This window comes from Vitis riparia, chromosome 9, assembly GCF_004353265.1.
Source record: "Vitis riparia cultivar Riparia Gloire de Montpellier isolate 1030 chromosome 9, EGFV_Vit.rip_1.0, whole genome shotgun sequence".
In the NCBI taxonomy this organism is placed as follows: Eukaryota; Viridiplantae; Streptophyta; class Magnoliopsida; order Vitales; family Vitaceae; genus Vitis; species Vitis riparia.
This window is the reverse complement of record NC_048439.1, coordinates 576,398-647,525: the sequence shown is the minus strand read 5'-3', so window position 1 is coordinate 647,525 and position 71,128 is coordinate 576,398. Positions and strand designations below refer to the sequence as shown.

The 71,128-nt window shown below is 34.0% G+C and overlaps 5 protein-coding genes and 1 long non-coding RNA gene across 8 annotated transcripts; 5 read left to right on the top strand and 1 right to left on the bottom strand.

The window, feature by feature from the left end:
- The first annotated feature begins 17,289 nt into the window (after positions 1–17,289).
- On the top strand, positions 17,290–17,700 carry LOC117922372. The gene has a single exon (XM_034840505.1). It carries the CDS (start codon positions 17,290–17,292, stop codon positions 17,698–17,700), a length of 411 nt encoding a protein of 136 aa, XP_034696396.1.
- A 5,759-nt stretch (positions 17,701–23,459) lies between these two features.
- LOC117922127 (oligouridylate-binding protein 1B-like) lies at positions 23,460–29,926 on the top strand. Of its 2 annotated transcripts, none has more exons than XM_034840155.1 (12): positions 23,460–23,692; positions 25,440–25,501; positions 25,872–25,974; positions 26,141–26,217; positions 26,292–26,353; positions 26,470–26,557; positions 26,772–26,847; positions 26,940–26,970; positions 27,313–27,432; positions 28,015–28,097; positions 28,209–28,385; positions 29,385–29,926. In XM_034840155.1, the coding sequence occupies exons 1-12, from the start codon at positions 23,591–23,593 to the stop codon at positions 29,661–29,663; spliced, it is 1,260 nt and encodes a 419-aa protein (XP_034696046.1). In that variant the 5' UTR covers positions 23,460–23,590; the 3' UTR covers positions 29,664–29,926. The 2 variants fall into 2 exon arrangements, with proteins under 2 accessions (XP_034696046.1, XP_034696045.1); XM_034840154.1 differs by having other exon boundaries at positions 28,012–28,097.
- Positions 28,392–29,210, top strand: LOC117922128. The gene is made up of 2 exons (XR_004652437.1): positions 28,392–28,557; positions 28,783–29,210. It is a non-coding gene; the product is annotated as an uncharacterized LOC117922128 (long non-coding RNA).
- A 681-nt stretch (positions 29,927–30,607) lies between the features above and the next one.
- Positions 30,608–34,595, bottom strand: LOC117921509 (protein FLUORESCENT IN BLUE LIGHT, chloroplastic). 2 transcript variants are annotated; one of them, XM_034839397.1, is made up of 5 exons: positions 34,484–34,595; positions 33,612–33,826; positions 32,782–32,944; positions 32,012–32,332; positions 30,608–31,083 (listed from the first exon to the last, which is right to left on the bottom strand). In XM_034839397.1, exons 1-5 carry the CDS (start codon positions 34,578–34,580, stop codon positions 30,881–30,883), a joined length of 999 nt encoding a protein of 332 aa, XP_034695288.1. In that variant the 5' UTR covers positions 34,581–34,595; the 3' UTR covers positions 30,608–30,880. The 2 variants fall into 2 exon arrangements, with proteins under 2 accessions (XP_034695288.1, XP_034695289.1); XM_034839398.1 differs by lacking the exon at positions 34,484–34,595 and having other exon boundaries at positions 33,604–33,689.
- A 3,911-nt stretch (positions 34,596–38,506) lies between these two features.
- On the top strand, positions 38,507–42,583 carry LOC117922369. Its single transcript, XM_034840502.1, has 2 exons — positions 38,507–40,868; positions 41,061–42,583. The coding sequence occupies exons 1-2, from the start codon at positions 38,507–38,509 to the stop codon at positions 42,581–42,583; spliced, it is 3,885 nt and encodes a 1,294-aa protein (XP_034696393.1).
- Positions 42,584–42,834: 251 nt separating this feature from the next.
- Positions 42,835–70,580, top strand: LOC117922091 (nuclear pore complex protein NUP107). The gene is made up of 24 exons (XM_034840109.1): positions 42,835–43,030; positions 44,670–45,049; positions 49,809–49,878; positions 53,195–53,310; positions 54,763–54,794; positions 54,936–55,061; positions 55,770–55,928; positions 57,757–57,849; positions 57,936–58,103; positions 58,411–58,509; positions 58,832–59,067; positions 59,156–59,213; positions 60,444–60,532; positions 61,050–61,181; positions 61,677–61,799; positions 62,478–62,576; positions 62,685–62,873; positions 65,102–65,276; positions 65,381–65,537; positions 65,747–65,949; positions 67,894–68,035; positions 68,971–69,131; positions 69,276–69,392; positions 70,148–70,580. The coding sequence occupies exons 1-24, from the start codon at positions 42,951–42,953 to the stop codon at positions 70,220–70,222; spliced, it is 3,279 nt and encodes a 1,092-aa protein (XP_034696000.1). The 5' UTR covers positions 42,835–42,950; the 3' UTR covers positions 70,223–70,580.
- The last annotated feature ends 548 nt before the right edge of the window (positions 70,581–71,128 follow it).

The following is a 71,128-nucleotide window of genomic DNA, read 5'->3' as shown; positions in this document are numbered from 1 at the left end:
ATTTTCTATAATAAACCACACAAAAAAAAATTGTTTCCTTAAAAAAAATTTATTTTTTTATAATATATTATTAGAACCAAACATGAAAGTCAAATTTTCTCCTCTATTGAGTTGCATACTTTTCTTTTGAAAATGTCAATGGCGGAAGAAATTTGCAAAAATGGCCTTATGATCAATGTACGAAAAACTTAGTTGAGTTGTTTCGAAAATGACACAATCGAGACTAAAGTCCAAACCCAAAAAATATCTTTAAAAAAATCGTATAATTTCCTTTTATAAATTTATACTGTCTAATTATGTACCATCTAAATATGAAAAATTATTTATTTATTTATTTATTTCTAATACTTTTCAAGAATAAAACAAGCAATTAAAGTCAATTCTTCTCAAACTCGAGTTGGATACTTTAGTTTTGAAAACGACATGCTCGGACTAAAGACTAAGGAAGATGAAAGAAATATGCGAATTTGTCGAGTGATTTCCAGAGATCAGGGTATACTGAATGAATTAGGTGTGAATGGGTCCATTGAGAAACCTAGTCTTTGGCTGCAATGGATTGTGTACTAGTAGCCATTCAGATTGCGGATGCCACCGTGGACCACACAGCCTGTGAAATGTTGGACTTTGGTGCATCAATGACGCGTTGAATTTCTTGGATCGCAATCAATAGGTGGTCCTCTCAATCACCACACAAAAACATTCGAGTCCAATCAAGTGATCTGAAGTGACGACACGCACAGCCATTTTCCGTGGGAATGGCTGAAATTTTGGATTTCGGACGTTCGCTATATTTCTTTCAACGATTAGAGTCTATCTGCCGTGTTTTCTTAATCTTGTTTTTAAAAATTATCTTTTATTTTTTGAACTAAAAAAATAATGTTAAAAAACAAATTAAAAAAAAAATATCAAATTGACTCATATATTTGAAGAAGATGTTGTCAATACATTAATATTTGCAATAACAACACATTTTATAGGAGATCTAGTTTATTTTCAAGAAAGAACTTCTAAAATCCTTAATAATCTTAAATGTCCAACAGTTCAAGATTTCAAGTGGTATAAAGATATGTTTTTGGTCAAAGTTATGACAAAACATGATTGTGGAAGTTATTATTGGAAAGAAAAATTTATATCTGGTTTACCCACTTTATTTGCAGAAAATGTTAAACAAAGAATAAGAAATATTCATAATGGTAGAATTTCTTATGAGTCATTAACATATGGAGAACTAATTACTTTTGTCAATAATGAAGGTTTAGCTCTTTGTACAGATCTCAAATTAAAGAGTCAAATGAAAAAAGAAAAACAAAACAGTAAAAAGGAATTAGGAAAATTTTGTTCATATTATAGTTATGATACAATAGTTGTCCCCTCAAAAAGAAAAAATAAACAAAATAAAATAAAAGGTAAAAAACCATATATAGAGTCAAAATTTCAAAAGAAGTTTGTAAAATCTACCCCTAATAAATCAAAATCTTCAAATAAAACAACTTTAAAAAGGAAAACACCAACATGTTATAAATGTTGAAAAATAGGACATTACTCAAGAGATTATCAATTAAAAAATAAGATCAATTTATTAGAATTAAGCGATAAACTTAAAAATTTAATGATAGGATTAATAATTGAAAAAGAAAATGAAGAATCAAGTGAAAATTATGACTTAGAAAAAGATAATCAAATACTAATAACACAAGAAATATCAAGTGAAGAGTCAAATTTAGAAGAAGAATCAGATAATAAAAAATATTGTGATGGTATTTGTGCATGCTCATATAAATCAATAAATGTGATTTCAAAATATTCAAAAACTCTTTTTAATATCATTATTCGAAATTATGTGCCTCTCATAAACTCAATATATTTTCAATTTTGGTATGATAAAGACAAAAACATTAGATATTTGTTTTATTCTTCAATAGAGATACTAAAATTTGAATTTTATCTACAGATGGAGCAAGAAAGGATTACATTTGGGAAATTTACTCTTCCAGTAATTCCTAAAAGTAATCTGTCATTCAGGATTCATAAAGATATAGAAGGAGTAAACAGATCACAAAAATGCATTTTAGACAACCTCTAGAATGCGAAAAGTGATATTCAAAAGTTGGAAGCTTTAAATGTCTTATATTTTCATTTTAAACAGTTAAATGATAAATTATAATTTTTTTCTAACCCTTCAAGTTCTAATATACATTGCATCCCAATGGATACAGATCTTGAAAATTTCATTTGTAGGGAAAAGGCTGAAGAATTCAAAGATACATTTTCAAAATCTTTTCAAAATGAATTTCAAAAGGAACTTTCAAATCAAAATGAAGATTCAAAACTTTATGAGGAAAGCCATGAATTTCAAATTTCTAGATTTTCATTTTTCAAGCTAAATAATTTGGATCTTCTTCGAAACATTAGACAGATGATCAGTAAAAAGGCTCAAGCTACAAGAGAAGCAAAGCAAGAGCATATCATGAAATTTCTTGCTGATTGTAGCACTTTTGGAATTCCTATTCAAGGGATGAGCTTCACTTGGATTTCTCATTATGACAATACTTATAATAATTGTCCAAAGATTGATCCCTTATGTAAGGAAATTCCATTAGAAATGCATGACTGTAAGTGTGCTCTTACTTACAGTATTTGCAAAGCCAACATTGACCTAGACAGCTACAAACCAATAATCATCAAATTCAACAATGAGTCAATAGAACTAACTCTTTCTCTTCTCATGGATTATGGAGTTTTTTATCAACTAATTTTCTCCCATCCCGATCAAACCGATGGATTTAGAAGAAAATTAGCAGTCTGTGTTTTAAATGCCTTCATCAAGGATTTCAAATCAGTTGAACTCATCATAGAAAGCAAACCTCCTTAATGGTCTAATGATGGAGGAGTACCATGCTCAACACCTCATCCTTCTCAAAGCCAATCAAAGAAAATATCTATTGTTTGGTAGAGAGCCCTTGGCCTTGTACTAAATTCAACCTCAAAAAACAAATCAAACATTGGAGATCAAGAATGATTGCAAGAAATCTTGATTCCGAAATTTATAGTTCTTCTAACTATAATCTCATTACTGAAGACAACATTCAAAAAATCATTTCTTCAATTAAACTTTCAGAAGTCCCTCTTCTTTTTCAGATTCAATTTACTTATCTTGTTGATAAGTACAAAAAGGAATATGTTCTTGAAGAAGAAGTCAGACGAACTTTTGAAAAATATCTCTTAGAAATGCTCAGTTAAGAGATATCAAGAATCTTTTGTACATTTGTAATTATCCAATAAAAAAAAAATGTAAAGCCTGAAAGTGTGAAAAGTTTGTATATAAAAAATAAAAAAAAATAAAAAAAAAGGTGAATAGTGTTGAATAGTGGATTTTGTCTCCCACTTTATCCTTAAAGGCAACGTGGAGCTTGGGGAAAGAAAAAGAATAATTTATCTTCCAAACTAATCTGACAAGAGCAAAGTTTTCTTACTTTTTTCTGCAAATATAATTTATCAAGGCTCTAGTTGTCTCTACACGTGATGAATTTCAAAATTTTCAAGATTGAAGATTCAATAGAATTTCAAGTCTGAACCTCACCTATAGATAGAGCCTCAACGTTCTTCATCAGGAAAAGTTAGGAAGAGAGCTTCAAAAGTGCATAAGAGAGTTCAAGAGAGCTTGAGATAGTGAGAAATTGAGAGTTCAAAAATTTTTGGGACATACAACAGTTCATGCACGCAATAATTAATTCTGTCTAATGATCTCCAAGCATAAAAACAAAAATATTTAATTTCTAATTCTGTCTAAATTATTGCATAAATTTAAACATAAAAACACGGATATTTGAATCTGAAGATTTTGTTTATTGAAAATATACCTTGATTACAAAGAGTTGATGAGTACAGACTGGTTGACAGTAGAGGGATGACTCAGGTTGATGAATACAACAAACTGAAGGAGAAAAATTACAAGAGAAATTTTTTGAATTCACTATATCACTCTCTTTTTTGCACTCTCTAAGCTCTCTTTTGAACTTCTTTCAAGCTCTTTCCCAACTCTACCTGATGAAGAAAGTTGAGGCTCTATTTATAGGCGAGGATTCGGACTTGAAACTATATTGAATCTTCAATCTTGAAAATTTTCAAATCCATCACGTGTAGAGACAGTTTGCAGAGGGAGAATATTTTTTCTTTACTTTGTCAAAGACTTTGAGAAGAGAAAAAATTCTCTTTGCTTTTCCATTCTCCACGTTGCTTGCAAAGTAGTAGAAAGTAGACAATTCTACTATTCACTACTATTCATGACTTTTGATGTGGGTTTTTTTTTTTTTTTTTTTTCACACTTTCAGACTTTACATACTTTTTTTTTTATTGGATAATTACAAGGGAACAAATTTACAGATATACAAAAGATTCTTGAAATCTTTTATCTGGATTGGCTCATAGGTCCTCCATAAAGGATAAACTCAGGGTCTACGTATGAGTCATCTGATAAAACTGCATCTTCAGTTTCTTCATTTTCTTGATCTCCAAACTGTTTGAGGGTTTGAATGAGTCCTTAACGATATTGCTCTAAATCAGTAGTAGCTGCTAATGAAGCTTGACATTTGCTTTTCAATGTTAGAAATTCTTCTTGAGTCGGTCATTAAGAAGAACTAGTTGAATCTTTTGAATTTGATGATCCCGACCTTGTTGAAATTAATTGCAAAATCTTATGTTGACATACAAAATCATGATTGAATTTGTCCCACCATTTGATGCTGAATTCTCTAGAAAGAGATAATGGAAATGGAGGAGGTTGCTCTTACTTCTTGATGATATTCCATGAGAGAATCCATGGAATTCTTAATCTCAAACAGAAAGTCAGGAGTCTAGGCTGAGTGATAGACTGAGATGAAGTCTTGCTCTTGTATAAGTTGAATTTTTCTTGAATTTCAGGAGGAAATAAGGAGTTTAGTAAACCAACGAAAGTCCACCATTTTTTAAATCAAACAGGGAATTTGGTATTGCAATTTCTTGAAAATTGGATGAACCAAGAATGCTGATAGCTTTGTAAATAAAACATATTATACCAAGCATCCATATAATCTATGTAATTGTAGCTCATTGGATGAAAATGTTGACTAAAAGCCTTGCAAGTGAAGGGTTTTTTATTCCAATCAGCAATGGTCATGACTCTGAGAATTTGACATTTGGAAAAAGCAATCCTCTGAGGATTGTTTTTATCAGTGTTATGAGTAATTTCAACTGAATCGGTGTCCACCAAGATGAACTCATAAAATTGACAAGTTTTCAAATGATCATTTGAATTGAAGTTGACTCCTTGAGGAAAGATGTAAGGAAGAATTTTAGGAATCTCTTCATAATTAAACTCTGACTCAATGAAAGCAATTTCTAAGGTTTTGGGTTTTTTGACATATTGACTATAAGAAAAGGAAGGAGAATGAGACTAAGAAGGAGAAGGTAATGTTGAAATAGTGTTAGGGCTGGATTGTCTATGAACATCAATATTTTTAGGGGTTGATTTAGAAGCTTGAATAAAACTTTTTGAAGGTAGAAGAGGAGGAAAATCTAGACTCAAAACTTGAAAGGAATTTGATGTTTGTAAAGGAAAAGTAGGACGAACATTTGAAAAGTTCGAAATCATGGCATATGAAGCTTTGGTTTTCTTGGATGATGAAGGAAGTTGAGGCCTAACGGGAGTACCCATTAGAATGTAGAAGGTTCCTTACCCTGCAAAAACTCCCGAGTAAGAAAGTCAGGAAGGGAATTCAACTCTCCTTTGATAAATTCAATATCGAAATCAAAGTTTGAAAGTAAAGCTTGCCATCTTGCAAAAATTTGTTTTGAAACTAAATTTTTAACATCTTTTTGTAAAACATCTTTTGCAGCTTTGCAATCAATTTTCAAAAGAAATTTTTTATTTATCAAATCACTTTGAAATTTTGAAATACATAAAACTATGGATAAAACTTTTTTTTTTTGACAGTTGAATAATTTATTTGAGCGCCCAACCAGATCCCTAAATGATATCTAACTATATGCACTTGATTGTTATATTCTTGCTTTAATATGCCTCCATAACCTAAATTAGATGCATCTGATTCTACAATGAGCAATGCATTTGGATGAGGGATGTTGATGCATGGTAAACGTGTGACTCTTTGTTTAATTTCTTTTATCAAACTAGTATGATGCTCAGTTCATGTAGGTGCATTTTTTCTAAGTCTTTTGTATAAGGGTTCACAAATGATTCTCAAATCTTTGAAGTAATCAGAAACATAATTTAAACAACCTAGAAATCTTTGCAATTGTTTTTTATCTTTTATTTCATCAGGAAATTTGTTAGCAAATTCTATTGACCTTTGAATTGGTTTTGTTTTTCCTCGAAAAATTTCATGTCCTAAAAATCTAATTTTTGTTTGAAATAATTTCATTTTTGGAGCAGAACAAGCCATTCCATTTGCTTTGATGACATTGAAAAACTTTTTTAGGGGAACAAAATGTTTTTCTAATGAATCAGAAAATACTAGAACATCATCAATGTATACAATTATAAATTGAAAATGAGGACTGAAAATATCATTCATAATATTTTGAAATTCAGAATGGGCATTTTTTATACCAAAAGGCATGACATTCCATTCATAATGACTAAAAGAGACAGTAAAAGCAGTTTTGTACCTATTTTCTTCTTTAATTTGAACTTGCCAAAATCCAGATTTCATATCAAATTTTGAATATATTACAGAACTATGTAGTCTTTTGAATAAATCTTGTTTATTAGGAATGGGGTATCTTATCCATTGTAATACTTTATTTAAAGGTTTATAATTAATGACTAATCTTGGTGATCCTTTTTCTATTTCAGCAGCATTTTGTACATAAAAAACGGCACAACTCCAAAGAAATTTTGAGGGTCTGATTAATTTCTTCTTTAATAATGAATCAATTTCTTGTTTACAGTATTCTAAAAGTTTTTCATTCATTTGAATAGGTCTAGCCTTAGTATGAATTTTAGATTCATCAAAACTTTGAACGTAAGGCAGACTTATTTCATGTTTTTTTTTTTACCAAAAAGCATTTGGAAGATCATAACAAATTTCTTTTTGAAAAAGATCTTGGATTTCTTTTATTCTCTTTTGAACATTTTCTTCTACAAGTTGTTCCGCTATCTTTTTATATTGAATTTCTTTTTATAGATGACTTAAATGAGTTTGTTTTCTTTGAATTAAACTTATTCTTTTATTGATTGAATCACTTTGGACTTGATGTGTTTCTTTTTTAGTTAATGGATATATAAAAGGGAAAAATATGGTGTTTCCTAATATTGTAGTTTTGACACCTTCATCATTTACTTGAAAAGGGTAAAGTAATGTAATAAAAGGAGTTCCCAAGATTAAAGGTTCAGTCATATTTTGTACTAATATAAATTGAGTTCTAAAACAATAATTATCTTGACATATATGAACATTTTGAAGTTTAAATTCTATTTATAATTTTCCTTTGTTTGCAACATAAAGTTCTTGTCCGGTTTGTTCATAATATTTAACAGGAATTAATCATTTTTTAATACAATTCATATCAGCTCTTGAGTCTATTAATGCTACTATTTCCATTTCAAAATCTTCTACTATGAGTTTTATATTTGTATACCATCTTTGAAAATCTATTTTTGTTATTGTATTTATAAATGATTCTATAGGAGTTTGTTTATTGGGTATTATTATTCCTGAATCTTGATTATCAGAGGTTTTAGCAAAATCTTGTTTATATTGTATTAATTTCTAATTTGTTCATTTTCTTGTTTTATTATTTCGTTTTCTATTTTTATTTGTGCATTTTCTAATTTTAATTGACTTATTTGAATTTTTATTTCTTTTATTTCTTCTTCCAAGTCTTTAATGGTTATTGGCTTTTGAGTCTTTTTGAATCTATTATAAATTTCATCAATTGAATATTGTGTAGGTTTAATTTGAATTTTATTTGAATCTTCATTGAGAATTAAAATTTTAAAATTTTTTAAATAGTTTCTTTGTGTTTCTTCATCTTGAATTTTATCTATAACATCAAAAAATATTTGCTTATCTACTTTTGAAGATATTACATTTATTATTTTTGTTTTTTCTTTATTTTCTATTTTTTGTATTTCATTAATTTCTTTTATTGTTTTTTCTTCTATCTTTGATTCCTTCACCTCTCCCGCGGCAGAAGAAAACAAAATTTGATTAAATTTTGTTTCACTTGTCTCTTCTTTTGATTCTTTACTTGACTCTTTTTGGTTTGAAATTTGTTGTTCTAATAATTTTTTATTATGTGGAGAATTTTCTATTGCTTTACTTGAAGTTAATGTTGCAATTCTTTTAAGGGGTTTCCTATATTTGAAAAACCAAAGAAAAAAGGGAATAGTTATCCTAACTTGTTGCATATATTTTTCATATTGTTTTGTTAAAGCATTTCTAACTTGAGGAGGAAGTTGTTGAAAATAATTTCTTTTTACAGTATTTTCAGGAGAAAAATAATTTGCTTTGATTAATTCTACTTTAGGAACAAAATGATTTCTTTTAATATTTATTTTTCGAATGATATTTATGTTTAAAGGAGGTTCATCTTGAGATAAAATAAGTAACTCAGACTCTTTTTTAAAAATAGGAATTTCCGGAACAAAGTTTGACATATTTTTTAGTCTATTTTCTATTTGACTCATTTCTTGTTTGAGATTAAAAATTCCATGGATTCTCTCATACGCATTCAAACCAATGTTAATAATTTTTAACAACAATAATTTTTAAAAACAATTTTTTTGTCTTTAAAAACATAAAACTATTTTTAATCACACAACTATGACTCTTAATTATCATTATTTTTCTTGTGAATTTTTAAAATTTTCTAATTAATTATGGAAATGGTCAAGACATTGGATTTTGGAGCCCTTGTTTTTTTTCTTTTTTATCATTTTTTGAATATATATTTCCATGTTATTATCAAATTCTATTTAATTCACTATTAAACTATAAGTCATAATTAAACATATAAATATAAACTTGTAAATAAAATTATAAATATTTTTAATAAAAAATAATTATGTATATATCATCATTTATTTTATGTTGTCATACATGTTCAGATTAAATAAATTATGATTTCAATATTAAATATGTTTTTAAATTTTGTATATTATTATTATTAAATATTACAAATTTTATTATGCATATATTATTATTCATTACAATGATTTAAGTATATATGTTATTACTTTTTTTTTTTTGTTTTTTCAATATTTTTATAAATTTTGATTAATTTTTATCTTATTGATATTTTGTTTACCTAATTTGCATCTTGTTGAAAATAGATTCAAATGTTCAAGTGCATTTCCTTTGTTTCATTTTTTTAATAAAATAGAGTTTTTGTTTTTTCTCGAAAAAACCTCTTAATTTTTTTTTTATTTTTAGTTCTTATATTTGTAATTTCATTAGGTGTTGAAGACAAAAAAACTTACTTTTGAAATCCTCAAACCGTCAATTTGTTAGGTATCTATAACTTTATGTTTGGTTCTTGAAAGTACAAATGAAAAAAAAATATAAAAAAAATGAATCTCTCATGTTTAATTGTCGTATAAAATATTCTAAATAAAATTAAATAAAATTAAAATTAGTTAAAAACTTATACATTTTAAAATTATTTAATTTTTATATTGATGAGTTAAAATAAATAAAATAAGTTTAAAGTAGCAAATAAAAATAATTTATCATCTTTAACTCTATTTTTTATTTTCCTTTACTTTTTCTTTTCTTTTATTTTTTTCTCTCTATTTTATTTCAGTTTCATTTTCTCTCAAATTTTTCGAGAACCAAACATAGCCTATAGGTAATTCTAAATTTTTTTAATACATTTTACATTTGTCAATATTTCCATAAGATTGAAAGAGAAAATAAACATAGAGAGAAATTTAAATGCATTGTTAAAACTTTGATATTGTGTCAAACGACTTTTCCGTTTGCTTGTGGTTACAGAAATGATTGGTTCCGTAACTTTTATAAAAATAACAATGTCTAAGTTAGAGTCAACTTTCCACATGTACCATGAAGATTTTAAAATTCAAATATAGTTGTTGAAGACTAGACTCAAGGGATTTTTGATTAATGTACGGACTCTTTAAAAATTATTTTCTAAAATATCATACATCGAAAAATAATTCTAATTTTACGGCACTTTTGGACATGTAGGAGAGTGGTGAAAAAAAAATATATTATATTTTAACTTTTCTTAGGCAATCTACTTTTGTCCCTTGAATTTGATTTTTTTATCGAATTATCTATTTAAGAAACATTTTTCACCATTTTTAAATCTACGATATACACTTAAAATAATTAAATTTAAATTAAAGGTGTCTTTTCAAAATATACTTTCTATAATTCAAAAAATTTTGATTTATAATAAAATGTATTTTTCACAATTTCATAAATTTTAATTTCCACATTAATAATTTTTGTTTTATTTTCATTCTAAAATATAATTTAAATACTAATAAATAATAATACATTCTCTTATGCAATTTATGATGTAATCAATCACGAATAAATTAAATTCTCGATACTTTTTTCATCTGTTTAATGAATTTTGAGTCGGAGAATATGGATGAAAGGATTTATAAAATTTTCTTAATTTAGAGTTTTGAAATAAAAATAATTTATTTTAAAAATATTTATTTGTTATTTAAAAACCCACGTCATAATCGTAAAATCGTAATTAATTTAAACTTAAACCTTGATGACTATGGTTTTAATTTTAAGAAAAAAATTAAAATGGTACTAATTAACAGTTTCGGCATTGGCGGGTGTATGCAAAATAGAAAGAAATAGAGGAAGAGGGAGAAGGGGTGGTGCCGAGTTGCTTCAATAGAGTCATCGTTCAAGGCAGATGTTCTGAAATTATGAAATTAAAATCAAATCCAAGAGAGACTTGTAGTATAAATTAAAATTTGTGAAATTGTAAAAGGTGTTTCTTTAAGAGACACCTTTAATGTATATTGAATTTTTTGGAATTGTGGAAATTGTCTATCGAAGAGACATCGTTAGTATAAATCAATTTTTTTCAATATAAAATCAAATTCAAGTGAGATTTGTAGTATAAATTAAAACCTGTGAAATTGTGGAAGATGTCTCTTAAAGGGATACCTTTAGTATATATTGGATTTTGTGAAATTGTGAAAAATGTTTTTTCAATAAATACTTTCAATATAAATATAATTTTTTGGAATTGTAGAAAGAAAGGTGTCTCTTTGAGACACATTTAGTTTAAATTCGATATTTGAAAATTGTGGAAAATGTCACTTCAAAAGACACCTTCCACCGAAAAGTGTAATAAATCTATCAATATTTTTCCAACCGCCATTTTTAATGAATTATTTTTTAAACTTGCCGTAGAAGTTAAAAAACCCCAATACTCAAGCAACATCGAATATGGACTTGACACTTGATGATTTCCATAGAGAGACATGGGCCATAAACTCAGGCCCATAAACATTCTCATGACCCATCCGCATATAGAGCCCACTATAAAGGCCCAAGTAGAGTTCTTGGCCCATAATGGTCATGGGCCACGATGTTACATGTACAAATAGTTCGTACAAGTTACAAGATCTAGCATTGTCGTTTAAAGTAGAAGTTAACATTGTTTCTATCTTCTTTCTTGATTTAATGTGATTTTACGGTTTTACCCTTCTAAAATTTTATTTTCTCAAAAACAAAATGCTAAATTGTTTGTTGGTTTTTTTTTTTTAATATGAGAAAGAATTTTGTTTCTAGAAAGTTCCAATTTAGAGGATCTATAACTCAAAATAACCTTTTGATTAATGCAATGCTTGAGGTAATAAAAAAACACTATTTAAAATAAAAAAGGTAGATTCATACTTTTTTTTTATATAGGAGTTATTAAATTTTATATACAAGCTATTAATATTTTTTTTTTCAAAAATAGAAAATAAAAAATATAGACAAACTATCACTTCGGTTTGATTTAAGTATAAATTGTTTTAAGTATTAATTTGTTTATTTTCTTGATTTAAGTCTTGAATTACCTTGTTTTAAGACTAAATTTATTTTTGAGAAGGTTTATTTTTTAACTTATCACTTACTCTAAAACAAATTTTCTTTAATGGAAAAGTAGTTTTTTTATCTTGAATTTTAAAATGATTTGCTCTAAGACTTTGGTTAAGAAAAACAAACAATTCATTAGGATTCCAATGTAGACAAAAAAAAAAATTGTTTTAATTATGTTTTTGATAATATGCTATCATGTTTTTGTGGTGAAATAATTTTCTACACATATATAAATTTGTCAAATACCCTTTTTTAATTAAAAAAAAAAAAAGTATTTTCAACTAATTTCAACTATTATTGTCTATATTTCCTAAATGGCTACATGTGGAACGAGTGTTATACAAAACTAGTTATAGTTGTCATTTTTGGCATCTTTGACTAACTACAACTAGATTGATATGTATATACTACTAATTACAACCCTCAGCTAGATTATAACCGGTTAAACTTTGACTTCCATCTATTAATTGAACAAATTTGTTGATAAATTAATAATACATATTATTAATTACGAGCATCATTGTAGCATCCCTTAACTTGATCATGATCGATCAAACTTTAACTATTATCTATCAATCAAACAAGTTTGAGACAAAATCAATAAAACATTGCAACTAAGTCAATACATGCTACTATTTACAACCATCATTGTTGCATCTCTTAACTTGACTATACTTGATCAAACTTCAACTGTCATTTGTTATTTATCAATTAAATGAGATTGAAGCTAAATCAATAAATTATTATAACTAGGTTGTCGTATGCACACTACTAATTACGACTAGGGGTGATAAAGTTTAATATGATTTGTCAATCAATACAAGCACAATACACTTTTCACAAGTTTGAGTTGAGCATAAATAAGTGTGAATCAAATTCGTGTTGACCTGTATAATCCATTTCATAAATATGTTTTTTTTTTTAATAATAATTTACATAACATGAATGTGACCCACAAATGACCCATTCAATAATATTCCTACTAACTTAATTATATTTTTAAACCATTTAACCCATATTTAACTCGTTTAATTTTTTTTAAAGGTAAATAGAGTTATAAATATATTTGATTAAGACATTAATCATATAGATATACGTAATATATAATTAAATTTGATTATTAAATATGAAAATCTAATTATTAAATGGGTTGAATGAGTTATACGACATGCTACTTATTTAATAATTAGGTAATATCCGTGTTTGTGTTTTTGACATAATTATTATTCGTGTCGGGTTTGAGTTGAATTATGTAATAGAATACGTAGGTTTTGACATAATATAAATGCGACCCACAAACCCGAATTGTCATCCCTAATTACAACAACCTTCGATGCATCCCTTAACTTGATTATAATCGCTCAAGCCTTGATCATAGTCTATCAATCAATCAATAAATTATTTACATTGAGGACAAACCATTAGACCCGATATCGATGTTTTGTTTTTTCCGAGTAACATAAAAAAACGCCAAACTTTGGGTATAAGGTTTCAAAACTTAGGAAAAATGGAGACATAGCAAGGCATGTTGCAACCCTAGCTCCAAATTCAAGTAATGGATCAATTCAACCTTTTCTTTTCTATTGATTATGTCATGTAGATTGGTTGAGGCTTTCAATGCTTTTATTAGAAGGCACGTGATCACCCCAAGCCTTCTTCTCTGGTGGTCCCGTCTTTACTTCCTTACAAATTATCAATATTAAAATTTTAATAATTGATTTTTATAGAGTGTTATAAATAATAATTAAAAATATAAAAAATATTTTAAAAACTTTTACATTATTGTGGATCCCGCATTTCGGCTCATGCGTTTGCCATTCGATGGCGAGCTCGATTTTTGTTTGAAAAATTGATTTTTATTGATTAAGAAAATGACTTGAAGTCGCCACTTATTTTTGTTTTATTTTTAAAGGGTAAACAAAATAAGAAAGAAAAATCCTAAGTGTGACTTCTTATTTTTTTAAAATGTGGTATGTGAAAAATCAGATCGGATTCGGGGGTCAGGTTACTTGTTGGAAAGGTACGGTAAAGACCGTAACACCTCTCTAAGTCCCTAGAAACGGGTCCCTACTAATAAAATGGAGCTGATGTGACAATTGATGAGGAAAACAATGAATACCCGGAACTATCATGCACATATGAGAATTAAAACATGTATATGGAAATACCAGAATCGGAATAGATACGTACCTGGGCGATGAGTCATAATAAACTATCAAAAAGTGAGGTTAATGCACAATTAAGAAATAATTTGAGCATATTATAGAGCAAAATAACATCAATCATGCATGACAATTAAATCAATCAAACAATCAATCAATTATAAATTCACTTATGTGGGGCCCCCACCAAAGCCCGTTTTATTTTAGCATGAATTAATTTCATAGATTCCATTATTCTGGAATTATAAACAATTCATTCATGCTTATTAAAATCAAGAGGAGTAGAAGATTGTTTAAAAACCATAATGGAGTTAAAACTATTTGAGAGGAAAATTGGATTTTTTTTTTTTATTTGAAAAATTGGAGTCTCGAAAATGATTTGAAAATTGATTTTTTAAAATAAAATAATAATAATAATAATAATAATAATAATAATAATAATAATAATGATAATGATAATGATAACAAAAAAATAAATGTGAAAACTGGAATTTTGGAAATTAGAAATTAGATCAGGAAATTGGAAAATTGGAATTAAATTTGGAAATCGGAATTTTTGAAGAAGTATTTAAAAATGGAATTTTAAAAATAAATACACAAATAAAATAAAATAATAATGATTAAATGAATAAATGTGAAGATTGGAATTTTGGAAAACTATTGGAAAATAGGAATTTTAAAATTTTAATTTGGAAATTGGAATCTTAAAAAAAAATTTTGAGAATGGAGTTTTGAAAAATTAAATTTTGAAAGTTATTTGGAGATGAAAGTTTATTTTGGGAAATTAAACTTTGATATAGCAATAATAATAATAATAATAAAATGAAGAATTAAACGTGAATGGAAGTGGATTGGAAGAGTGGAGAAAATAGTGGGAGAGAGAAAGAATTAATAAATAAATAAAAAGTTGGTTTGATGTTGAAATGGGTGAAAGCTATCAAACCCATTTATTTTCTTTCTTTAATAGGCTACCCCCCCCCCCCCCCCCTTTTTTTTTTTTATTATATGTGCTTTTGTCCTCAAAATAAGCGAACTGCAATACAACAAATGCTGTATATCACCAGCTCGCGTTCTGATTTTTGAAAAAAATGGGTAGCACCAGTCTTCGTAGCACCAATCTTCGTTTCATCACGCAAGTTGTCTCCGTTCATTCTTGTTGTTTATATCTTTGATCAACAATTTTTTTTTCTTTTCAACGATTTATGATTTTTGATTCTTAAAAAAAAATATAACTTTCTTTCACTAAAGCTTCACCTCACGTCTTTTTCTCACAAAGACTTTGCATAAACCCATAAAAACTTCGCCCCTTCAAAATGATAAAAAGACTCAACTTTCTCCCACTAAGTCCTCTGCCCCTCTAAAAAAAAACTTTTAAGCACCCGAGCATCAAGTGTAAGTCCATATTCAAATTCAACATCAGATTTAAACTGAAAACAATAAGAGAACAAACCAGTTTGAAGTTTATAATCAATCTAAGATCAGTAAGATAACATATAATCTCTTATAATCAAATCCAAACAACAAATGAAAACTGAAAAAATACCCAAAAAATAAAAATAAAAATGAGACGGAAGATATTAATGAAAAGAAATGAGATTCATGGCAACATACCCGGAAAAGCTTCAAGACAATCTCTCAATAGTTTTTTTTTTTTTTTTCAACTCTCCTCCCAATGCTCTGCCCTTGTTGTTAGATTAATTTTTGTAATTAATCTATAATTTGGGCCACACATGTAAATAATTAAAATGTGTGTGCTATCATTTAATTAAGCATAAATATAGTGATCTAATTAATAATTGATTAATTGGCTTAAGGGTATAATTGTCATGAGATTATTGTGTAGATACCATTAGATAATTATTATTTCTATGAGGGGCAGAAATATAATTGTGATAAAATTAAAACTGCCCTAGCAGTTTATAAATAGGGTTATGGTCCCCATTCTACCACTACGCATTCCAATTTCCGAAAATCCTCTCAGAGAGAAATTGACACAGAATCTAGTGGCCAGAATTGGAAGACCATCTCAAGGGTTTTCTTCCTATAAGGTTTCTCCTTCAATGGATTCAGGTATGTTCCGCTATTATTTTCCTACTCATTTTTTAATCAGGAGATTCCAGTATATATGAAATTAGGGTATTCATCTTGGTTGAGTTATAACAAAAAATATTCCAGTATATATGAAATTAGGGTATTCACCTTGGTTGAGTTATAACAATAAATATTCCAGTATATATGAAATTAGGGTATTCACCTTGGTTGAGTTTTAACAAGTGGTATCAGAGCCAACTCCTTGATTAATTTTTGAGTTATTATTTTAATATATATATATATATATATATATATATATATATATATATATATATGTCAATGGATTAAGATTTATGAAATATTGAGTTGATAATTTTTTTTATTACTATTATTATTATTATTATTATTATTATTATTATTTAATAGCATTTTATGATATTAATATTTAAGTTATTGATCTAGCATTTTTTTAAATAGGCTAATTAAAGCGGAAAATCACCAAAGTGACATCTTTCGTGTAGATTAGTCTGTTCGGGGTGTTAGATATTTGTGTGTATGTGATTCATGCGGGTATTGACTGGCCCAAAGGAAAGTTAATATTTGGTCAAATTGCATACATACCTGTGGTGATAAATATGTGATGATTATAAAGGTAACTTAATGTGAATAATAAATCAATCCAAAGATAGATTTATTATTTGACATAACTTATCATCAATGTTTGATCACTACAACAAGAGTACCACTTACAGTTAATATTACTGTGCAAAGACTTGATATTAATGTTGTGCTAGGTATCTTGAAATGTCATAATTTGCTTTTAAATTTAAAGATTATGTGTTTAATTGCTTATTTTATGTGAGCATGATGGTTTATTTGATTCATTTTATTTTGTTCTGGATTCAGCTTTTATATCAACTACTTCTATATTTGCCAACATCAATAATGTCCCTATGTTAAATGAGACTAATTTTAAGGACTGGAAAGAGAATATGATGATTCTCTTAGGCTGCATGGATATAGACTTAGCCTTGAGAATGCCCAAACCCGATGAACTCAATGAGCAAAGTACTCAAGAGGATGAGGTTTATTGGGGTAAGTGGGAATGTTCAAATAGGCTAAGTCTTATGATCATGAAGCGCGGAATTCCAGAAGCTTTCAGGGGTGCGGTAACCGATGAGGTTACTAATGCCAGTGACTTCCTTGCGGAAATTCAGAAACGTTTTGCCAAAAACGATAAGGCTGAAACGAGCACACTTTTAGCAAGCTTGATTTCAATGAAGTATAAAGGCAAGGGTAATGTTCGGGAGTACATCATGGAGATGTCTCATCTTGCTTCAAAACTTAAGGCTTTGAAACTTGAGTTATCTGATGATTTACTCGTGCATTTGGTTCTCATCTCTCTTCCTGCACAATTTAATTAATTCAAGGTCAGTTATAACTGTCAAAAGGATAAATGGACTCTTAATGAGCTCATTTCATTCTGTGTGCAAGAGGAAGAGAGATTGAAGCAAGACAAGACCGAAAGTGCTCATCTGGCTAGCACTTCCAAGGATAAGGGCAAACGAAAGAATAAGGATAATAAGGTTGCTGCTTCTAATGGCCTAGAACAAAAGAAACAGAAAGTTGAGGTAACATGTTTCTTCTGTAATAAGCCTGGACATACTAAGAAGGAATGTACCAAGTATGCTGCTTGGCGTGTTAAGAAAGGTATATTTCTTACTTTGGTCTGTTCTGAAGTTAATTTAGCTTCAGTATCTAGAAACACATGGTGGTTAGATTCTGGTGCTACTACTCACATTTGTGTTTCTATGCAGGGTTGCCTGAGTTACCGAAAACCAAGTGATGCTGAAAGATGCATATGTCGGAGACTGTCAGTCGGTAGAAGTAGAGGCAATAGGGCACTTTAGATTATTATTGAAATCTGGTTATTTTTTGGATTTAATAGATACTTTCGTTGTACCGTCTTTCAGACGGAATTTAATTTCAGTTTCTGTTTTGGACAAATCAGGTTATTGTTGTTCATTTGGAAACAATAAATTTGCATTATCTATTAATTTAAATGTTGTAGGAACCGGTTTACTTAATGTTTATGATAATCTATATTTGTTGGAAACTGTTCCGTCCTATAATGAAACCTTGCATGTGGAATCACGAGGTACAAAACGTAAATTGAATAAAGATAATTCGGCCTCATTGTGGCACAAACGCCTAGGTCATATCTCTAAATCTAGAGTTGAGCGACTTGTGTCCGATGGGATTTTAGATTCACTTGACTTTTCAGATTTTGATATTTGTGTTGAGTGTATTAAAGGAAAACAGACCAAAACAAAGAAATTAGGTGCAAATAGAGCTACAGACGTCTTAGAATTAATTCATACAGATATCTGTGGACCATTCCCTATGGCATCTTGGAATGGTCAACAGTACTTTATAACATTCATAGATGACTATTCAAGATATGGCTACCTATTTCTTATACATGAGAAATCACAATCATTGGACGTGTTCAAACATTTAAAGCAGAAGTTGAGTTACAACTCAACAAAAGAATAAAGAGCGTCAGATTTGACCATGGTGGTGAATACTATGGTAGATATGACGGATCAGGTGAACAATGTCCAGGACCATTTGCTAAATACCTAGAGGAATGTGGGATCGTCCCTCAATACACCATGCCAGGATCACCTAGCATGAATGGTGTAGCAGAAAGACGAAACCGAACCCTTAAAGACATGGTAAGGAGTATGATTAGTCATTCTACTTTACCCGAAAAACTCTGGGGTGAAGCACTCAAAACGGCAGCTTATATCCTAAATCGGGTGCCAACTAAAGCGGCTGCTAAAACACCTTATGAGCTTTGGACGGGTCGAAAGCCCGGTTTAAAGCATTTTCATATTTGGGGATGTCCAGCTGAAGCGAGACCTTATAAGCCTCATGAAAAGAAATTGGACTCTAAAACAGTTAGCAGCTACTTTATTGGCTATGCAGAGCGATCAAGGGGTTTTAAATTTTATGATCCTGCTATTAGGTCAATTTTTGAGACGGGAACTGCAACATTTTTTGAGAATGTTGAGTTTGGGGGGAGAAATCAGGCTAGGAATATTGTCTTTGAGGAGGAAGAGGGATCTACTATTGCTTTTGATAATGTACAGGTTTCACTACCTATCATTGATCAAAAAGTAAATTTGGATCCTCAACCAACAGACAATATTGTTCAACCCTTAATTGCAAATGAGGACATTGCTCCTGAAGAACAAACTCAACAACCTCAAGAAAATATGGCATTAAGGAGATCCACGAGAGAGAGGAGAAATGCAATTTCGGACGATTATATCGTATATCTCCAGGAACATGAGGTAGAAAGTGGAATGATGGAAGATGATCCAATCAACTTCCAGCAAGCCATGAAAAGTTCCAACTCTCAGAAATGGATTGAAGCCATGAATGAAGAGTACAAATCTATGCAAGACAATAAAGTTTGGGAACTTGTCCCATTACCAGTTGGTACGAAGCCCATTGGTTGTAAATGGATATTTAAAACCAAGCGAGATTCAAATGGTAATGTAGAAAGGTATAAAGCACGTCTTGTAGCTAAAGGCTTTACTCCAAAAGAAGGAATTGACTTCAAAGAGACCTTCTCTCCAGTTTCTACGAAGGACTCTTTCAGGATAATCATGGCACTAGTTGCACATTATGATCTTGAGTTACATCAAATGGATGTTAAAACAGCGTTTCTCAATGGTAACATTGATGAAACAATTTATATGGTACAACCAGAAAATTTTGTGTCCGAAGACTCAAAGAATATGGTTTGTAAATTAACTAAATCCATTTATGGCTCAAGCAAGCTTCTCGTCAGTGGTACTTCAAGTTTCATCAAATTATTGTCTCATATGGTTTTGAGGCAAATCTTATGGATGAATGTGTGTATCACAAATTCAGTGGGAATAAGTATATTTTCCTGGTTTTATATGTCGATGACATATTGCTAGCCACAAATGATATTAGCATATTGCACGACACCAAGAGATTTTTATCAAAACATTTTGAGATGAAAGATCTTGGTGATGCCTCATTTGTCTTAGGAATCTAGATACACCGAGATCGTTCTAGGGGTATTTTAGGATTGTCACAAAGGACTTATATTGATAAAGTCCTCCAAAGGTATGGCATGCAAAATAGCAAACCAGGTGATACCCTTGTCGCTAAAGGAGACAAATTCAGTCTTAATCAATGCCCTAAAAATAGTTTAGAAAGTCAAGAAATGCATAAGATTCCTTACGCTTCGGCTGTGGGGAGTCTAATGTATGCTCAGGTATGTACACGTCCGGATATTGCGTACATTGTTGGCATGTTAGGCAGATATCTAAGTAACCTTGGAATGGATCATTGGAGAGCAGCCAAGAGGGTTATGAGATATTTACAGAGAACAAAAGAGTACATGCTTACATATAGGAGATTGGATCAGTTGGAGTTCATTGGGTATTCCGACTCCGACTTTGCTGGATGCCAAGACAGCAGAAGATCCACATCAAGCTATATTTATCTGTTGGCTGGTGGAGCAATTTCATGGAGGTCTGCTAAACAGACACTCGTAACATCATCCACCATGGAAGCAGAGTTTGTAGCATGTTATGAGGCATCCAATCAAGGAATATGGCTACGAAATTTTGTCACTGGGCTGCGTGTTCTGGATGGTATTGAAAGACCACTGAAGATATTTTGTGACAATAAATCAGCAGTTTTATATTCCAATAACAACAGGAGTTCTACAAAATCAAAATACATTGATATCAAGTTCCTAGTTGTAAAAGAAAAAGTACAGAGTGAACAGATATCCATAGAGCATATTGGAACAAACTCCATGATAGCGGATCCGCTTACAAAGGGATTACCACCCAAGGTCTTTCATGAGCACACTGCTCATATGGGTGTTGTCTCATTTGAGGATATCCAAATTTAGTGGGAGTTTATATTATTCATTGTATATTGCTCTATGTTATGTTTAGACTTTATCTATAAATTTGGATTGTGTTCTGTAGAAATAAAGTATTCATTTTATTGCACTCTGTTAAATTATGCTAAAGATTTGATCTCAATAAAGTTAAGTAGGACCAGTTGGAAATAGGCATGAACAGATCACATTGCATGTAATTTCCATGCTATGCACTCATGATTGATCTATGTCATTTAGCTGTGTAGATATATGTGACCATTGATTGGTTTAGTAACGATTGATGTAACAAAGACCACCTTGATCCTATGTCAGTATAGTTAATGGACGAGATTGTTCGGATATACCCTAAGGACATGATAGCAAATTTTGAGCTCATAAGGTTAAACACATTTATTTGATTACATATGCATGTGGCCCAGTGGGAGATTGTTAGATTAATTTTTGTAATTAATCTATAATTTGGGCCACACATGTAAATAATTAAAATGTGTGTGCTATCATTTAATTAAGCCTAAATATAGTGATCTAATTAATAATTGATTAATTGGCTTAAGGGTATAATTGTCATGAGATTATTGTGTAGATACCATTAGATAATTATTATTTCTATGAGGGGCAGAAATATAATTGTGATAAAATTAAAACTGCCCTAGCAGTTTATAAATAGGGTTATGGTCCCCATTCTACCACTACGCATTCCAATTTCCGAAAATCCTCTCAGAGAGAAATTGACACAGAATCTAGTGGCTAGAATTGGAAGACCATCTCAAGGGTTTTCTTCCTATAAGGTTTCTCCTTCAATGGTTTCAGGTATGTTCCACTATTATTTTCCTACTCATTTTTTAATCAGGAGATTCCAGTATATATGAAATTAGGGTATTCATCTTGGTTGAGTTATAACAAGAAATATTCCAGTATATATGAAATTAGGGTATTCACCTTGGTTGAGTTATAACAAGAAATATTCCAATATATATGAAATTAGGGTATTCACACTTGTCCCTCAGCTCTCTCTCTCAGTGCTCTTCCCCCAGCTGCCCTTCCAAAACCCGTTCCCCCCTTTTTAGATCCCCTCTTCTCCCTAAAAATCTTTCTCTTGAAAACCCTGTTCCAGCCCTCATCCCTTTGCTCCCTTGCTACCACCAGTCATGTCTCAACCACCACGTCTATGCATGCTCGGCTCATTCCGAAAACCAGCCCCCACTCAAGAAAAAAAAATCCCCTGTTCAGCCCACTCTTGGGTAGCCTAAAAAAAAGGGGGTCTCCAATTATATTTAAGTATATTAAACCTTGGTATGGATCTTGATTGTTATAGTTTTCTAATAAATTTTATTTTTAAAAATAATTAAAATTTATTTTTAAGAATCATATTCAAAAATATTTTTTGATAATTATTTTTGAAATTAAAAAAAAAAAAGTGCTTAACTTTTATGGTACATGTAAGACAAAAAGAAAAATAAAGATGGAATATAATCATGAATTAAACATGTTTATTACTAAAAGGTTAATCAAACAAAATAATAATATGAAAACATTGTATTATTATTATTATTTAATTAGAAAAAGATCATACGTTTAGAATTTATGGCATATGAAATACTATAAGGTTATTTTGGTTTTCAGAAAATGTAAAAGAAAAGTAGAAAAAATGAAAATATAAAGAAAATTTAAATTAATAAGAATATTTGTATTTTTTTAAATGATTTTATTTAGTTTTTTTATTTTTATATTAAAATTAAATAATTTGATGATAAATAAATTTATAATTAATCTTAATTTTAATTTTTCATAATAAACTAAATATGACAAAATAATTTTTTATTTTTAAAAAATATTTTCGGGAACCAAAGGTAGTGTAAGGATAAAAAAAGAAAAAAAAAGAAAAAAAAGAAAACTTCAACCTTTGATAGGGCTAGCCCAGTCTGGGATAGGGTCAAGTTCCTACCACTATCCAAAAGGACGAATGGAAAATTGCGGTTACTATTTGGCACAAAGGACCAATGAACAAGTGACACGTTTTCTTCGGTATAGAACTACCCAATCATAGCTTTTCATAAGTACAAATTGTAAACGTGGCATTTTTTAATTGGGTATTTCTGAAACGATGCTAAAAGCCAGATTTTACCTTATCACTACTCAAAAATCCGAGGCCCACTGTTCATGCACTTAGTAAAACCGCTTATAAATACCATTCTCTGAAACCCGTGTTTTTTCTTTTTTAGAGGCCCCTCTCTCTCTCTCTCTCTTTCTTTTTTTTCTTTCGCACTCTCTTCTCTTATTTTCTCGAGGGCCTTCGTTTTCGCGCTCGAAATCCCTAACCCTAACGCCACTTTCTCGAGGAAATTCGCCAGAAAATGCAGCATCAGAGGCTGAAACAGCAACAGCAAGCCTTGATGCAGCAAGCTCTTCTTCAGCAGCAGTCGCTCTACCACCCCGGCCTCTTGGCTCCTCCTCAGGTGCGAGTCTTTTTTGGTCTCTGGTTCTATTTTTTTCCCTGGGATTTGTTTTTGGATGATCGATGTCATTGCGATTAAATGTTTGGATTTGGCTCGTTTGATTTGCGGAGTTGGATGTCTGTTTTTGTGGATTTGTTCAAGGCTAGGGTTGTGGATTGTTTTTGTACTTTAAGGGGCTTGTGTCTAGGGGTCTGGATTGCTAGCTTTTGGAGGGGATTGGATTTTATATTCTAGGGTCCTGAACTGTTTGTATCTGAGGAGGATTGGGAATTTTGAAAGTTACGGTTTTGAACTCTTTTTGCTTTCCGAAATATTGATTTTTATTATGGCTAGGATTTTTTAGATGAATTTATCTTGGCTTATCTTCCTTTTGGTGGTCGTGAAGGTTTAATGTTTGAAAATGGATTTATATTTTTTTTAGTGTTGTCATTTTCGTGTTAAAAAGCTTTATTTTGTGCTCTATCAATTGGATGATATCAGTCACATCTTTCTCATAGGAGCTGATTTTGCCAATAATAGTATGAACATAAATTCACTTATGTGGTTAGTGTCTAGCAGGATTAAGGTAGCTTTTATAGTTTCGTTGGTGGTTGTGTATTTGGACTTGTTTAACATTTTTAAAGTGCTATTTCTCTTTCTTCACCAAAAAAGTCATGTTTGATAGTGGACTTAAAAGTTATTTGGCTTTGTTTGGTTTGGTCGAAAGTGTCTTGAAGCAATTGATGTGGCTCCTTTCTGGTGATGTCATAGTTTCCAGACTCAACTTTTAGTAGTTCAGGGGTGACACAACATTTTTCTGTTCCGCACCAACGTAGCCAATTATCTTTAGTCATTTTTTCATCAACATAATGCTTTGCAGCAAAAAGAGAGAGTAAATGGCTGTTAGTATTGATTATTTTTATCACTTTTGAATTACCCAACCATAAGAAGTCTTGAATTATGATGGTTGAATAGCCAAGTAGCTGGTTTTTTTTTCTTTTTAGTTTGAACTAAGGACGTGGAGTAAGCATCTCGGGTACAGGTCATAAGTCGATAAGTCAGTGTTTCTTCTATAATTGAAAATTCAGTTCATTGTTAGTCAAATGTCCTCCTTTATCCATGGTGTATGAGCCTAAAAGAATGATGAGAAGTACAGTAGATATTTTCCTTGGCCAGCAGAAGTTTAGAAGAAATTTTCATTATTATTATTTTTTCCTTCAAAATTCAAAAGACTGTGCATGTCTTACTTGCTTTTATTCTCTGTATGCGAGTACCACTTGCACTACAATGGAAAACAGGAATGGGAAATTGCAGTTCATTTGCTAACACTAGTTCTGTTTTTAGCATTCTCTGGCTTCATTCCATGCGGTCTTTCCCCCCAACTTCATCTTTAATTATCAGTCAAAAAGTTTTGTGAAAATTTCTTAAGTAAAGACGATAGAAATGGTCAGAAAATTTCTCAAGGTGCTCAGGCTCTCTCTTCCTCTCTTTCTCTCTCCCCATATATCTTTTATTCCATCTAGGGTTAGTTTCAATATGTGAGAATTATTATGCTAACTCTAGTTTAGATTGGATCTACGGTTTTTTTTTTTTTTTTACATGGAAGTGTCAGCTATTGATGCCTTCTGAGAATTAGTGTTTTCCCCCCTTTTTGGGTTGAAATTACTCTTGATGTGGGTAGATGATTTAGGGGCTTGTCTTTTTATATTATTTTTGTTCTTTTTTCTTTCTTTTATTTTCTTTTCTTTTTTACATTTTTATTTTGCAGATAGAGCCAATACCAAGTGGAAATCTGCCTCCTGGTTTTGATTCAAGTACATGCCGCAGTGTGTGAGTGTTTGTCTGGACATTTTTTTTTCTTTTGTTTTTTTGTTGCATGTTTGTTGCTTCTCATGCATGCAACTAGAAGAGCACTTTTATTTTTCTTAACCATGAAATTCTTGTAGCTCTCCATTTGAAGATTTTCAGCTTCAAAATTTGACGCCATTTCTTTGGTTACCCCATTATTTTTACATCTACACCTGCTTTTAAAAAATCACTTTTAAATGGTGTTTACTTATATGGATGTCTATTTGTATGCTGTATATATATGTATATATTTTTCTTGGGGATTCAAAGGGGATTTTCCTTTTTGCTCAAGCTTTTATTTGTTCTTTTCTTTTCTAGAATTTATAGTTTCTTTATCTTTGAGGAAATGCAGGTATATCGGGAACATTCATACGCAAGTATCGGAACCACTTCTTCAAGAGGTTTTTGCTAGTACTGGTCCTGTTGAAGGCTGCAAGCTCGTTAGGAAGGAAAAGGTATATTCTTCTGTATGCTATCTTGTTAATTTTCGGATTGTACCTGTTAAGCTAAAGATCTGTATGTAAAAGTTATTAGACTTCTCACATGTTAGTTTAGCATTCTATCCCTTACTTTGCTGGTTTATAATCATATTGACATCTCCATTGATTCTCCTCTGTGCAGTCATCCTATGGATTCATCCACTACTTTGATCGCAGATCTGCTGCCTTGGCTATATTGTCTCTAAACGGAAGGCATCTGTAAGAAGAACCCTTGATTTTTATTTATGTTACATGTTGGGATTTGTTTCTATTGCTCATTTTTTAATTTGTAGGTTTGGGCAGCCTATCAAAGTTAATTGGGCATATGCTAGTGGTCAAAGGGAGGACACATCAGGTTGGTTTCTGTAGTTTAATTCCATGCATAAGTTTCACTTTTATGCTGCAAATTGATTCTATGGAGTTTTGGCATTCATTATTGTTGATGTTGTATTCTTGTATGATGTTGTGTAGGTCACTTCAACATTTTTGTTGGTGATCTCAGCCCTGAGGTTACTGATGCTACATTGTTTGCATGCTTTTCTGTTTTTCCCAGTTGTTCGTAAGCTTCACTTTACCCATCCTTCTGTTTCTTTTGTCCTTTTTCTTTTCCTTTTTTCCTTTTTTTCCTTTGAAAAACAGAATTGGGTGATTCTTTGTTGGGTTAAATTTTTATGAATGTGGACTCACTAGTTAGACCTTATTATGATTAAATGAAGCTATCTTTTACTTTCATTGTCGGAAAATAGATGACATTATGTTTGTGCTGGTTTTAGAGATGCGAGGGTCATGTGGGATCAGAAGACTGGGCGTTCAAGAGGGTTTGGATTTGTTTCTTTCCGCAATCAACAGGTTCTTTTTTCTTCTGATTTTTCATTTTTTTTTTCCAGACAGATATTGTTTCTTCTAATAATTTTCTACAATATTTTATTTCTTTTGTTCAGGATGCCCAAAGTGCTATCAATGACATAACCGGTAAGGATGGTGTAGTTTTACTTCAGATTTGCTCCTTCACCATATTTTTAACTCCAACTCATTTTCATGTCAGATAAAGCCATAATGGGTTCTAGAAATCTAGTCACACTTTTTGTGATGTATCTAAGACAATGAAATTGTAATAAGCACCATTTAGAAGTTTTCATTTTGCTCAAGTCTTATCATTGATGTGTAGCCATTTAGAATTTGTTGTGGTGTGCAAAGGAGTAAGTTTCCTTTGGAGTTCATCGGCATTCTGACATGTGATAATTATGTTGCATATGCTTGCCTTTACATCGCCTTCTCTTATGATAATTTGTGTTCTGACTTATACACATTCAGGAAAGTGGCTTGGGAGTCGACAGATACGTTGTAACTGGGCAACTAAAGGTGCTGGTTCCAATGATGATAAACAAAGTTCAGATGCCAAGAGTGTGGTAGAGCTGACCAATGGTTCATCAGGTGAGTTGGATACAAGACATTATATTAGATGCTGAGAACTGGTGGTAGTTGCCCTTGAGGATCATTTTAACTAGACCATACTTTTTAATGTAAAAATTATGAGTGAAGGCATATTTTCTTTTCTTTTCTTTTTGTGTTTTTTTTTTTTTTGGAACAGTAGCGTTCTTGTAGGCATTTCTGGTATCACTTGATCATTGTTTGCGTTTGGTAGTTAAGGAAGAGAGTTTAGTCTTGTAAAGGTTCATGAGTCCAGTAGCGATACTTTTGTTCTTAATTTAGATTTTTATGAACTGTTTGGAGGTAGTTTGAGCAGTATTTTCTTTGTCGTGTTTTTTTGCTTATCCCTTTTTTGTTGTCTTTAGTTTTGGGTGTTCCTTAATACATCCTCTGTACCAAGGTTTTGCCCCTTTTCCTGAGGTCCTTTTCTTAAATATCTTATTGATGTTTGCCTGTTGAAAATTTGTTTGCTCACTCTATTCAAGGATGCTTTCGTACTAAATCATTGTCTCCTTTGGATTATATGCTAGCGATTAAGATAGTGATATAAGAAACCTTATGTTTGTTGCATTCCTTGTGCAGAAGATGGTAAAGAGACAGCAACTAATGAGGCTCCTGACAACAACCCTCAGTATACAACTGTTTATGTGGGCAACCTTGCTCCAGAGGTAGGAAACAATTCGCCAAAATTTTTCCCTTTTTACTTCATTTATTTGTTTATGCTTTGGTTTGGCGTCTCATTAACTTATGAAAATCCTTTTTGTTCATCTGCTATGCAGGTGACACAGCTTGATCTCCATCGTCACTTTCATACTTTTGGTGCTGGGGTAATTGAGGAAGTTCGGGTTCAACGAGATAAGGGCTTTGGTTTTGTTAGATACAATACTCACGCTGAGGCCGCTCTGGCTATTCAGATGGGAAATACCCAGTCAATTCTGTGTGGCAAACCAATCAAGGTATGATTTATGCCTTCCTATTCAAACTGTGCTACTCCAATGGAATGATGACGCATACCTTTTTATCCAATCTTGAATAATAGCAGTCAGATGTTAGCGGCCCAGTTATGTCTTCATGGTATGTCTCAGATGGTAGTTTGTGGGTTCAAGTCCTTAAAAGTAGTTGATACAGGTTTGCAAAACATCAAACATGCTTCTTTTGTGGGGTTAAATTTGATGTGCTTTTTTTTGAATCGTTAAACACATTACCGGCGGTACATATCCTAGTTGAATTAATAGAGCTACCCACTGCTACATTTCTAGATCTCCCATCTGCCAGGATTCGTTGTATGTTCGAGAATTATTTCTTCAGACAGCCATAGCATTGAGATTGAATTAATAGAGCTACCCTTTGCAGTTCTTGATCTCCCATCTGCCAGGATCTGTCGTTGAATGTTCAAGACGTATTTCCTATGACAGTCATAGTATTGAGACATGGTGTGATAATTTGGTAACATCTATGCAAATATCATTGGGTTAGAATGAGGCATATGAACTAGAATTATATATTCTGGTGCTCTGATGGCCCCTCTTAGTTCTTTGTTGTATGTGGTGGAAGTTCAATTGCCAAATAAACAGTCTAATATTGTAATTCGTCATGTTAGGAAATTATTGTTAAACATCTGTAAATAACACAGTTTGACCTTCATTAACATATTTCTGGTAGGCTGGAAAACCTTCCCATTGAGAGCATAAGCTCTTTTATTATACATTTAAATTGTACTCTACATTTTTTTGACAGATGCGGCGTTTGACGTAATTCCAGTTTAGAATGTGGTTTAATTATTCAATGCCAAAATTTTCTTTCAGATTAGGGCAAGAAATCACTGAGCATTGTTTCTTGATTTTCAATTCCCTTGTCTGTGATGAAAGCAATACATCGATCCACCTTTTTTCCATAATATTGGTGATCTACTGTTGGATTGACCATAGAATATGCTTCCTTTTATGCTGTTGTAGTGCTCATGGGGTAGCAAGCCAACTCCACCAGGAACAAGTTCAAACCCACTCCCCCCACCTGCAGCTGCACCTCTGCCAGGTCTTTCAGCCACGGACCTCCTAGCCTATGAGAGGCAACTAGCAATGAGCAAGATGGGCCATGCACTGATGCACCCTCAGGGGCAGCATCCTCTTAAGCAGGCAGCAATGGGAATGGGGGCCGCTGGAGCAAGCCAGGCAATATATGATGGCGGCTTCCAGAACGTTGCTGCTGCTCAGCAGCTCATGTATTACCAGTAATATAATCAGAGTTAGTTATTATCCTATGTTAAAAAAACTTTTATTTTCCTGCATTTGCAGGGTTTATTCTGAGTTTCTAAACCTCTAGGAAGCTTTCTGATGTTTTTCCTTTTGTCCAGTGGTGTGAGGCTGTTACCCACCCTTTTATATGCTTGCCATTTGTATGGATACGTATATGTACTACCTTTTTCTGTTTTCTTTCTGTTCTGTAGCGATGATGAGTGCTTATGTTATTAGAGGCAGTTTGGCATTTGGATACGACACATCTGATATCCCTCCATAACTGGTTTCTTTTTCTGTCTTTTTTGCTTTAGGCTTTTTTATCTTGGGCGCGTGTGTTTTTATGTTGGTTCCCTCCTCGCAAAAACTTTGGCCTTGCTATGAATTTTCATGGCTGAGTGTTCAATTTGTTGACTTTCTGGCACTAAATAGAATTTTGATTACATTGGGCAAAGCGTTCCACAGTATTTATTCTAGTGTGCATGGCAATACGGGGATGGTAGCAACACTACCTGGTGCAATCAGATGGCTGAAGAAAGAAAAGGTCATACGGGCAATGGGAGGAGGTAATGAGCTGGTGGAGAGGGTTAACTTTATGGCCAGCTGTATCCTTGGTACCATATATTTATACCATTTGTGTTCGACTCCTCTATTTGGGGTACTTTTCTGTTTTTGCTTTTAGTCGGGAGCTAAGCTTGAATGCTGGTAGTGAGCTAAAATTGGATGCTGGTCGTGATTTTTTAAGATAAACTTTTTTTTATTATTATTTTATAAATTAAAGTGAAATATTAAAATCCTAATCCATTCTAACAACTAAAAAATAGAAATTAGAAAATTTTGTTGTTTTCTTCTCTTTCCCGATCCTAAGCTGGTAAAAATTAACCTTTAATTTTTTTATTTTTAAGGGGTCCGGGTAAAAGAGGTAAATGGTGGTCGATAAGAACTGCAGAGAAAATATTTTCAAGCATCTCCATTTTAGCATGATAGTACATAAGGGTTCCATTTGTTTGGGCAGCATGTCACTGAACCCACTGGATGGTTTTAAGGGTCGCTCTGAAAAATCATTAGTATGATTCCAGAAATGAAGTCAAAATGCGTGGAGATATAGAGATACAAAAACCGTTCCTCATTCTTTGGTCTTCGAGCTATCCGCAAACACCACTAATTCAACAGCCTCACTACATTATTAATGAAAAACAACTAAATTAAGAGCCAGATCAATCTTTCTCTAACCTTGCAATGTACTGGTCATAAAATTTCCCGGCCCGCTCAAGATCTCCAAGCTCAGTGTAACAATCAGCAATTGCCCCATAAGCTTCCGTGTTGCCAGAGTTCTCCCCTTCCCGCTTAGAGATTTCCAGAACCGTAGAATGGTATTTAATGGCGTCTCGGTACTTACCTTGCCTTTGTAGTGAAGCCCCTGAAAGAAGTATGTTCAAATCAATACGAGCTTGAGAAAAATATGTCAGAATGACACTAAACCCAATGGGTCCTTGTAGTTTCAATACATGCCCATACAGTTAAGAGGAGCTCATTATGTATATAATTCTGAAAACTTCTTCCCCTTGCTGATGTGGGATGCCACAATCAGCCTCCTATGCAAACATAATGTTCTTATTGTGTCCTTGTAGTATTACAGGGCCACTCTAAAAGCTAACCTAGAGTGCTCCACAGAGGTAAAAAATTGGCTTTAATATCAAATGTAACAACTCATTCCATCCTGTATAAATATTATCTATTATGGACCCTATATAAATATTATCCACTATGGACCCAATAGATTTACACAACTTCAAAACATATTTACGTAATTAAGAAGAAATATATAGTCCCATGAACTTCTTTTAATGGATGTAGGATATTACAATAGAATAAGGCAATGTCAAAAGAAATCTGTAAAGATGAGTAAAAAGACTCAACAAGGGAGAAGTTTTGAATAAAACATTAAGAAAATGACAAATCTCTCTGAAATAATTATAAAATGGCTGTCCATTATAAGTTCTTCAAATTTTTGACCAGATGGAGGGCGGCTCAAATCCTCTCCATAGAGTTGAACACATCAACAGTAGAAATAAGCCACCTTAACTTTCAACAATACCAAAGACCCAGGTACTACTGAAAATCCCATTACAAGAATCCCCATTTGATGTCTTTGGGATTATTTTTCTTTTCCTTTGTTTTGATCAAGTTTTTCATTTAGAGATCCTTTTCTTGTTTACTCTGTTAACAATTTTTTTTTGTTTCTGATAAAAAAAGGGGGAATCCCTACTTCTGATTTTTTGCTTGGTTTTGTTAACACCACCTAGACATAGATGAGTACAAGTAATGACACGGGAAAGAAGACAAACCTAAACCTCTTGCAGCCTTTTTCTCCTCAGTAGGATCCTTAAGTGTCTGAGCAAGCTCAAGAGCTGTCTTAAACTCCATAAACGCTTTCTCTGGATTTTGGTTCCTCAGAAAGTTCTTCCCAGCTTTCAAACAAGAAATCAACTCCTCCTTCTTCGGATCGATGATTACTTCATTCTCAGGTATTTTACTACCAACAGGAGCATAACTCAGACTGGGGGCATAGGACTCGATCTTAGCTTGCCTTCTCAGAGCTGCATTGATCTGGCGGAGTTGTTCATTCACCCGCTGCAGTTCTCCTCTCCTCTGTCGTGCAAGCAGTCCTGTAACAAAAGCAGAATATCTGGGTCAATGATTAAAGTTGGATTATTAAGATCTTGTTTATCAGCACACGCCCATCAGAAATGCAAATAGAATTTTTTTATACAACTCAATTGGATGGTATAGACCTTGAAAAAAATGCCAAGAACATAATAGGTATCAGCCAGATGACTGGGAGAACTTTTGTCCCTCATCTTATACTTCTACTCACTGAATCACCAGCTTAAACTTCTGCCCCTGAGTCTCATGAGTAGACCAGTAGGCTTTGAGACATCTGTTCAACCCGGCAAGATGGAGATATAGGAAACAATTCTCTGGCTATACACCTCAATTTTTTAATTGGATATGCAGGTCTTAAACCCTGTGGTCTCAAAATGTTTTCTCAAAAGCTTCCAGCATAATAGCAAGGGAAAGGACTGAAAATCATCATGAGGTTAAAAGGTTGAATTACCTCCAACAGTGGCTCCTATAAGGGCAACAAATGATAGCAAAGGCATGTTAAAAAAAGAGCTCTCAGCCTCACACGTTTCTGCCAAAGCTTCAAAAGGTATAGTCAACAGCAAGGCATTGGTGACAGCGAGTGCAGTTGCTGGGAATCTGAATAGCACCATTCCCTGCACAAGGGGTAAACTTAAATCAGATTCTGGAATTTTATGACAGTGAAAGGAAAAATAATCAAGATTGAATTGTGACTTGATGCATCTTAATGGATTGAAAATGAAGCATGTGAAAATAACTTGAAGCACATACATGTTACCTAGAAAATCAAACATTGCAAAAATTCCCAATGGACTTTCCTAATTTCTACTCTTATTTTCAGCCATGGAGATGCAACTTATTTTCAAATAAAACCAAACTACAAAATTTTTATAAGATTAGGATAAATAACTGATCACAAAAGTGTTTATACAAATGAATGCTTCTGGGATCCCTTTAGAATAATATAAAATAAAAAAAATAGAGTTTGAAACCAAAAAACCAAACAACAGTTCCGAGATTTGAAAATCATCAAATAAACTTTACCCAGCAAATTTATTTGTTGAGAAACAAAAGATATTCTACTATAACTCCTTCATGCCATGAAAAAAAGTGCAGCGCCAATAAAACCATGAGAATAACACAAAGAGCAGCTCTAATGATCCATATGGGAAAATCTAATATTTGCATTCAAAGAACCCCATTCCCTAACATCTCAAAATATAAAATTTAATCAAATAAAGTAATGCAACACCCAGGAGAAAGGAAGACCTAACAGCCATATGGGATGACTCACCATCATACCTGATGAGCAGATAAGTGTTCTGTAATGGTGCCATTATCTGTTGGCACTTGATCAATATCACCAGTCCTTCCTGGCTTAGCAATCTCAATATCCCGGAACCCCAGATGCCCAGGCCTGCCGGGCTGCAATATGTGGAAAATCCCAGTTGGTCCACTGGAATTATCTCCAAAGCATGACACAAACTTTCCCATTTCGAATGGAAAAGCCAACCTCCCTGAAATTTCAACAATGTGTTTGGCATTCTTAGATACATCTGAACTATACTACCAGCATCACAACTGAAACCAAACATATTTAGCAAGTTGGGGCTTCTAAAATCAGTTTTCATTCTCTTTTTCTTTTTTCTTTTATTTTCCTTTATAATTCCTTTTTAAAATCCTTTTAAAGTGTTTTAATTTTAAAGCTTTTAAAATAATTTTTTAACATTCCCCAAAAATGACACGCGATCGCCTATAATATTTCCAAAAACTGTTTTCTAAAACATTCAATAAATTTTGCAATGTTTCGGTTTTTGTGATTTGTTGTTGATTTTTTTAAACAGAAAACAAGCTTTCATTTCCGTTACCAAACACTGGTTAGGATTTCTCTTCTTTTACTTCTTTGAGGCACCTAAGCAGGACAGAAAATTTTGAAATTTGGCATTAGTTTCCCCTTTATTTTCCTCTTCTCAGTTTTCTCGGCGATCAAGTAAAACCACTAAATCAAAACGCTTAAAAAACTGAAAACATGAATTCATTTACAGCATCCGAACCTTAAAGAACTGAATAAAAACACTACAAATTCGAAGTAGACACTTCGATGTGCTTCCTAAGTGAAGTGATTTAAAGCAAAATTCAACAAAAGATTGGAGAATAAGATCAACTATACTGACCGGAAACGTAAGACTTTCCGGATGGCCGAGATCGCCGGCCAATGTGACCGGAGTTTGGACCGGTGAGGACGCAGCAGCAACGGACCACGAACGCCATTGCTTCGGATAAATTTGGTGATGCCTCATTGACGTTAATATCGGAGAAAAACCCGGAATTTAAATGACCTTGAACTTTCCTGAAATAACGAGTACACCACTCAGCTTAAGTGGCCGCTGGCGGGCCAGGTTCGTAGTTAATTGGGCTACAACCTCTATACGGGCTATTGTGTCATCATGTCCATGGCATGGGCTACGGCCCAGGTTCGTAGTTAATTGGGCTACAACCTCTATACGGGTTATTGTCTCATCATGTCCATATATCATGGCTACTTAATAGTGTTAAATATTAAACTATTTGTTTTAATTAAAAGATAAAGAAAAATCAATATATTTTTTTTTATTTAGAAAAAATCAAATATTTTGATTTTTTTTTTTTAACAAAAAGTTTATAACAAGTCATAAAAAAATAGAAAAACAAATGACCTGAAATTTGAAAGCAAATTACTTTTAACAAAAAGCTAAAAAAACAAACACCCTTTTATATGGTGTTTGTTTTTTTACTTAATTCTAAAAAAAACCTTAATACTCAATAGTGTTAAAATATAAGGTTATTTATTTTTATAATATTTTATTTTTATTAAGTATTAAAAAATTAAAAAAAAAAAAACAATATGTTATTTTTTATATTTAAAAAAAGTTACATATTTTGGTTTTTTCTATTTAATAAAAAATTTATAATAAGTCGTAAAAAAGTAGAAAAACAAACAACATAAATTCTAAAAATAAATTATTTTTAGTAAAAAACCAAAAAAACAAATATCACCTTAGTATTTCTTTTCTTGTGTTCTTTACAAATGATTTTTTTTTATCCTATATATCGAAGCTTAAGATTGAACCTCATTGGTTGGTGAGGCTGAAACAGTGAAAATCCTCCACATAATCGTATCGATTCATTTTTTCGTGCCAAAATCTTTATGCTTATGGTATCGCATATCCTTTGATCGTGACATGCCCTCTCCCCTCGATTTGATTGAAACGATGTTCAATACACGCACGATCCATCCATCCTGCTTCAACAAACGTCCTCCTTCGTCCACCAAACCAAGGCTTATAGCAATGTCTCAATAACTCAATGGTGGGAACACCAAAACCACCATCGAGGTATATAGTTCCATGTAGGACCTCTTGAGCCCTACTCTTGATTCAAGCATTTGTAGTGGCACTAAAGTAGGAAGGTGTCACGCCCACACCCTAAGTAGGATGTTTTCAAAAGGGCATAAAGACTAAGTAGAGACCTTATGGAGTGATACGTACTTGAATTAGAGGGGTATATGTCAATACCATCTCAAGGGAACAAGCCAATTTTAGTTTTGCATAAAGGATTATATTGACATTGTACTTATTGTTGTGTTTTATATATAATATCCAATATGTATAATTTTGCAATTTTATTCTTTTAGATTATGTTTGATTCCCGGAAAGTATTAAATAAATAAAAAAAATATAAAACAAAATAGTTTTCTTTTATCTGGTTCATTATAATTTTTTAAAAATTAAATATAATTAAAATTAGTTATAAATTTATATATTTTAAAATTATTTTATCTTTATATAATATATGAAATTAAATGAAATGAATTTGAAGAAATATAAAAAATAATTTTGAAATTTTAAATTTATTTTCTATTTTCCTTCGTTTTTTCCCTATATTTCCTCTTTATGTTATTTCTTTTAAAATTTTCAAGAACCAAACATAGTCTTAATGTTTTACCTTTTCCCCTTTATACATTCTCTTCATATTTCTGTATTGTTTAATAAAAAATTTGATCATTTTTCTGAAATATTTTTAAATATATCATGATATCAAAGTATATTTGAAATTGTTATTTTGTTCAATCTTTCATTAATTTTTCTTGGTTGGTGGAATTTCTTATACCTTCCAGCATTGGTTAACTGTCTTTTGTCATTATCTTGTAAAAAAACTACTTTGCACACGATTTCTTAATTGTAAAACCAAATTGCAGGTCTTTTTTTTTTTTTTTTTTGATTTGTATCATGAAGATGAATCCGTGTTATGTGTGTATGTATGTTTTTTTTTAATTATTTGGTTAAAAATAATCTTCATGGTGAATTTAATTTATTTATTTTTTTATATATTTTACTTGAAGTGTAACCCATTTTTTATATAAATGTTCTTAATTATTTAAAGTATTTACATGTAAATGTAATTTTTTACTAAAAAATTAATAAGAGTATTTTTATCAAAACCTGACCAAAAAATAATAGAGGGTTAAATTTTCAAATCCGGGTTTCCCTTCAATAGCCAAGGTTGATGATTCTCTTTACTCGAACTAATAGTGTAAAATTGTAGAATTCAATTGGAATTACCATGCTTATTGAGTATATGTTATGAAAATATATTTGATTGACAAAAATAGGTAAACTTATATTTTCGGTAATTTTGTGAAGTCATCTAATAATAATTTCTATTTACATGCGGTTAGTAAAGTTTTTTATTACTAAAGGAATTTGGGAGCATCTAAATAAGCTATATATACAATTTAATTTTGTCGAACACTAATCAATAACATTTCCGAAAAAAAAGATATCATATCGGTATGTCTCTCATTTTGTGAGAGTTTTCAACTTGTCTCTCCTTTTGTGAGAGTTTTCAATTTGTCTCTCCCCTTGTGAGAGTTTCTGCTTTTTTTTTTTCTCCTATCATTTGTTTCATTCTGTGAAGGGCGTGCTTACTTCTATTATGGATTATCGGCTGGAAAATCTCTCACTCTCAGTTGATGAGGAGGAGGAATTTGTTCTTGATACGGGTGAGGATGGGAGCACTACTCAGTCTTTTGATCTATGCCTCATTGGAAGGTTTCTCACTGATCGGATGATCAATTTTAATGCTATGAAACATCGCCTTGCCAGTGTTTGGAGACCCGGAAAAGGTATTTGTATCAAAGAAATCAACAAACAACTTTTCCTTTTCCAATTTTTCCATATTGTTGATTTGAAGAGAGTTCTTGAGGGAGGTCCATGGACTTTTGACAACCACCTACTCATTCTCCACCATCTAAAACAAGGTGCAATTCCAACTGCTATACCTTTATTTCATGTTATGTTTTGGATTCAAGTATATGATATTCCAGTGGGGTCTATGTCTCTTAATGTTGGTAAGCAACTTGGCAACTTTATTGGAAAATTTGTTGACTACGATATAAATAACAATGCTGGCATGTGGAGAAATTTCATGCGTATTAGAGTTCTTCTGGATGTGAGGCAGCCATTAAAAAGGTGGAAGAAAATTCGAAAACCTCAGGGGGAGTGGTCCTTGGTTCACTTCAAATATGAACGGCTGAGCACTTTCTGTTATCTATGTGGCATGTTAGGGCATTCAGAAAAATTTTGTGATAAACTTTTCTCTATAACTGATGGTGATATCAAAAGAGAATGGAGTCCGGATCTTCGTGTTCCAATGAGAAGAGGTTCTGAATATGGTGGAGAGCGATGGTTGCGGGAAACAATGGAGAATTCTACGCATGCAGACGATTCCGGGTATGGTAATATTGCTAGGGGATCAAGATATGGATCTGATTTTTCCATTCAAGGAGTAATCAGCTCCGAGTCTGGTGGGATCAAGGATTTTCAAACTGCTAACAGATTGCCGCAAATATTGCATGGATTACAAACTTTTCCCACGTGCACTACCAAGCCATCTGGTTCCTCTCATGCAGAGGGTCACGTGATTACTTCAGGAGGTGATAACATGGGCTTTAAGGAAAATGGGCTGGAGATTGTGGAGGATAAAAAACGCAGAAGGGCCGAGCTATTTTTTTTAGGCCATTCAGATAGCATGGCTATTGATTCTGGAGAACAGGCCACTGTGAGTCAAGTTGCAATGGCTGCTAACAGGGTGCTAGAAACAAGCTCCACTACCAACATTTCATTGGCGGGACCTAGTAACCAGGCCTGCCAACAGCCATGATAGGCATTAGTTGGAACTGTCGAGGGCTGGGCAACCCTCGAACAGTTCTAGCTCTATGTGAGATCAACAAATCTCGCAAGCCTGATTTTATTTTTCTTATTGAAACTCTCGTACATTCAGCACAAGTTGAGAAGTTGAAGTGTAAGCTGGGTTTTGAAGGTGCTTTATGTGTTGATCGTGTGGGGCGTGGAGGGGGTTTAGCTTTTCTTTGGAGGAAGGCAGGGATGTTTTCTTTGTTGAGTTACTCTCAATCACATATAGATATGGAAGTCTCAGAGGAGGATGGTCTTCGGTGGAGAGTTACTGGTTTCTATGGTTTCCCGGATAGAAGCCAACGACATTTGTCTTGGAATCTTCTTCGGTCTCTCTATTCTGCTTCCTCTCTTCCATGGTGCTGTTTGGGTGACTTCAATGATATTGTCTGTAATGAAGAAAAAAAAGGCAGTGTCCCACATCCTCCATGGTTAATTAGAGGTTTTTGTGAAGCTCTTTCAGACTGTCAACTTCAAGATCTTCCTCTCAAGGGGTATCCTTTCACTTGGGAAAGAGGTCGTGGGTCAAGTCACTGGGTTGAGGAGCGTCTTGATCGGGCTTTAGTAAATGTATCTTGGCTTAATCTTTTTTCTAATGCAAAGCTAAATAATTTAGTAGCTCCTGTCTCTGATCACTCCCCAATTGAGTTGAATACGGTGGACAAGTTTTATTGTGTTTATAAACACAGGTTTCGGTTTGAGAATGGATGGCTCAAGGAGGATGGACTGGATTTTGTAGTGTCAAATGCATGGAGATCTCCTCATGCTGAGAGCCTGATAGACAAAATTCATACTTGCTCTTTTGCTTTAAAAGAGTGGGGCCGGGAACATGCTTTCAAGTTTAAGAATAAAATATCCCATTACAAAAGGTGTATTGAGCAATATAGGGACAAGGATGGGCCTACGAACAGTCAAGTTTTAAAAGCTTATAAAACTGCTTTATCTAATGTTCTTATGCAAGAAGAGTTTTTCTGGAAACAGAGGGCAAAAAGTCATTGGTTGCAGGGGGGAGACATGAATACATGTTATTTTCATGCAGTAGCTAGTGCAAGGAAGAGAGCCAATAAAATTAATAAATTGCAGGATGACATGGGGACCTGGTGGGAGGATCAACCTAATCTGTGCCGGGTGGCCTTATCATATTTTAAAACTCTTTTTGCTATGGAAAGAAATGTTTCTCTACCGGATTTAAGCTATGTGGACAGTAGGGTAACTACGGCTCATAATGCAAACTTGCTATCTTCTTTTTCTTTTGAAGAATTCTCAATTGCAGTTCAACAAATGCATCCTGACAAGTCACCAGGACCGGATGGTTTCAATCCTGCTTTCTTTCAGCATTTTTGGCCTCTTATTGGCAAGGATATTTTTCATGCTTGCTCTTCTTGGTTAAACAACAATGAGTTTCCAGCTTCGTTAAATGAGACTATCATTGTTTTGATTCCAAAAAATGATAATCCTGTCTCAATGAGGGATCTTCGGCCTATTGCTCTCTGTAATGTCCTTTACAAAATTATAGCAAAGGTACTGGCCAATCGGTTGAAAGTTTTCCTTCCTGTTTTAATTGATGAATCTCAATCAGCTTTTGTTCCTGGTAGGGCTATCACAGACAATGTGGTAGTTGCCTTTGAGCTTATTCATTACATGAAAAGAAAAACTCATGGCAAGGTTGGGGATGTGGCTCTCAAAATTGACATCAGCAAGGCTTATGATAGAATACGTTGGGACTATCTCAAAGCTATCATGTTGAGAATGGGCTTTGATTCCAAGTGGGTGGAGTGGATAATGTTGTGTGTCTCTACTGTTTCCTATTCTGTCTCTGTGAATGGTGAGCTGGTTGGGCCATTTTCTCCTGGGCGCGGGCTAAGACAAGGAGACCCTCTGTCGCCATATTTATTTATTATTTGTGCAGAAGGTTTGTCTTCCCTCATTAAGCAGGCAGAGAGGCGGGGTGCTATTCATGGTTGTAGGATTTGTAGAAGTGCTCCTAGGATCTCACATCTTTTATTTGCCGATGATAGTTTCTTTTTCTTTAGAGCTGATGCAATAGAGAGTTCAACCATGCACACTATTTTTGCTAAGTATGAATCTGATTCGGGGCAAGCTATTAATTTTCAAAAATCAGGTATCTTTTTTAGTAGAAATGTCTCATCTTTGGATAGAGATTTTATCTCTAATATTCTTGGTGTTTCCACACCTTTTAACACTGGAAGATATCTTGGGCTTCCCTCTTTGATTGGCAAAAGTAAAAAAGCTGTGTTTGGTTTTCTCCGTGATAGATTGTGGCGGCGTTTACAAGGATGGCAGAGTAAGTTGCTCTCTCAGGCAGGTAAGGAAATCTTGATCAAGGCAGTTGGTCAGGCTATTCCTTCATATTGTATGAGCACTTTTTTATTGCCTATTTCTCTAAGTGAAGAGCTACAAAAAATGATGAACTCTTTCTGGTGGGGCCCGAAGTCCGATGGAGGAAGGCGTATTAATTGGCTCAGTTGGGATAAATTATGCCTTCGGAAATAAGAAGGTGGTCTGGGTTTTCGTAATCTCCGTGATTTCAACCTAGCCATGCTAGGCAAACAAGGGTGGAACTTGATCACTAAACCAGACTCTCTTATTGCTAGACTCCTCAAAGCTAGATATTACCGTTCTGAAGATTTTCTTTCAGCCCGTCTGGGCCATAATCCAAGTTTTACTTGGAAAGGGATATGGAGTTCTCGAGCCATTCTCTTAAAGGGTAGTAGGTGGAGAATTGGAGATGGCTGTAGTATTGATGTGTGGCACAACCCTTGGCTTAGGGATGCGGAAAACTTTAAAGTTGAAACTCCTATTATTCATGACTTAGCTCACTTAAAAGTTCATGATCTCTGGATCCACGGCTGTAAGGAGTGGGATGTGGAATTACTTGGGGAGATATTCTCACCTAGGGATGCTCAAGCCATTGCTAGAATTCCTTTGAGCTTGAAGTCTCCACCTGATTCGCTCATTTGGCATTGGGACAATCATGGAAACTACACGGTGAAATCAGGGTATCGTATAGTGAGATGGCTTTCCTTGCATGGTAATTTGCCTTCACGGCCTGTAGCATGGAATATGCTATGGGATTTGTCTATCCCACCAAAGATAAAATTATGTCTATGGCGTGCTTGCAAAGGATGTCTACCTACCAGGTCTGCTCTATGTGCACGAGGTATGCCTGTGACTGATACATGTGTACTCTGTGGAGGACATGAAGAGGATTTAATGCATATTTTTCTCTCCTGTCCGTTTGCTCTTTCATGTTGGTCACAAGTTGACTTGATTCCCTCAGTTAATGGTGTCTCTTCTTTTCTTGACTGGTTTTTCATGTTCCTCACTAATGTTGATAAAGAAGTGGTGGGGCGTGTTGGGTCTATCATTTGGGGTATATGGAGGCAGAGAAACTCATTGTTATGGAATAATAGTGCCTCATCTCCTACTCAAACAGTCTCTGCTAGCTTATCGTTCCTAAAAGACTGGTTAGATGCAAGATTGGGTTCTGATCAAAAGTTTTCTAATGGAAATGCCAACACTCAAGTCAAATGGAGTAAACCTTCCCCGGGAATGTTGAAATGTAATGTGGATGCAGCGATTTTCTCAGAACATCAAACCATCGGGCTGGGTGTGATTCTACGAAATGAATTCGGCTCTGTTGTTGGTTGCTACTCTAAGGTTGTTAATGGTGTGAGTTCTCCTATGGAGGCTGAAGCTTCGGGGTTACGTGAAGCTACAAGATGGCTATTGGAGCTGCGTGTTTCAAATGTTATAGTAGAAGTGGACGCTAAAGGTGTTTATGATGCATTTTACTCTAAAGCTCTTGATAGGTCTGAATTTGGCATGCTTATTCAAGACTGTAGATCTCTATTTTTAGATCAAAGTTTTACTCTATGTCATGTGAAAAGGCAAGCTAATGCTGCTGCTGATGCTCTTGCAAAAGCAGCAAGCTCTTTTGCTAGTCCAAGTTTTTGGCGGGATGCTCCACCTCTATTAGGAGCTATCTTAGCCTCTGATGTTTCTATTTCTTCTCATTAATAAGATCTATCATTATTTCAAAAAAAAAAAAAAAAAAAAAATTTTGTCGAACACTTTCAGTTAGAGATTGATATAGGGGTCACCAACAAAGGAAATAATGACATTCGATAATAATAATTGAGTTTTTTTTAATAAATTTTGATTAATAAATGTTTTTATTTATTTATTTATTAAAAGTTCAACATATTAAGATAATGAAACGGCGTCGTTTCGACGTGAACCCAAACAATGGAAAGCCATCGTTAACATTCGTCAACCGAACTTCTAGGGTTTAAACCTCACTCACACCAATTCCCGCGCTTAAGTTTATAGGGTTTAAGCCTCTGCGACACCGTGTTTGGAGGGTTCGGCTCCCCATTTAGCTTCCATGGACGTTGAAATGGAGACATCTCCGAGCTATTTCGATCCCGAAGATCTCAGCATTCGGGAGAAGTATCGCAGATATGGGTTTGGATCTAACTTTAATTGGTTTTGGCTTTTTGAACTTTTTATTTTTTATTCCGTCTGTTTGGTTTCTCGTAAATTGTGAGTGGAACCTCATGATAGGTAAGGGCTGGAATGGCTGTCGTATGATTTTAAGTTTTTGTATTTTCCTTCAATTTCTCAGCATCCAAACGGAACGGGGCACATAATTTCCTAATTTTTGTTTTGGAATTTTGGGAAGTGATTCATGCATTTCCTTGGATTATTGAACTCGTTTGTACAGAGAGCATACGATAACATACCCCAATTTGATTAGTAAAGATGGAGCTTGGTTATGCTTATACTCTTTAAAAACTTAGATAGCTGTGATTTTTATTTATTTTTTCTTCAGGACAGGTGGGAAAATCGAAGGAAATAAAATTTTGAGTATTGGATTTTTAATTATTCGGGACCTGAAGTATAGCTTTGTTTTTAGGCAACCAAACGGTATACAACTAATAGGCCAAGTCGAAGTGTACTTTTTATTTTTATTTTTTGTGGGGTGTTGGGGGGGGTTGTGTGTGGTGGAATTTGAAGCAATGTAAATCGAATTCAATTTTTTTATTTTTTATTTTGAAAGTTTTTCTGCAACCAAACATGGGGGGTTAAGTTTGAAGAAGATGCAGGAATTAAGAGGAAAACAAGTTATAATGATTGTAAGATTCATTAGTGGGCTCTGGTGTTCTCCCTTTCTGGGGTGTTTTCGGATCTTCCATGAACAGTAAGAAATGTTTTGCTGGGATGGCACAGCAGCTTCGTGGGAAAAAGACACAAGAAAGGTGGCAAAATGGTTTCTTTCTATTTGTTTTGGTCCATATGGAAAGGGAGGAATGGGAGGTTCTTTGGAGGTTGAATTTCTCTTTATTAGACTTTGTAGATCCTCTTAGAGTTTTTTTGAACCGGTTGGTTCATGCTTTTGTTTTGTTGGCCTAGTGTGCTTTGTATGCTTCTTGTGTACTTGGGTTGCATCTCCTTCTCATTAGATGCTTCCATGGTTTGCTTATAAAAAATACTTGAAAATTGCAATAAAGTTGCTTGTGTCATGCACTTAACCCTTGTGATAAAGTCCCCAAAAAAAGTCAAAATCATAAATGTGACTTGAACATACTGAAGTGTCACTGCTGAGTTATTGGCTCTACTTTCTTAAGTTGAAACATTCGAATCAGCATGGAACTTATCTCTAGACAAATACACAAACAATTTTCCATTCTAGTTCAAGTAGTATTTGGGAAAATCCATTTTATAAATAGTAGTAATTTCTACTAGAAAGAGTGACTTGGTCAAAAGTCATTTTATGCGTTATGTGCGTTGCATACTTTTCATCCTTCTACCATGTTAAATCTGGGAAATGCCTTTTTGGCCTTGTATATATTGTGTATACTTTAGGCGCTTTTTGGCACTTTTAATACAATTGCTTTACTTATAAAAAAAAACACCTAGGAAATGCCTTTTTCTTGTATATGCTGCTTCATGTGGGTGATGTATTTTCTCAGGGTTCTGGAACTTGAAACTTTTGTGTATCTCACTGTTCTCAGATATTTGTTACTATGCATAAATCATTTTCAAACATATCTGAGTGCATTTTCAATGCCCATATCAACACTTCAACATGAAATACATGCAGAAAAAGGCAGTCAGGCTCAAGCATATCGCCCTACCAAGAAAATTCAGTTTCAAAGTACAGTGGAACCAGGCTTTTGTTTGATGGACAGAGTATTCTAAGACAGCCTAATGCTGCTCTTTTTCTTGAAGATATTAAACTAGAAGTTGAGAGCTTTGAAGCTGATCACTCAGAAGGCACACCTGCTAGGGCACAATCTGCTTCTAAAAGGAGATTATCCATTGATAGTCATGGAATCTCAGAGGTGGATGCTGGTATTGATTCTGTCCGCCGAGTTGGAAGTCATTCATTGAAATCTTGCAAGCATGAAGATGACTTACTGGCAGATGCTGGAGAGACAACCTTTGCTTTATTTGCATCTTTACTTGATTCTGCTCTTCAAGGTGCATCTAAGTAGAATTACTTTTGTTATATAACAATATCAAACATTTTAGGTTTTTGTTCTCTTGCATCTTAAAATAGATTATATATTTATGACTACTTATGGTGATCAAGGTTTTCAAGCCCCACTAGCAATTTTTCCCCATTTGAGCTATCTCAGTCATAGGGAGTATAGAGAAATGATGCATGGGAATGTTCTCCTGCACAACAACAGGTCTAGTTAAGCTAAACAAATGAGTGGTATTGTACTTAAATTTACTGGCATTTTTATTTATTCAAATGATTTTTTTTTTTCAAAAAGAAAAAAGAAAAATGTAAACTTCAAATTTTGACAGTGGATTGTTGATTTTAAGCATTGAGATTACTTATGCATCTTTACCCTTTGATGTTTCCTTATATTTTTTTTTTTTGATAGGCAAACGGAAAGAAAGTGTTTAAGAGGAACCTAACAAAAGAAGGGTGGAATCCAAGTACACACGATGTATACAAGCAGCACTAAAAACACTAACAAAAACAACACCTAAGTTAACCAACCCAAAAATAGATGATCGACATTTCTTTAATACCTCTTTGGGCTGCCTATGCAACTTGATCCCAGGAAAAACAATCTGCCATGATTTCAATGCAAAAGGGCATTGATTAGCCATCTCACTATTCCTGAAACAGAGAATGCAGCTGTCTGTGTTGATAGTCCTATAGGGTTTCCCAACTCTAGGAGGTGTTTGGTATTGACCTTCTTATTAGCTTCCAACCAAGTGAAAACTTTAATTTTTAGGGGACTCCTAAACTTCCTAGGGAACTTGTCATATGGGGTCAACGACAAGACTATCTTCTCAATAGGGTGTAAAAGAGAGATTTAGAAGGGAAAATATGTTCGTTCCAAAGGTAAATATAAGTTATGGTTTTTCAAGTACACTGCTTCTCTCTTAACCAGAAAGTCAGCATGCCACTCATCCTTGTGCAAACCATGAATGTTACTGATTACCTGATACCATGAGGACGTGTACTCCCTGTCATGCAATTTTCACTTAGAAATAAAAGCTCTATTTCTTGCATAAATTCCCTCTAGGCCTAGCTCCTTCTGGTTTAGACCTGAAACTTGATTCTAGCCAATCTCTGCATTCTCTTCCCTCACCAAACTGGATTACAGGAAGTTGCTCTAAATTTTCTCAATTCTAGAAGCTATACTTATTGCAATTTTGAAAAGGAATAAATACTGCACTAGGATATGTGCTTAACAAGCTTGACTCAAAGTAATCCTCATTGCTGATGACAAATATACTTTTTCCACTCATCAAGGCTCTTCGTTCTTACTCCACAATTGGGTCATAAAACTGAATAACTTCGGGGTTCCTTTGCATTAGGATGCTATGGTTGGTAAGTGGCCGATTATTAGTCCTAGAACCCACTAGAGATGTCACTCTTTCAACATGCTTGGAGCTAGCTTCACTTCTCCTAAGAGACTTTTATGTATGCTAATCTTAGACTAGATACCATCTAAAATGATTTGAGGATAAGTTGAATGTTTTCCTCCTTTCTTGTGCTAAAAAATAATGGAAATATCTGCATGCCATAGATGGGAGATCTGCAATCCATTCCTTCCTATCTCAAAACCCTTAATTGAACCATGCTTTTTAGCTTGGCAAACCAATTGGTTGAGAGCATCAATTACAATGTAAATAGAAAGAGATAATAGCCCACTACCTCCTTTAGAGTCAAAATCTTAGCTCAAGTTGCTTCCCAAACATAAAAGCTAATTCTTGGAGGCACCAAAGAATTCCAAACTATGCCATAGAGGAACAAATCCACTCTCTTATATGCCAAAGAGGAGTAGAAAGATTTAACAAAAAAAGCACCATCCTTTGTAGGCAATCAAACCATAACGTTGTCAGTCTCCAAAGAGATGGGGTGTGCAGACAACCTCCAAAAGAAGGCTTATACCTCCTCTAGTCCCTAGTCATGCAATTGCCTAGTAAATATAGGACTCCAGCTATCATCCTCTCAAAGGTCACTCACCGAAGTGCCTTTTGAGGTAGCTATGGAATATAGCTCCGGAAATGACTCCCTCAAGGACAAATCCCCATACCACTTGTCCCTCCAAAACTTCACCTTGTTCCCAAGCCCAACCTTAAACCTGGTTCTAATCTTGAAAATCTCTCAGCTACCTCTGATGGCCTTCCATACTCCCACATCGTGCCTTTCTCTCACTTTTTAAGTGCAATGCACATGAAGTATACAAAAAATGCCTACTAGTGAAAAGGGAATGGAACAAAAGGGCTCATCTCCTTACTTTAAGCTCAATCAACCTACAACATCTAACATGGACATTGTGTGATCCTCTATATACACTCTAACCCAATTCACAAAAGTATACAAAAAAATTGATTTGATTGCTTGGTCGGATTGCTTAGCATCATTAAAAGCCTTTCTATTCCTTTCCTTCCAAAGAGTCCACAACAAACATAAGGGAATGACCCTCCTTGCTTTTTTTCGTTTTTTCCCCACGAAAGAGCAATGCCAACCCAATAGTTTTCCTTTGAAGAATGCATAACCTCTTGAGGCATCTATCCAACCTTTTTTTTTTTTTTTTAAATATAGTTGAGGCATCTATCCAACTAACCATTATGATTACCATTAGTGGGGAGTGCAAAGTTTCCTGATACCTTGAACCCATTTCCTGCTTCTATTCCCTAGTGTGTGATATTTAGGAAGTCCAAAAAGGCAATTTCATACATCTAATGAGGACAACCGTGAGTGTTGGTTGCTATATCAAATCATAATGAGTAATACACTGAAGCTTTCAAAGCTAGTGAGAAACAAAAAATATAATATAGAAGTAAGAATAAAATATAATTCAGTTTTGGGTGTTTGCTTATCAAAAAAAGAAAAAAAAAGAAAAAAGGTTTTGGGCGTGATTCTATTTTCTAAATTTGGCTGATGTAAGAGTTTTACCATTGTTAGCTTGATCTTGTCTATATTTAAGGGTGGCTTTGTCATAGAGATAAATTGGGTTGCATTCCTTGCTAGATTTGGTGTGCAAGTGGGTTATATTTAAGGCTATTTTTAATCTCGTTGGCTGTTGGTTTCCTGAGGGCTGAGAGGTTAAACCAATGTTTTGAAAGGCTAAAGGCAATCTTGAGGCATTTTGCCTAAAAGAGGCGAGGTGTAAGGCTTGAGGCAGAATGAGGCATAAGCCACAACTTAAACAAATAAATAATAAAAAATTATCAAAAAAATACTCATTAAGTCCCAATGAAATTGAAAAATGAAAAGACATAAACTTCATAATGGTAAAATTAATTATTTTTCATTATTAATGGTTCTAATTTAGTACTTTTTTTTGGACATAAAATTTAGCTCTCTCTCATGGTTTTACTAAATAATTTTCAACATTATTGTTACTATCACTAGGATCCTCCAAGGAATATAATCATATTCAACTGCTATGTTATCCTCTCCTTTGATGTTAATATTCACCTATCCTTATTCTTTGTCCACCGATTGTAGTGACATAATCAACCACTAGGATAGTATTCTTCTGAATTTCTATTTTCCCATTCCATTTAAAAAGTTAATTGAAAGTTAAATAAGTCCTTATTTTGTAAAAGCTTTAACCAAGTAGGAACCTAATACAAAATTCATGAAATCTATATCAAAAGTCCACAAAAGCGATATATGATAGAACCCATTATAACTCATTGAATATTGACACTTAAGCCTCTTATAAAATATATATCAAAAGCCCATAAAGGTCGAAAACCCTTTGGATATTTGAGGCTTAGGTCTCAACAGCAGTAAGGCTGTAGCCTCAAAGCTATAAGCCTTGACAGGGTGAGGCTTAAGCCTCAATTACCCTAACTGAGGCTATAGCCTCAAGGCTAATTTGTAGAGCCTTGCTTTGAGATGAGCCCCAAGGCGTAAGCCTCAATAGCCTTTTAAAACATGGGGTTAAACAGGTGCATTCCCTGGAGTTTGCCTTTTCTTGCTACCTTGTAGGTTATACCAGTAGAGGAAAGAGTAATGATATTGACAATGTGGTTATGGTTATGATGGACTTTAGTTTCTTTTTGGACTTTTTTTAATTGTTTTTGTAATCTTGCACTCCCATTTGTGGCAAAGTCATCATTTTTCCTTAGCCTCCATAATATACTGTATATGAGATTCATTATGTATACTTTGTGTGTACTTTCTGGTTTTTCTTCTCTGTTTTTGTAATCTTGCACTCCCATTTGTGTCAAAGTCATCATTTTTCCTTAGCCTCCATAATATACCGTATATGAGATTCATTATATATACTTTGTGTGTACTTTCTGGGTTTTTCTTCTCTAATGAAATTTTATAATTTATAGCAATGTAAGCCTGGAAAGTTGGAGAATCAAAGAGCTTGAAGGAATGCATCCTGTGTGGCACAGGAAACCCTCAAAGCTTAGTTTTAGTTAGCTTTTGGGAAGGGGAGGGGGTCTTACTGTTGTTTGAAGGATCCTTGAACATGGGTTTGAGATAATTTGCAAAGTAGCCAAGTAATTAGTCCAAGTTTATGTTTTTTCTTTTGGCTATTAAGATGCATTATGAGGTTTATTATGGCTCTCTGTTAGTGGAGGCAGGGCATGAAGTAGTTATGTTAAAGAGAAGTTTTTTGAGTTGTAGATTCTTAGCTGTTGGTCAGGATCTTCTCATTGTTCAGAGTTCATTCTCCACAAAGCTTGAGATGATATTTTTATGGTCCATGGCGTGTATCTTACAACAACTTCCATTTTGCAGGGTTGTTATCTATCCCTGATCTGATATTACAATTTGAGACGTCTTCCCGAAATGTTTCAGAGTCAATTAGGTATGCCTCATACTATACTCATATTTGTATTTCATAGCTTGGTAGAAGAGCCCCCTGGAATGCATGTACACTACCTGAACAGTGTCATTTGTGAAATTTTCATTATATTTTGACTTTTTGTTTAATGTCAGTATATTACTGGTACACTTTCTTTCCAATATGAAATCATTTGGCTTGGCTGCTAAATGCTTTTATCCTTACATATGAATATTCGCCTTTACCAATACCCTACCTGGTTTTTTATGTTTCACTATGCTTGGACTTTTTCTTCTTGCTGAGCTTTTGTTTTTCTCAAAACAAAAGAAGTTTTGATTGCTATCAGGTTTATTTGATACTAATATTGTGTTATTTATCTGTTTTTTGCCATTTTTTTAATGTTCAATATTGCAAATTTTAGTTGATGAAAGATGTGTATATAAGAGAGGATCATGTATATAAACAGAAATTCAACTTCTTGTAAGATCCACAGGAAAAGTGCTTTATGAAGAACACCCATGGTAACAAAAAAAAAAATAAAAAATCTATTGCCCTAGTATACTGGACTCCAGTAAGTTCCACCTAAAAGAACCATTGATTCTTCTTTTTTTAAAATCTCCTGCTCCAAATATTTTGCTATCCAGCCCCCTTTTTGTATCCCTTGCACATATTCATCTATGGGCTATTCAATTCCTTGATAAGTGCTAATAAATTTTTAGAATTTTATGCAAGGTTGTTGGGCTAGATTTCATCATAGATAAATTTTTTTTGATAAGTAAAAAGAAGTATATTAAACGAAAAGAGGAAACACCAAAAACCGGTGCCCTCTAAGTATACAGGGAGTATACACACCACCTTCCCTAACTAGGAGCCTATCTAGTCTACAAAACTTACAAGAGAAGAATGACTCTCTGCTAGGGAACCCTTGACCCATGACCAAAGATTACATACAAAAGAATATTTTAACCTTTGAAGCGATAGATCCTCATCCCCAAACGCTAGCCTATTTCTCTCCTTCCAAACTGACCAAAAAATACATAAAGGCGCCATTTGCCAAGCCTTCTTGCGTCTTTTCCCCACAAACCCTCCATTCCACCCAAGAAGGGTTGTCTTCACTGTACACGAAAGAGTCCAAGATATACCAAAAAGGGAGAAAAGGAGGTTCCACAGGACTCGTGTCTTGACACAATGCAGTAGGAGATGATCCACTGTTTCTTCTTCAGATAGACAGAGAAAGCACCTATTTGCCAAAGAGAACCCCCTCCTTTGAAGTTGCTCATGTGTTAAAACTTTACCTCAAGAAGCCTCCCAAGCAAAGAAAGCTACCTTGGGAGGCACTCTTGCCCTCCAAATTCTTTCGCTAGGGAACATAGAAAGGCCCCCCGGCTCCATCATAGAATAAAGGGACCTAACTGAGAAAGCCCCATCATTTGAAGTTGTCCAGATCACTCTATCTTCCTCCTCCCTTTGAACCCTGAAAGCTTGGATCTTCTGCAACAACCGCTCCACTAAATCAATCTCCCAATCATTAAACGCCCTTGCAAAGAGAGGAGTCCAACCAACCCCATCACTAACAGGATTCCAAACCTCCGAAACCCAAGCATTCTTCGACATGGACATGGAGAAAAGAGAGGGGAAGGACTCACAAAGAGGCCCATCTCCACACCACTTGTCTTTCCAAAATTTCACTCTTTGCCCATTACCTAAATGGAAAGCTACCCTGCCATCTAACAGCCCCCACTTCTTCCTAATTGCTTTCCAAAGCCCAACTCCGTTTCTTCCCATCACATCCTGAGTACACCAGCCCCCCTCCTCTACGCTATACTTGAGGCTAATTACACTCCTCCACAACGCCTCTCTCTCATTAGCAAACCTCCAATTCCACTTACACAAAAGGGCACTATTCATCAAAGATAAATTTCTCACCCCTAGCCCACCTTTTCTTTTCTCCAAGCATACCAAGTTCCATCTTACAAGGTGAGGTTTATGGGCTAGAGCTCCCCCACCCCACAGAAAATCCCTTTGAATTTTCTCCAATCTCAACCTCACTTTTCTAGGCAAATAAAAGAGAGACATCAAATAAATAGGCATGCTGGACATAGTGCTTCTGATTAGGGTGAGTCTTCCCCCTTTAGATATGTACTGCCTCTTCCACATAGCAAACCTTCTACGAAAATGCTCTTCAATCCCATCCCACACCGCCAAAGAATTGAAAGCTGCCCCTAAAGGCATTCCCAAATAACAAGAAGGAATCCCTCCTACTTTACACCCCAACTCCAAAGCCAAACCCTCTATATTCAGCACCCTTCCCACCGGGATCATCTCACTCTTCTCTAAGATAATCCTCAAACCCGAACATGCCTCAAACCACATGAGATGCCAGCTTAGATAAGTCATCTGATCTGAAGACTCCTCACAAAAAACCAACGTATCGTCCGCAAACAATTTCATCATAGATAAATAAATCTTCATAATCTCAGATCACTAGTTTTTAGGAAAGTTAATTATTGTAAAGTCAGTAATCGCATTCCATATTCATGTTTGTCTATCTAAATTTCTTAGATTGATTTGTGTGGATGATGATGCTCAAGTAAATCAGTAGAATGTTAATTCTGAAAGTTCCTTGAAGAAAAGTCAGATTTCCTGGAGTATAATAGAAACTGAATTTTGATGCATCCTCCCTTACTCTGTTATCCTGCAAAAATTCTGGAACAGAGAATTGAAAAATGTGTATGCCACATGGTGTGTCTTCCCTGATTTTCACCCTGTTGTGGTTCCTGTTAGAGCAAACATCCTTATGGAAGCTCAGTGCTCCTGTATGATCTGTTTGCCACCTCATGGCTTCCAAGTCCATTCAGAAAGAAGATTTCTGTGCTATTTTTTGAAAGTGGTGGCTACTGATCCAGGGCTTTGCAATAAAAGAAAAAAAAATCATACTGTTAATTAGGGCGATTTTTCACATTTCGGAACTAAATCATCTTGTGCATAATTTTTTCTTTCTTCAGAGACTGACTTTCAAGGATGATTTGTTGTCAATTCAGAGACTGAAACACTCTTTTATTCTTACTTTTTGGGCTGAGACTAAGTTGTTCATAGATGATTGCCCTCTAACTATAACTAATTTTATTGATTGGTTGGGTTCTAAGTAGGTTTGTGGTGTAGGGTTTTCTTTGTCTTTTGGCCTTGTTGAAGGCGGGTGTATAGGTATTGTATACTTTGAGTCGCTTTTTTAGCGTCTCTTTTATATATGAAATCTTATTTACTTATCATTTTTTTTTTTCTTTCTTCTTTTGGGTTCTGGGTGGCTATTTGACTGCATTCCTGTATGCTACTTTTGTAGATATGGTTCCACCACATGGCATCGGGTTGTGGAGGACAAATTGATGAGGCAGAAGGCTCTGCTCTTGCTTGATGAGGCTGCTTCCTGGTCTCTTCTGTGGCACCTATATGGAAAAGGAAATAACTCTTTAACCTCTTAAAGTTGTTAAGTTGGATTGTGTATTGCATATATTTTGTGAATGGCATTTTAGACAGTTTGATTTTTGTATCACTGCCTTTTGCATATTGAATGCCAGTGTAATCTTGATTAGCTTATGTCAGCAAGTGGATGCCTATAAAAAAAATGCTTATGTTAGCAAGTTGATGTTTTTAGTTCATAAAAATGATATATTACCGTGATAATTTAATGATTGAAAGAAATTATTTCATATTTTAGAATTTGAATTTATAATGTGTTTTGTAATCTTTCTTTCGATAATCTTGTCTCTTAGAAACTGATAATCAACATGTGCTTTCCTGTTCATGGAGATACTTGGTGGGTCCAATCCCATCCATCTTTCTATGCCTTGTTTTGATTCCAGAAGTTCTCCTGATGTGGTTTATGATGCTTCTACTGGCTCATAGCTTGTTAGAGTCTTACAAAAAAATGATGATTCATGTAAAGAATTCAGATATGTCAATCAACATGTATCAGAAATCTAGGTTATATATAAACTCCATTCATGTAATTATAGAATTTTTTGTCAAGATATCAATGATTTTTATCATATCATGTTTATCAAACAGTTAGCAACTTGTTGGGAACATCACATGTTTCATTTTTAACATGAAATTAAAAAAAAATTGGTTAAATGTATTAGATGATTCAGAAGAATCTCCACTCAGGGCCCTCGAGCCTGGCTCAAGTGGCAAGGGTTTGGGCGGTGAAATTGCAGGATTCTCTCTCTACATGTGTTTACCTAGACAACTTTTTTTCATGAGGATCCGTTTCCAAATATCACGTTGGAGGATTAGATCATCCTAAAACATGTTTGCAACTTAAACTAGCAAAAGTCAGCCGAAGAAAAGATTGAACAAAATTCTCATACTTACCCCCATTAGAGGTGGCATGCACACAGTTGGACACACATTTGTATGTCAGTTTCTCTTGTTTTGCAACACTATACTTTCTGATAGTCATCAACCTTATAAACTGCATTATCAAATTCATCCCTTATTTGTGTTCTCATATATTGTGCTATTTTTATAATTAAAAAGCAACTTCTCTAATAATTTTTTATGTAATCTTTTGTGAAGTTAATTACATTATATATGCTGCATGGCTATGGCACGTTCCATTCCAGTAATTCACTTTTGGTTTCTGTTGTAGTTTTTTTTATTGTTCTCAATTGATCCGATTTTCTTCCCTTTTGCTTGTATAACATGCAATTTTTGTTTGTTCTTGTGTTTGGACTTTAGATGGGTGGTTGCCTGATGACATCTAGTTATATATACATATGCATACACACATACAGATATATATTATTTATTTTATTTTATTTTTAATACTTTTCTCAGTTTCCAGTCCCTGGGCATCTTATCTTTTGGAGCTTTGAGTTTTGTGTGTGACAAACTTTTATCTTTGTGCAGGAAATGAAGAACTTCCTGAAGAACTAATCCTGGTGATGCATCTTCTGTTGCAATCTCTCACAAATAAGGAAAACCAAAATCTTTGTCCATAAGAACAATGCTTTATTAGGTTTTTTCCTCTCTTTTGGAATTCAAAGGTGTTACACTCATTTACATCTATTGCTTTATGCCAGTCCCCAACAACTTCACATTTGGAGGCTTGCCAATTTGTTGCAAATGATCATACAGCCCAACTATGTCTTCGGATAGTTCAGTGGCTAGAAGGTTTAGCCTCCAAAGCCCTTGATTTGGAAAACAAGGTAAAAAATCATTGCATTCTTCCTTTTGGTATGTTTTAAGTAGTTTAGTTCTTTAGTGTTATGTCCATTTTCCCTCTCTTTTAATTTTTCCTTTCATGATATTGAATGTTTGGTAAACATTTTGGAGTTCCTCCTTGAGCCCATGCCAAAGCCTTTTCATTGCTGGAAAACTCAGTACAAGTTCTTAGTATCCTTGTTAAGATATCCTTGTGCTTATCTTTGGTGGACCATTGGTGGCTAGGAATTAAAACGAAAGTGAAATATTCCCGGTGATCCATTATAAGGACCACTAGTATATTTTCTCCTATAGTCTATGTTATAGTTGCTATTCTTTCCATTCTTGTCTTTTTAATGGATTTCCATGTAGGTCTCAAGTTGTTCTCAAGCTGATGAGATACATGTTTAAAATAACATGAAACTTTGAGATGCATACATGCTTGGAATTGCTAAATATATTTGACTTTTGAATTAATGCATTTGTCACTGCCTTTTTCTGGGAAAGGATTCAGATATGGAAATCAACGCTTGATTTTCTTTTGCTTTTTCCCTGACAAGTATATATTTTATTATCCCATTTTGTGATGTAACTGCTCCTTTTTTGTTAAAAGCTAGCTTGCTCTGAAGCTTCACATAGTTGCACTGAATTGCACTGAATTGTACCATGTATCCATCAATTAGTTTGACATATCAATTAATTAATTCTTGCAGGTGAGGGGTTCTCATGTTGGTACGTACCTTCCCAGCTCTGGAATTTGGCATCATACTCAACGGTTTCTTAAGAAAGGTGTCTCCAATTCAAACACTGTCCATCACTTGGATTTTGATGCTCCAACACGTGAACATGCTCCTCTGCTACCTGATGACAAAGTACTCTTGTACATGACTGAGAAATTCCTGCTAAGTTTGTTTGAATTTTATGCATTCATTTCCTGCTGCAATGCTACCCTGATTGGACTATGTTAATTTTGAAAATAATGTTGCTTGCATGTCTGTATGTTAAGTGTGCAATGGAATATGAAAAATTATACTGTTATTATAGCTTCAGGAAGGTAATTTTATATCAAATACTGTTAATCTTTTGGATCATGTCCCAACCTGTGAACATGCTCAACATCTACCTGATGACAAAGCATTTCCATACATAACTGTCAAAGATCTACTTAGTTTGAACTTTGTACTTCAGTCTCCCATTGGAGAATTCTAGTTGTGTTTGCTGTACTGGCTACTTTTTTATTCCTGGCTTTGCTCTTGGTTTTCTTACATTTCAGATTTTTTTTCTTTTTTTCTTTTTTATTTTATTTTTTTAAGATTTCGTTAATTTTTTATTTAAAGTTTTCTTAACCTATTATCTGATATGGGAGATTGGAGGAAGTATTTTGACGGTTTAGATGTGGAGAAAGTCAAAAAATTAGAGGAGCTATTTTAAGAAGAAGAGTTGTTTAGTGTTTTGTTGTACTTAAATGGGGACAAAGCTCTAGGCTTGGATGGGTTCTCTATGGCCTTCTAGCTGTTTAGTTGGGATTTTGGGAAGAAAGGGGTGATTTAAATATTTGATTACATGAGCCATTTTTCATAGAGTTTCATCAACAGGGAAGGTTTGAAAATGTCCTCAATGCCATGTTTTTGGTGTTAATCCCAAAAGAAAAAGTGTGTAAAAGATCTAAAAGACTTTAGGCATATTAGCTTGATGTGTGGTTTGTATAAACTTCTAGCTAAAGTATTAGCTAATAGACTAAAGAAGGTGATGGGAAAAGAGATATCCAAGTTCAAGAATGCTTTCATGGAGGTAAGACAAATACTAAATGCGGTGCTTATAGCTAATGACACCATTGACTTTATGTTGACAAAGATTCCTGTGGAGTTATGTGTAATCTTGACATTGAAAAGACATGATCACATTAATTGGGCCCTTTTGCTATCAATCCTAGAAAAGATGGACTTTGATTAGAAATGAATCTGTTTGGGTGCCCTTTTTAAATCCGTGGTGGCTTGGGATAGGGTGGAAGAATGGTTTCATAAAATACTGGTGATGTGGAAAAGGCAGTATATATCTAAAGGGGGGAGGCTCAATCTGATTTAGAGCAGATTTTCGCTTTCACATATTCTATGTCCTTGTTTAGAATTCCGAGGAGAGTTAGATTCAAGTTAGAGAAGATTCAAAGAGATTTTCTCTGGAATGTGGGGCATTATGTCTAAAGCCCCACATTTGTTGAAGTGGTTGATTATTTGGTGAAGTAGTTTTTTGTGTTCCTTCTTGTTTGGTTGTGGCTTTTGGCGACCGTTGTATGTTTCCTGTGTGCTTTGGTGCACTATTTTTTTAGCGCTTTTATTTTTAATAATATACCCACTTTTTTTGGTAGATAATAAAGTGAGTTTATTATGTTTTTTTTTGTGTATATTATTTAAAAAACATAATAAACTCACTTTATTACCTATAAAAAAAAGAAAAAAGAAAAAAAAAATTGTATAAGCCCCCAAACTGATCTGAAGCCTTTTCAAGTCTGAATCACATTCTATGTATTAAATCTTCAGATGAAATTATGTTATCATCCATTGGAATTTGTTACAGAAAGCTTATTTTTGTTATTAGTTCCTATTATTTTGTTGTATGTGTTTTTCCTGAAAATTGTAGATTTTGAATATCTTGAAAAATATCCTTTTCTGGATAAGGAGCCTAATAATTTTACTCCAATAGAAACAAGATGAATCTCTTCTAGAAGATGTCTGGACTCTATTAAGGGCAGGAAGGCTGGAAGAGGCTTGTGACCTTTGCCGGTCTGCTGGACAAGTATGCTAATCTCCCAAGTGTGAGTTTATGGACCACTGTTTTTTTATTTCTTTTTTGTTTTCCTGACATATAATTCTTTCTGTTAGCCATGGCGTGCTGCAACTCTATGCCCATTTGGAGGATTGGACCAATTTCCTTCTATTGAAAGCTTGATGAAGAATGGAAAGAATAGAACTCTGCAAGCCATTGAACTTGAAAGTGGCATTGGTAACCAGTGGCGCCTTTGGAAATGGGCTTCCTATTGTGCATCAGAGGTAGATTCAAAGGATTGAATACATCTCTAGCATATTTACATTAATCTGTCTATCTGAAATGCATTCTTATATCGAGACTATGAATGAAAGCCTGAAAACGTTACAATTAGCATATAAGTTATAAATCATGTGACCTGGTTTGTTCCTTAAAAAATATATTAGGTATTAGAGGTTATTAATTGATGTAGGCTTGAATGTTAAAGAACTGGTTTTCTCTGTTGAGTGCCTGCATCTATTTTGTCTAAGATTCCAAACATTCTTAGAGTAATAAGATTATTCATTGCAAGTTTTCTGCTGTATTTTAAAGAGAATTTCTGAGCAAGATGGTGGAAAATACGAAACAGCTGTATATGCTGCCCAATGTAGTAACCTAAAGCGCATGCTTCCAATCTGTATGAACTGGGAGGTATGTCTTTCCCCTCATTGATGCAAAAGCCTTGAGTGTTGCTTACTTTCCTATTTTCAATTTTTTATTTACATGATTTACTTTATTTATACTGTCTGTTAGCATTTTTCCAAAAACGCTCAGGTTCTGAAAATATGAAATGCCTAATCACAGCATTTGAGCTCCTTTGCTCCTTCAATTGCATTTTGTACCTAACCTTGAGGCACTCTGGCTGCATGATTGTGGCGTTGTGTTGGCATTTTTAAAAAGCATATTGATTTTTTTTTTTTTTCTCATTGTCCTTTAAATTGTCTTCGAAATCTAACATCCCCTAATTATTCAGTCTGCATGCTGGGCAATGGCCAAGTCATGGCTTGATATTCAAGTGGATTTAGAACTAGCTCGCTTGCGACCTGGTGGAACTGATCAATTTAAAAATTATGGAGATATTGTTGATGGTAGTCCTGGAGAAGGTGACAGTGAGTCTCAGTCTTCTGTTGGACCAGAAAATTGGCCATTCCAAGTCCTGAACCAACAACCAAGGCAGCTTTCTGCTCTTCTTCAGAAACTTCATTCAGGGTATACATATGACACTGGTTTTGTTGATGTTATTTCCCCACAGTGATATCATTTGATATAAGGCATTTCTATTTTCTCTGTGATCTAGTGACACGGTACATGAAGCTGTGACTCGAGGCTGTAAGGAGCAGCATCGACAAATTGAGGCAAGATTCTCTCTCAGGAAAAGAGTTCAGTTATTTAACTATTTTATTACGAGTTTTCACTGGTAGAATGGATTCACTGTTCAAAGAAATGTTTTAGGTGCCCATGTAACATGGTTATTACATTCTTTGAGGATGGTTGGTGGACAGCAGGCACTACCAATACTACACAACAAAGTGATTTCACGATGGGGATATAGGAACAAGCTACCTGCTTTAAGATTTTTATGCTTAGGAAAAATACTCTGTCCTGACCTTACTGATTAAAGTTGTGGTTAGATTGGGTGTGCTTAGTAACTTGTCTTAAAATGAAGAAGATACAAATAAAATTGGGGACCCCTATCAAGTTACTGTTTTGGTGATGAAAAAAGGATTGTCAAATGGAAAGAATTGAAACCTCTCCCACTTGTGCATTGAGCAATCTGATCTCTGAGTATGTCTGCCTAGAAGCCCATTGTTTTCCTTCCATTTCTAAAAATATTTGTATGATAGTACATGAAGGTTCTTAACGATTTTGTGCCTAGAAGGTCATTGTCATCCTTCCATTTTAAAAATATTTGTGTGGTAGTACTTGAAAGTTTTTATTTGATTAAAACCTATGTTTCTTTCCTTCTTCTAACTCCTCACAGGTAGACAAAGATTAAAGAATGCAAAAAAATAAATAATTTAGAAAAATAAAAAAGAAGATACTTTGTAAATTTAGAGCCCCTTTGGTAGTGATTTTAGAAAGTGTTTTTAATATTTTTAACACTTAAAATTTTTTATTGTTCAAGTATTAGGAAGGCTAGAAATGTTTTCTAGAATCACTACCAAACGCACTCTAAGAGTGTGTTTGGGAGTGATTCTAAAAAGCATTTATAGCATTTCTAACACTTCAATGATAAAAATTTTCAAGTATTAGAAATATTAAAAGCGCTTCCTAGAATCACTACCAAACGAGTTCTAAATCTATTTTCCGGAAACACTTTCTATGAGGATCTTGTACCATGTTGATGCATCATATAAATATATTATTTACCATGACAAATAACTGTTTGTTGATAAATAAGGTATATGCATCTACATCCTGCGTTCATCTTACATGGTTGTGGGCCATACTGTTCCCCTTTTTCACTTCTGAGTTTCTGTAAATTTATGCACATTTTTCACAATAATTATTGATAAAAGATGAACCTTTCTCAGTTTGCTTACACTTTTTTTTTCACTCCTCCTTAACCTTGCATTATTGGACAGATGAATCTAATGGTTGGGGATATCCCACACTTGGTGGACCTCTTATGGTCATGGATATCACCATCAGAAGATGATCAAAATGTCTTCAGGTAATATTATGTTACTGCTCTCCATCTGAGTGTAGGTTTTTGTGTCTGGAGTTCAGGGACAATTGGGTTATTTTTCTTAATTTGATCCACTCCTATTCATTAATATGAACCTTCAAACTTTTGGACTCATGATGTGATGCCCCTACCCTGGAATTATATTGGTCAACTATCATTATTAATCTAAACCTTCAAACTTTTGAATTATTTTCGTGCACACACATCCTAAAATTATATTGACCAGCTATCACATCTATTCATTTGAAAGTCATTTCATCATGAAAAACACTGTTTGAATGTAATGACTTAAAAAGAACATGAAAGATGTCTATTACATATGGCTCACTGGGTGAATATTCAATTTTGGGTGGTTGATTGGCCATGTTAATTGAATATGAAGGTGTTCTTGACAAAATGAAAAGGACATGGCTAAGCAATTGTTTCTTGGTGATAAGTATCGTTTCATTTAGTGTGAAAAATACCCTTGATTTTGAGCTGAATTTTGTGTGCTTGTTGTCAGGCCTCATGGTGATCCTCAAATGATTCGTTTTGGTGCACATCTAGTGCTTGTGCTTAGATATTTACTTGCTGATCAAATGAAGGATTCTTTTAAAGAGAAAATTATGGCTATTGGTGATCTCATTGTCCACATGTAAGTAATTTTAAGTTATGATCTGTACGCAGTTGTTAAAGATTACATTTATAGATTAAGTAGATCTGACTGGAAGATTCCTAGGTCAGTAATCAACTAAAATTGTTAGTTTGAAAGTCCTTGATATTTTTAATTTTGTGGTATGGATATATAATTTTCTTGCCTATCAAAACATATATATAATATTTTTCAAGCCATTATATTTTTGATAGGTTTTCAAGCCATTATATTTAGCTGTTAGGATATAATCTTGTTGTATCGATTTGAGAACCTCCTGGCTGAAACATGGTTCCATCCCCCGTACCCATTCCTTGTGGAGAAGAGATGCCTTACCTATCTTCTGAATGTTGGACATTGGGTTTTCTTAGTATATGACATTAGGTCTCTTCAATGAAGACTGCTGTAGTTTAGAATGAAAGTCTTAGGATATCAAATATCAGTTTTTTTACATAATTCTCTCTGTTATTCATTTTTAATTGTGAAATCCTATTTCAGGTATGCAATGTTTTTATTTTCAAAGCAACATGAGGAGTTGGTTGGTATATATGCTTCTCAGCTTGCACGGCACCGTTGTATTGACCTTTTTGTTCACATGATGGAACTCAGGCTGAATGCCAGGTATGGTTATCCATATTGAGCTTATGTTTTGTATTTTATCTTTAACTCTTCGCCTTCTTTGTTCTTTTTATTTATGGCATTGAGATATTTGTTTACACAATGCAACTTGTTTACAAAATGCAACTTGTTTATATGTAAAGAGATAATATTACAGTGTAAAGAATTTTATAGTCTCCTATCTTAACATATTATTTCCTCCTATTTACCATTCCTTTTTCTTTTTGATCACTAGTGAGACAGTATTAGGCAAGACAGTTCATTGTATTGCATTTCCTTATTTTAATGAGAAACTATGAAATACATTGTATTGCTGTTTAGCCTAAGAAATAAATATAGGTGTTGCCCTTGAGGCCTAGCTCAAGTGGTAAAGGGATGGGGAGGGTTTGTGGGAGGTTCCAGGTTCAAGTCCCAGTGGGGACAAAAAACTTACCATCAAAATAAAAAATAAAAAAGAAACAAAAATAGGTGTTTGGTAATAAATAAAGAGGGAAGAGAATATTACTAGTCCCTTTTCTTATTTCCTGAAGAATTGGTTCCTCTCTACTTTTTTGGGTATCACCATATGGCTATAAGATGTAAAAGTAGGAGCTTTTAAGAAACTGTTTTCTTATCACCTTTGTTTTAGTATTTACCAGCAGTATTAACATGTTATAATAATGTTCTTTTGCCTGTCAACAGTTTGCATGTCAAACATAAAATCTTCCTTTCTGCCATAGAGTACTTGCCGTTCTCTCCAGGGGATGACTCAAAGGGTACTTTTGAAGAAATTATGGACAGGTATTTTTTTAGCAAATTATTTTTGATAAATCATTGAACCAGAAAGAATGTAAATTGTGTGATTTCCAATATATAGCTGACACATTCAGTTATAATCTTCTTGAACAGTGTTCTGTCAAGATCTCGGGAAATCAAACTTGGTAAATATGATAAGTCATCAGATGTAGCAGAGCAGCACCGGCTGCAGAGTCTTCAAAAAGCTATGGCTATTCAGTGGCTTTGCTTTACACCCCCTTCTACAATTACTGATGCTAAGGCTGTCAGTGTGAAACTTCTTCTGCGGGCTCTGATACACAGGTAGTTCATTTTCCTATCTTTTATGGTTTATAACAGTACCTACTTGGATGATTAATGTTTATTGCACCTGAAAACTAACCTGGTTTCTGGTGATTACTAAGAACTTCTGAAAGTTATTATTTTCATTTAGGCTGAATTGAATCAAGAAACATGTAATTTTGGTATCATTGTTGTTGTGATTGTGCTTATAGGTTCAAAATGTTGTAAAAGTTAGAAGTAAAGCCTTCTGAAATTAGGATTAAGTTAGGAAAAAGAAGAGGAAGAAGAAAGGAGAAAAAGAAAGTGGAGAAAGATTTAGGCCTGTTTAACTTAACTTCCCTTTACCTATAAACTAAGTTTATAAAAATACCTCATATAGCTAATAGCTAAAACTAATTAATAACTCTTTACATAACATTACAAAATAAAATAAATTCTAACCCCCTCACTCAAGTTGAAGCATAAAGATTAAACATGCCTAGCTAGGAACAAAATCTATGAATGGTATTATCCGTACTTGGTCTTCAAATTAAACATAAGGAATAACCACTTGCTTTTTTATCTAAATCTTAAATGAAATGAAAATCAACTTCTATCATGAAAGGCCAAATTATTTGCAATAAATATAGCATCTTGATTATCCCATTGCCCCAAATTGGAACATATATACCTGTCTCCAAAGAAGAAAAACAAACTCAGAACTTCTTAGATGTTGTGTGAGCCATGGCATGATACTCAGCGTAAACACTAGGCCAACCATCTATCAGAGGGACTGCCAAGTAATCAGCATCACTAAACCTCATCATAGATAAGGAAAGATAAGGCTGATATAGTAAGCCATTTCCTGGGGCCATTTTTAGATGGCATAAAATAGAAGAAAACCTTGAAGGAGGTTGCCGAGGAGCATGCACACATTGACTAACCAAACTGACAGCATAATTAATATATGAAATGATGAATGAATAACAATAAGATAAATTAATTTCCTAACAAGATTTAATAGTATCCAACATCACCAAATAACTCTCCCTGCCCACCATCAATGTAGAATCCATAGGAGTTTTGCATTAGGTCAAGTAACTAAGACATTAGTTTCTGAAAGAAGATTAAAAACATATTTTTGAAATGAGATAACAACATGCCTTAGGAGAAAGAGTAACATATTTTTGCAATAGCTGTCAAGTCATCCTCAGAGATGCTAATGTCATCAACATAGACAATCAAACTAATGGTACCAATAGAGGAATAGTGAACAAAGACGGAATGATCAAAAGTGAACTGCTAAAAGCCAAACTCTGTCACAGTGGTGCTGAACTGATTGAACCAAGCATGAGGTTACTATTTCAAACCATAGAAAGAATATTGAGCTCAGGCAATAAGAAATAACTTACTGATTTTTGGATCAGGATATCTGCAAAGGAGGCTTAGGAGGTGGAACAACTAGAATAGGAAGAGTGAGAATGTAAGAATTGCACCTCACAAGTAGATATGAGATCCACAGACAAATGAATAGGAAGAGTATGAGATTGTAAAAATTGCCCCTCATGATTAGATCTGAGATCCGTAAACAATATTCTGCTACGGGGTGGGAAGAAAGGAGTGGACTCCAAAGATGTAACATCAGTACTCATCAACTCTTAACAGAAGTTAGTGCAGAAGGAAAAACTATAAAAGTAGATGCGGTTGCTATTCTTTTCTTCTTTTTTAAATACCTGTTAGGACCGAAGATAGAAACTTTCACATCCCCACCACAATCTCTTGCCACTTGAGCCAAGTGTCAAGGGCATATTTCTTGCTATTCTTGGTTTAAATTTATACTCTATTTTTATGTATCACCTGATTTTGTCTTATTTGGTCTGCATTGCCCGGGTTTCCTGAAATCTTCTTTTACATTACCATGAATCATGATGCATGCCGATGATCATTCAATAATAATATGCTTGCTTTACTTATCAAAAAAAAAATAATAATATGCTTTTGAGGGACAATCCAGCTTTCTAGGGTGTAGTGGTTTGATTGTTGTTAGGGTGGTTGGCATTTGCTTTTCCATTCTCTCTCTTGCTTGCCTTTTGGTCTTAATTGCATACCTTGTGTATAATTTTTTGTGCCATTTTGCAAGCACATTTAATATATTCTCTCAATTTACCTATCAAAAAATAGTAATATGTATTACTCTTGTTTCTTTCTTGCCCCTTTTTATCATTACTTTTGTTGGCTTTCTGAAGATTGACCTTTGGTTGTTTGTATAGCAACATATTGTTCAGGGAGTTTTCTCTAATTTCTATGTGGAGGGTTCCAGCAATGCCAGTTGGTGCACACACTTTACTTAGTTTCCTTGCTGAACCTTTGAAGCAGCCTCCAGAAACTCTTCATGCATTTGAGGAGTATAATGTTGCTGAGAATTTAAAAGAATTTCAAGATTGGGTATGCTTCATTTAGTGTCTATGTTGTTCTCTTTCCAGGCAGTGTTTGTGTTACTTTTAGCTCTGATAAAATTAGTCTACATGCTAATATGTGTTTTTAAATAGAGTGAATACTACTCCTGTGATGCAACATATCGCAATTGGCTCAAAATTGAATCTGAGATTGCAGAGGTTCCCCCCCTTGAACTCTCATTGGAGGAAAGGCAAAGAGCCATTGCAGCAGCCAAAGAAACACTAAATTCATCACTTTCGTTGCTACTACGTAAGTAGGTTTAACTATATTCTTTTCATATAGGGGAAAAATCACACTAGAAATTAAGATAGATTTCTGGATTGGTTAAACCCTCTACTAGTATTGTTTTGTCCAGGATGATGAGTTTAGGTTTGTCATGCATGTTTTCTTCCATTCATGAGTTTTCCAGATTGAATTGTTATGATTTGACCTATGAATGGCTTAAATTCTTTGTACAGGAAAGGAAAATCCTTGGTTGGTTTCAGATGAAAATAATATTTATGAATCGATGGAACCTGTATTCCTAGAATTGCATGCAACTGCAGTGCTCTGTCTGCCATCTGGTGAATGTATGTGTCCAGATGCCACCTTGTGCACCACATTAATGAGTGCACTGTACTCCTCAGTGAGCGAGGAAATTGTGTTGAATCGCCAGTTAATGGTATGTTTATCCAGCACAAGTTATTGGTATGTTTAGTTACGTTGTTCTTTTATTTTATGTGCCAACAAAGGGCACAAAAAGGAAGAAAATAAAAATCTGGGAGCGTGCAGTGATTGAGGACAGCCTAATTGTTAAATGCTACCTACTTTGACCTCCAACTCCAAGCATCTGGATAGTGTTTGAGCAGAATTACATTATTGAACAAGTAGACCTCAAAAATGCATTTTTCCAAAAGAAATTTTCTTTAAAATGAGTGGGTCCTGGAAGATTGTTAATCTATTTTTCCTCTTAAAATGGTTGGTTTGGTCGGATTCAACAGATCCTTGTGGGTCCCACCAATGAAAAATCTGTTTCTGTTCCAGGTTAGATGTATGGTCAACCCTTTTTCATGGGGCTCAATGTCACATGGACAGCAGATGGGTGAGGGAAGCATGAAATTCCCTGTGCATAGAATCCAAAACATTTCCTGTTTGATGTCTTTTAAGGCATGAGCTGTCGTGGGATTGAGAATTGATGGTGGAAAGATGGAGGTTTTCGAAGGAAAGTTCAACCCTTTGGTATAAGGTTATATTGAGCGTCCATGAGATATATCCCAATGGTTGGGACACCAACATTTTTGTCAGATGGTTGCATCATTGCCCTTGGAAGGCCATCGAGTGAGTTAGAAACTCTCCTGTAGCATCTATCCTCAGTCTTTCTTCCCCTTTTGGTTGGAACTTTAATTTTTGCCATAACCTCACTGATTTGAAGATTGAAGATCTTGAAAGCCTCGTGTCCATTCTCGATTGTGTGCGCTTATCACCATCCTCCCCAAATGTGAAAGTTTTGTCATTAGGGTCCTCTAGCTTTTGGTCTTTATCATTCTCAAGCTTATTCATGGTCAAATTGTTTTTCTGAGTCTTAATCCAATAAATTAACTCTAACATGTTTCTCTCCAACAAAATTCATTTTTCAAAAGTTACATCATAGGTCAAGACATTTGCTTGGTTAGTAGCCAATAAGAGGGTTAACACAAATGACTTGCTTTAGGTGAGAAGACCTTTGAAAGTCCTCAGTTCTGATCATTGCTCTTTGTGTTTGAAAAGTGGAGTTGCTTGATCACCTTTTTTTAAACAGTCCATTGTCTTTGGAGCTATGGAACAAGTTATTTAGGCTAACTAGATTGGATTGGATTTCTTCTAGGAAGATCTTTAACATGATGACCATCTCCTTTAGGGGATTGGGGAACTCTCTTAGAGGCAAAGTTCTATGGCAAATTGCTGCCTTAGGTTGATTTGGATAGTATGAGGAAAGAAATGCAAGGATCTTTAAGGAAGAGTGGGGGACTTCTGAGATGATATGGAACTTAATTTATTTCTATCCCTCATTTTGGGCTTCTACCAATACTGCTTTTTAAGGGCATACCGCTCAATATTATTCAACTTGATTGCTTTTCTACATGTAAGATCAAAAGGGTAAAAATTAGCAAAGAGAGGATCATTGCCAATGTATTTTTTGGAGAAGGCTTCTTTATCTCTGGTTTGATCAGATTTTGGAATCGTGGGAAGGATTTCTCATCCTTCTTTTGTACTTCTAATCCATTTTAATGAAAATGTTGTGTTTCTGATTTTTTTGAAAAAAGAAAAGAAAAAAAGAAGCTCTCTTCCTATCATGTGTATTACATGACGAGAGGAATCACTGACCATTCTTCATAGAATCTGATCTAGGTGATTATTGGGGCCCATGAAAATGAAGTGCCTAACATTCTAAATCATTTCTATCTTGTCAATGGCAAAATTTAAAAGCACAAAAATTATTTTTTTAAGATTCAAGGAGCCTTCCAACCCATTTTTGATGCAGTAACTTTTCCTGCTAGTATTCAATCTTCTTCTTCTTCTTCTTCTTCTTTATGTGTGTGTGTGTATAGTTTCCATTTGCTCATGATCTGAACTTTTGTTATGATAGGTGAATGTTTCCATCTCACCAATGGACAATTACTGCATTGAGTTTGTTGTTCGCTGCTTGGCAGTGGAGGGTGATGGACTTGGATCACATGAACTCTGTGATGGTGGTGTTCTTGGTACTGTGATGGCAGCTGGCTTCAAAGGTAAGGAGCTAGAATTAATTTTTCTCAAGAAATTTCTTCTAATTTGCATTCTTGCTGATTACAATTATGTGGGAAATAAATAATCATCATGTGTGCCTTTCTTGTGTGGTTTGGAGATACTGGCCTCTCTCTCACCCAACATAAGAACCTTGATAGTTTAGCCAGAATCTGATATTGATTGGAATCTGTAACACTCAATAAGAATTATGGAAAGTTTTTGAGGTTTAAGTGTGAAGAAAAGAAATTAAGGAAAAATGAAAGGAAAAATAAGTACAGGAAAATAAAAAATGAGTTTAACTCAATAAATTTTTCATTTTACACTTCTCCATTTGTATTCTTCTACCATATGGAGAATGGAGAATTTAGAAATGTAGAAGTTTTTAAATAATTTTCATCCTATTTTATTTTTCTTGGTATGTTCCAAGGCAAACCAAGTAAAAGAATTCGAGATTTCTTCCTATTCTTTTTCATTTCTCTAATAATTCCATCATCCAAACAAAGGAATTGCTTAGGTAATTTTTTCTTATTCTTCTTCTTGTCCTGGGGATAAATATGGGAATAATTTGGTTGGAAGAACAATGTTTCATTGGATTGACATTATGCACCCCATTCTACATGTATTTTGTAGGACGTCATGATTCCCTGGGTTGATTGTGCTTACATATCTCACATCTATCTTGTGGTTAGAAATTAGTGAGACTGGGAAGGATGGCCAAGTGGGCTTCCATAGTAACATGAGAGAATGGGTACAAAAAATGGAATTTTCCTGTAAGAAGACCCACCCCCCACCAAAAAAAAAAAGAAGTGAAAAAGCAAAAATTTTTTTTAAAAAAATCCAACTGTTCTTGGGTTATAGAAGGAAGTGTACAGTTAAACAGAGAGGCATTATTTTGGGTACCATAGACTATATTGTGGGTAATCATTATTTAATGCAGGGGAACTTGCACGGTTTCAAGCTGGAGTTACAATAGAGATCTCCCGATTAGATGCCTGGTATTCAAGCAATGATGGTTCTCTCAAAGGGCCAGCTACATACATTGTGCAAGGCCTTTGTCGTAGGTGCTGTCTTCCAGAACTTGCTCTTCGATGTATGCAGGTAAGCCTCTCCTTTTGGGAGCAGTAAGTTCCTTGGATGTTAATTTCAACTCTTTACTCCATTCCCTTTGAAAATACAATGTCACAACTTCTTAATATTCATGGATTATCGTTTTTTCATGTTCATCTCCTTTTACATTTGTAGGTTTCTGTTTCACTAGTCCAGTCAGGTGATCCACCTGAAAATCATGATGAGTTGATTGAACTAGTTGCCTGCCCTGAAACTGGGTTTGTCCACTTGTTTAGTCAGCATCAGTTGCAGGTAAAATAATTGTTTGGTTACCAAGAAAACATCCTGGAATAGCTATTGATTATGGGGAAAAAAAAAAAGCATTGACACATACACACAGAGAGTCCCTTAGGTTTGCAACCATGATGACCTGTCCCATTGGGATTCATTTCCAGCCCCTCATACTTTCCTCCCTCATAAGTCACATATTGGGGCTTCAACCATCTGATACTCATTGGGTCCTCTCTCTCTCTCTCTCTCTCTCCTATTTTCTGCTGGTGTTGATTTCCTAGGAAGAGATTTTTTGATGAACTTACCCTTCCTTCCGAGGAAATGGCTATTAGCCATGGCTGAGGTTTGCAACCATGATGACCTGTCCCATTTGGATTCATCTCCAGCCCCTCATACTTTCCTCCCTCATAAGTCACATATTGGGGCTTCAACCATCTGATACTCACTGGGTCCTCGCTCTCTCTCTCTCTCTCTCTCTCTTATTTTCTGCTGGTATTGATTTCCTAGGAAGAGATTTTCTGATGAACTCACCCTTCCTTTGGAGGAAATGGTTATTAGCCATGGCAAAGGTGCTTTGGTGGTTCTCCTATTACAACCCTTTTTTCTCTGTACATACCTACTTAATTTCATCAAAAAGCATAATCCAAATTTCTGCAGAACGTCACTTTTGGTCATGAACTTGTAGTGATTTTGTTGATATTTAACATAGTTTCCCTCATTCACTTCATACAATTAGATTCAGCTGACGATACCTGGATTCCTCTTTTCTTGCCCAGGAATTTTTATTACTTGAGAGGGAATACTCAATATACAAAATGGAGCTTCAGGAGGATTCTCTGCTTGAATCATAGAATTGGTGTAGTAGTTAAAGAGGCCTGGAAGGCAGTATCCATTCACTTGATACAAGATACAATGCTGGCAAGTTTGTAAAATGGATGTAGAATTGAATTTATTCAATGCTGATGAGGCTGTAAAGACGATGTCATGTTCAAAAGGCACATTTTTTTATTTTTTTTTGTGAATGAGTTATTTCTAGAATGGTCTTGGATCCCATACTATTCAAACATGACATCCAAGTTTAAGCCCCTGTTCAGGAGTGATTTTGAGAGGGGCTACAACCACTTAAAATGCTGAAAGCTTTTTGATTTTTTTGGCAGAAAATAGGAGCCTGTTTGGGAGCACTACTCCTAAAGGAGATGATTTTGATTAGAGTGTTTATTTGTATCACTTTTATTAGTAGCAGTTTCATTGGAAATGCATCTAAAAAGAATGGTTAAGTGTTTGGATATAAACCAAAAAAAGATTTTGGTTATATTTCATATAACAAATATATATATATATATATATATATATATATTTTTTTTTTGAGGCATGCCCAAGAATCATTTCAAGTGTTTAACCAAATAACCCTTAATTAACAAAAAAAATACTCTTTACTTTTTTAGAATAAGAAGAATATTTTTTTTAATAAAAGTATTATTTATTGAACTTTTATTTTATGAAATTAGAGGTGTTTTTGTTCATTTAAGTTACATTTATAATTTAAAAGCAATGGGGGTTATTTTTGCAAATTAACGAACGTTTTTATCTTTGGACCAACATATCTAAATAAATAATTCCTTTCAGAAGCTGATTGTCCTTTAAAAAATTTTGCTTATTAGATTCCCTTTATGTTTCCACAATTTTCTATATATTAAATGCCTTTGAAAGATACAAAATAACCCATAACTAAAACTTTAGGGTTTTATTTGATAATG

Excerpts from the sequence above, each read along its gene's own strand:
- LOC117922369 (XM_034840502.1), top strand. The coding sequence starts at position 38,507 with ATGATAGGCATTAGTTGGAACTGTCGAGGGCTGGGCAACCCTCGAACA. Across the intron at positions 40,869-41,060 it reads TAAGTTGCTCTCTCAGGCAG|GTGGTCTGGGTTTTCGTAAT; the intron begins GTAAGGAAATCT and ends GGAAATAAGAAG.
- LOC117922127 (XM_034840154.1), top strand. The coding sequence starts at position 23,591 with ATGCAGCATCAGAGGCTGAAACAGCAACAGCAAGCCTTGATGCAGCAA. Across the intron at positions 25,502-25,871 it reads TCAAGTACATGCCGCAGTGT|GTATATCGGGAACATTCATA; the intron begins GTGAGTGTTTGT and ends GAGGAAATGCAG. Across the intron at positions 26,971-27,312 it reads TGCTATCAATGACATAACCG|GAAAGTGGCTTGGGAGTCGA; the intron begins GTAAGGATGGTG and ends ATACACATTCAG.
- LOC117922372 (XM_034840505.1), top strand. The coding sequence starts at position 17,290 with ATGGATATAGACTTAGCCTTGAGAATGCCCAAACCCGATGAACTCAAT.
- LOC117922091 (XM_034840109.1), top strand. The coding sequence starts at position 42,951 with ATGGACGTTGAAATGGAGACATCTCCGAGCTATTTCGATCCCGAAGAT. Across the intron at positions 62,874-65,101 it reads CTGCGGGCTCTGATACACAG|CAACATATTGTTCAGGGAGT; the intron begins GTAGTTCATTTT and ends TTGTTTGTATAG. Across the intron at positions 65,277-65,380 it reads TAAAAGAATTTCAAGATTGG|AGTGAATACTACTCCTGTGA; the intron begins GTATGCTTCATT and ends GTTTTTAAATAG.
- LOC117921509 (XM_034839397.1), bottom strand. The coding sequence starts at position 34,580 with ATGGCGTTCGTGGTCCGTTGCTGCTGCGTCCTCACCGGTCCAAACTCC. Across the intron at positions 33,827-34,483 it reads CGGAAAGTCTTACGTTTCCG|GGAGGTTGGCTTTTCCATTC; the intron begins GTCAGTATAGTT and ends TTGAAATTTCAG. Across the intron at positions 32,945-33,611 it reads AACACTTATCTGCTCATCAG|GGAATGGTGCTATTCAGATT; the intron begins GTATGATGGTGA and ends CCCCTTGTGCAG.